This window comes from Magnolia sinica, chromosome 15 (genome assembly GCF_029962835.1).
Source record: "Magnolia sinica isolate HGM2019 chromosome 15, MsV1, whole genome shotgun sequence".
NCBI classification, from domain to species: domain Eukaryota; kingdom Viridiplantae; phylum Streptophyta; class Magnoliopsida; order Magnoliales; family Magnoliaceae; genus Magnolia; species Magnolia sinica.
In genome coordinates, this window is record NC_080587.1 from 40,017,673 (window position 1) to 40,089,761 (window position 72,089).

The 72,089-nt window shown below is 40.8% G+C and overlaps 1 non-coding gene across 1 annotated transcript; it reads left to right on the forward strand.

Annotated features, from left to right (window-relative positions):
- Positions 1-22,035: 22,035 nt before the first annotated feature.
- Positions 22,036-22,142, forward strand: LOC131228407 (small nucleolar RNA R71). The gene has a single exon (XR_009162909.1). It is a non-coding gene; the product is annotated as a small nucleolar RNA R71 (small nucleolar RNA).
- The last annotated feature ends 49,947 nt before the right edge of the window (positions 22,143-72,089 follow it).

Below are 72,089 nucleotides of genomic sequence, written 5' to 3' on the forward strand. Positions count from 1 at the left end.
CTAGGGTTAGAGAAAATTCGTATGGAAATGAGAGCTAGGGTTTAAGGACTATATATAGGCCTTAGAATGATGGAAATAACCCCAGGGTCAAGGTATACTTAGGTTATAACCAAAGCACGCCTTTCTCGATCCAACGAAGCACTTCTGGTGGGCCTATAACCACGAAAGGTCGGACTTAAGCTCATTGACCATGGATCTAGGTCAAGCTGAGTTTTCATACCGACCGGCTCTACAGATCAGCCGTGGCGGACCACACTCAATTCAACGGTCACGGAAACTCGATCAGGTCCACAAGCACTAGGATATGCCTGGGCCAACTATCCTGATCAGAGGGTGAAATTGGGTCAGAATCCAACGGTCAGATAGCTTAAAATCGTCGCGCAAGCGACACGACTCAGATTTCAGAAAAAGCTTAATAAATTCCAACCGTTCTCACACTCTTCACTCCGAGCTCAAGCAAATCGACCCAGAACATCAGATGGACTTGATTTTCGAGGAGATGGTCAAGCCCAACTCGGTGACCGCAACAGCCTAAGATCATCGCCATCGGACTTTCGACGCGCGGTCTAGGTCCGATCCAGATCTTCCAAAAATTCCCCAAAACAACTGGATTTAGCGATGGATCCCAGATTTCAAAGTAACGTAGCGCTCACTAATCTACACGTTTAGAGCCATGCAGATACAATTTAAAGTGATTGATGCGAATTTCACAAGCAATCGAGTAAAGCGCTAATTACCCCAAAACAACTACTTAAGGAAAGATTAGCATAAAAAAATCCAAGGTCGTTACACATTCCATATGAATTTCCAAACCCTAAGAGAGAGAAGAGAGAAAAAGAGAAGGAAAGAATGAGGAGAAAGGGTGAGTGAGAGATAGTTGTTGGGATTCGATCCCACCACTTTACGTGCTGAATCATCCTACCTGTATCGCTATACCGACGAATTTGACTCCGTTCTCGAGTAAGAAATCCTAATCCTAATCTATTTTAGGTATCCAAATAGATAGATCGGTGAAATAGCTAACATATTTCATGTTATAGGTTACCGTTGTGCCGTAGATAAAGGCATAGTGTTCGAACTGAGTTCGATACGAGTTTACCAATGGAAGGTACGGACTATAAACATTTAGGTTATGGTTTTCAAGGCTCTTAATGTCAGTTAATGATTTATGACTGACTTGATTGCTATCACATATGCTTAGATGCGATGTTTTCCGTGTATTACATATATATATGAACTATGTTGAAATTAATGCATTCCATGTATTAGTTGAAATGTTTGTATGAATACGAAATTATGATTTATGCTTGCCATGATTATTGTTTAAGAATACATGATTGTCGTATGTGTGGCAACTCCTTTGTGAAAGGATTTGCTATAATATACGTTATAACTGATTTATTACATCTATGTGATATGTGTAGTCTAAGTGTTTGATAAAATGCCTAAATGAGAAAATGCTTGTTAAATGTATTTAAGGCAGGTGTTAAGATAGGGTTCTCAATTACCTTATCTATAGTTACAGTTTCCTTCATGTAACCTATATCTCTACTACCTGCATTAGGGTTTAAATGCCTTTGTTTGATAACATGTACACTATATGTTTGTTAAAATGTTTAAATGAGATTTATATTTGGATTGGTTATCACATGTTGTCTTTGACTATCACATGTGAATGCTATTGCTTTGGAGTGTAATTGGGGCTACGATGTAGTCCAGGCAATCGGTAATGGATTACGATCGGTGGCCGAATTGTTTTAGCCACGGCGGATAGGTTCGATGAATCCGAGTCGTACGGTGATTATCGACAGTGGTTAGGCCACGAGGAGTGTGTATGCGCTCAATGTCAATTAATTCAAGATACGCTCGTACCAGTCAAGCTTGTCAAGTAACCCGATTGACCTAATGTATGTTCACCATGTATGAACGCTATTGTTTGAATCGAAGGTAACACTTACCAGTGTAAAGCCCATTTAACCTTGGTACCACGATTTGCTAAGACTCATGAGACAGGCATGGTGGTATGAGACACCGTGGTCGAGCTGTCGGCCTACACTGGGGTGACGAGCCTCCCCATAGTGTCTAGTGAGCAAACCAAACTCGTGAGCCGAATACAATGGTATGGGACACTGTATTCGAGCTGTCGGCCTACGATCAGGTGATGAGCCTCTCGTAGTGACCTCGAGTATACACTATGACTACGCTAAGGTGACGAGCATTTCCTAGTGACTTCAACTATAAACTAGGCCTATGTTGAGATGACGAGCCTCTCCGTAGCGACCTAGAACTGCAATCGTATGTGACTAACTAGGATTGACTACCCTAGATGGATTATTATTTAGGTCAATGATATAAAGGGAGGTACCTTAGCTTCCCAAACCTACTGTATTAATAGGTCTAATTAAGAACTTCGCTAATCATGCACATGCACCGCATTGTATGTGCCTTTGGCTTTAGAGTTGAGCATAGCGGGAGTGTTGCATGTGCGACCGTGAGATGGTGTCGCAGAGGAAGTTCAGGCGTGGGCATACATCATTAATACATACCATCCTTGCATTAACTAGAGTACTTAGGAATACTTATTGTTTTGCTTCATCATTACTACTTAACTGAATTGATAACATGTTAACCTTTGCCTTATAGCTCCACTGAGTTGATCACTCACTCCCACTCTGGGATGGTGTTTTAAAACACCAACTAAACTCTGTTGTAGTTTCAGGTGATGTCGAGGCTTATGAGGTGGAGCCTACCTTCTACGACGATGACGAGGAGTTCTCCTACCTGCAACTCTCTGGCGAGTCTATGTAGACCTAGAGTTGCGTCACCGGGGCTAAAGAGATATGGATTAGATGACATTACACTTTATCATTTTGTACATTTTGGAACTATACATGTAATTATTTAACCTGGTGACATTCATACTCTGGGGACTTACAATCCCTTATATGCTCTATATATTTATCACAGTCTTCCGCTTGCATAATTTAACTGTCTTTGGAGTATGATATGCCAATTTGGTATAATCACATTCATGTTTAATGCATTAATATAGACAACATTTAATCATCATTATTTATGTTACATAAATGATGCGTTGGAACTCGGGAGTTGAGCGTCTGCTCGACCCTTAATTTTCAGGGCGTTACACACCTCGATCCCATCTATAAAATACTTCACAGTATCTTCAGTACAAACGTCTACCCCTGTGAAGTTTCTAGGAACAAGCTTTCTCCATTCATTCTCTATATCCTATATGATGTTCATCAAGGTACACAAGTGTGTCTACCAACTCTTCTTCTACAACAGTTGATTCGTATGACTACAGAGGAGTACATCACTACACTTTCGTTCCTGTGTCTTATGTCCAAGCTTTCCTGATAGATTGGCATGCCTCCTGCAAATGATTCCCCACACCCTTATGCCTGGTTCAATTACGAAGACATTTGCAAATTGAATATCATTGACAACGTGTTTCGTGGGTGTCCAACCAATCAAACCTCAGGGAAGGGAAATCATATGCATAGCCCCGACTCCGTCAATATCATTAAGGCTTTCACAGATCAAGATATTGCGCAACATCTTCTAGATGGACAATCTCACTTGATGAAATGACTTGACAACTGTGAAGCTTGTCTTTCTGAGATTAAGTATAAAATGATGGCTCTACAACGTACTACAGAACAAAATCTGAATTCCCTACCAGAGCACTAAGCACACCCAAACTTTCATAATCTGTAGTGCTTCCTTCTTTTCATCACATACCTAGATTATCCATGAAATGCTTAGGGTATAAATATCTTTTTGGATGGCCTAAGTATATATGTGTGTATGTGATAAACTACTGACCTAGATAAATTGGTATTTTGTGATTGAAGCATTTTAGGGCTATTCTTCTACTGAAAGAGAAAAATACTCTATTTTGATGTGCTCATGATTGGACTTGACTTCTGGTGTGATTGTTTTGAATTGGATGATGAACTACTGCCAAGCTTGGGCAGTTCTTCTTTTGAATATTATTTTGATAGCTGTGTGATGATTGATATAAATATTTGCTGCCTATTATGCTCTGATAATCTGTGGAATGCTGCTATGAATTTTGATTCTCTCCTACTGCATATTCTTTGATTTGTCTGTTATGAATATCCATCTTCTTATTACCTGTTACAACCTTTACATAAATGGTTTCGCTACCATCTATCTCTTCTGATTATGCAGTTTCCTTTAAGATACTCTCTGGGTCTTGGTTCTCCCATATGTTTCAACTTCAGTCAACCTCTATTTTGCCCTTTGCCAGTGACCAACAAAAAGGGGGAGAACAAATTCCAACCCAGCGGAAAAATTGGGTGTATCTATCAGTGAATGGTGTTACAGGTGATAGGGGGAGCAGACAGGTGATAGGAGGAGCTGCTACACGAAGACATGGGGAGCAACTACTAAATGATACACTTGTGTGTGTGTGTTTGAACTCACTAGTTTAGTAAAATTGTGTAAAGTGCATGTACACACAATTTAGGGTGTCGGTTTAGATGTTGTTCTAGGGTGTTTTGTCATGTAATTGATAAAGGGGGAGATTGAATGTGCCCTAGTTTGTCAATTAGCATGAGAGTTGAGTCAGTAAGATAGAAGAGCCCCATGGGAAGATTGTTCAAGCATCTGCCTCAACTGGATGTGTGCCCAAACTTGCCAAAGGTAAACCTTAGCCTCACATCCCATGTCCCAAAACACCAGGTATATAAAACCCTTAAAATTGAATAGAATAACTTAGGGTTTTAGGTGAGAAAACTAATTTGTAAAATCTGAAAAATCCTTAAGTTTTCTACCTTTGTCGATTTATCAACAAGTGGTTCGATGGAATCAAACCCAGTTATCAATGTCCTCAAAAATATCTCGATATTATCGAATGGAGGACTTCTGATGTCCAGCAACCACAAAGAACTCTGGACCAAATTATCGATGAATCGATGGATTGTTCGATATCATCGAATTTTGAATTCAATCCATCAAATTGACTCGATAAAATCGACATCTGGTCAGTTGTGTCCAATGTACTGCTAAAGTAAATCCTACGACTCTCGATATATCAAAGAGAGCCTCAATATCATCTAAATTCAAATCCCGATGATATCGAAAAACCTTCGATGATATCAGATTGTGACACAAATCTATCTAGCAAGTCTTTAGGTTAAATCTTTCATATATCGAGGATCACTCGATAAAATCGATATTCAAATATCGATCATATTGAGGGGTGGTCGATGTCATCGAAATAGGACAAACTGCCCAGCATGCTTATAGGAAAATTCCTTGGAATTATCGATGAATTGACACCGGCATTGATATCATCGATATTCATTCCGATGATATCGAGTGATGCTCAATCATGTCTTATACCTATTAAGTTTCAAAGGCAAGTGCTCTCACATTTTCAAATGTCGAGGAATCGAATCCTATGTCGATTAAATCGAAGTTTAAAATTCGATGACATCAATGAGTGTTCACTTTCCTCGACCAGTTGGCAAAAAGTTTCAAAAGCGTTTGATAGTTTGAGTTCGTATCATCGAGCGGTCAGTCAATGTTATCAAGAGTAAACGCTCGATGATATCAAACCTGCTTGATAATATCGAACTCTATCAAAAATATGACCATTTTATATCCTTTGGAAGCTTTTGACTATTTAATGAGAGCATGCCCTTAGCTGTTGGTAGAGAAAATAGAGAGTGCTTTTGAGTGTTTTAACCAAGATCATATAGCCTAAGCCTTTTCTCTCATGGAAGTTCATCCTCTAATCCACCCTCATCATTGATATTCAATAGAGTAGGTTGGGGAATGAACTTCCACATTCAAGGATCCTGCGGCTACCATCTTAATGGAAAATCATTAAGCTGGGATACCTTGAATACATAGATGATTGGAATCACTCTATCTCCGTTATAGGAAAACATCTAATATAGTAGGATTCCATCATAACCTTGACCCAACCCGTAGCCTTACATTGGTACATCATCTGAGTTACGGTTCAAATGAGTTGAAGATTCTTCGTCATTAAAGGTGGAGATCTTCATCAACGTGCTACAATGGGGCCTATCTACTTATCTGTAAGTCAGTAGAGTCCAGAGAACCCTTGTGATCATTCCTTTAGTAGGATTGGGTCTATGGTGCTTCTCACCCCTTTTAAGCCCTCATAGGAGGCCTCCGACAGGAGCGTACATGGTGGGTGCTATGTGTTGACCCTTGCTCTGTGGAGAGCATAAACTTAGGTCCTTGACTTATGTGGTCTAAAACTTGGGTACTGTGTGTTGAACCTTTCTCATGGGAGCATAAACTTGTAGGTTCCATGTGTGGATCCTTGGCCTATGTGGCCTAAAAGTTAAGTGTTATGTGTTGACCCTTGCTCCTGTGTGGGGCATAAACTTGTGTCGTAGAGACACGTTAGAGTCAGCCTAGAGTAGGTTGTACTGGTTTGAGGTGAACCTGATTTGAAACCTCCGTTAGTGAGATCCAGTACACTCAAGGGTTGAGTGCATTCACTGGAAGTGGAGTAGACAAGTAGTCGAACCACTATAAAAACAACTGTGTTTGAGATTGCCGTCTACTTCTACTACTTGTGTGATTTCTCTGAATGTTCTCATATCCATGATTATTTGGAACTGAGTAGAATCACATCTCACACACAGTCACATCCATCATAAACTCTATTGTGCACACAACTACTCCACTCCCAATATCCACACCCACAGGATATTGCCTTTCACTATGAAAAAGGTTTTCCAAGGTTCACCTTAAAACCTTCACAATTGTGTCTTTAGATGGGCTTACACAATTTCAAAAACCCCACACTCTAAGATTTTCTGGATTACCTTAGACAAAATCAAAAATAAGATTTTCTTGGCACAACCTCACAAACCACAAAACATATACAAAGATTAAATGACACTTATCTGAAAATTCTCCTTCTGAAGAAGCCCAGTAGAACCAATCTAATGTAGACAATGATGTTCAATGTCCAGTATCATGAATGAAAGGTTATAAATCTAAATAATTTTTAAATTAATTCAGCCTGGGCTAGCTTGATTTGATTTTGATCTCAAGGAGGGTAAAATCACAGTTCCCTTCTTTAATGAAATTGAGTTGAATGGAGATCACAAAATCAAATGCAAAAAGCTATTTAAGAAAATTTAAAATGAACACAATATAACTTAAGAAATGCAAGAACTTATCTCTCAAAGTGATGGTTTGATATACCTTGGAATGAATGAAAAACTCTGAGATTCGTCCTTTATTTATAAGTGAAAATACTATTCTCTCGACTGGTCTAAGGGTCGGTTCGACTGGTCGAAGGACTAACCAAATTTCAAAATTTCTAGCGTGATAAGATAAGGTCGTTACTCGACTGGTCGAGTGGTTTGCTCGACTAGTCGAGTAGCCTGCTCGACTGGTCAAGTGGGACCAAAAAACCTTATGGACTTTGAGTCGAGCCTGCATGACCGGTCAAGCACTGTTCACTCCACTGGTCGAGCAGTCTCCATGACTGGTCGAGGGTTTAATAGAAAATTTTGAAAATTTGAAGCAAATCTTGGACTGGTCGAAAAAACACTTAGACTGGTCGAGCCAGAGCTTGGATTGGTCAAACAAAGACTAGGACTAGTCGAGGAAATGACCTATAAACTTATGAAATGACCCACATAGCATATGCAATGAATATGACCTAACCTATGGTCAATCTAGGGTCATTCATTCCATGTTTGTGAGTTTGAACAATTGAAACATCGTTCGCTCTACTAATTCATACCCTTGAAATACTTGAAGCGTGTCTTCAAATCTTGAATTGAGCTTGAGTAAAGACTTGAGTTCTTGAATCTTTAAAGTCCTGAACTTGAAGATTAAACTTGAACTTGAGCCTTGAACTTGTACTTGTAGTTGAGCTTGAAATCTTGAACTTCAACAATGCTTCTTCAACTTAAATACATAGAGAAGTTCGATGAAGACTTGGACAAATTTAAAGTTCACAAAGTCGATCAATTCAACTCATCAATACATGATACAGATTCTAAATGATATGGCACAACAAAATTTAACAACTCTGGGTGTTAGATTTACAATATAGCATTTACGATCTCCCCCTTTGACAAATTTGTGACAAAACCAAATAAAGAATCATGCACCAGTTAACAAGAAAATAACAAGCAAAGAATCATGCACTAGATATCAAATATAAAATCATGCACAATAAAGAATTATGCACCAAATGTGCAACAATTACTCTCCCCGTCAATCCATAACTCCCCCTTCATCCAAGCGAGGTGATATGTAGAACCTGTATAAATCAAATATATGTCCAATCCAAAAAAAATACACCATATTCTAAAATCACACATCCCCAATCATCATAAAGCATTAAAATTTTTCTCCCCCTTTTTGTCACAATATGGCAAAGGAAAGAAATACAAACTGATGATACAATCAAATAAATATGAGAACTAGAAGCGTGAAGAGAGTAAATAGCATAACCATGAACATCAAAATATAATCAGAAAGCTTAAAGTTATGTCCACATATCAAATAGAAATACACAAGTCCAAGCATTATCCAAGCACAAATAAAAGTTAAAAGTTAATGCATGCCCAAAATAAGAGTCTAAGCAGAACCAGAAGGAGCAGGGATAAATGGATCAATTTTATGTAATCCCTTGTTAATGTGCCTAAGGTATTTACACATATACTTGAATTGAGACTTCTGGGATACATGCAAACCTTTCACCTTTTCCTCTAGGGTTCTCAACCTCTCATCAAAATCAGAAGGCTGAAAGTCCGGATCAGCCTCAGAATCATATTCTAATTCATCAAATAAACATCCATGTTTACATCATCAAGAGGTAAAGCATCTTCCTCTCCGTCTTCTTCAGCAGCTCCTACATCATCCTTATCAACTTGGCTGGGTACCAACCTCAGATTCATCTTGTTAATGTTGGAATTGTTAAAGGGTAGATGGGAAATAGGAGCTCCTCCAACAGGCATGACCACAAGACTATAAATAGCTAACGTGATCATCAGATATACACTATGGCCAGGATGGAGATGAAATTGAATTATGATATAAAAATAAAGAGATGGAAGACATGTTTGAACACCAGAAACAACTGAGTGAAGTATGCGAGACATGAAAAAGTTAACTCAATTTTGTTACCAGACCGAGGTTACACATTAGAAATGAAAATACGTGAAGAATCATGTATCTGGGTAACATATTTTTGAAACGAAGCGCAATACCGGAGTTCCATTCCACATTCATGTTGCATAACACTCTAGTTAGCATACGTTTTTCAGATTCAGACGGTCTCACAACTTGTAGAGATAGGTATTCCTTCATTATTCACAGGAATGTCCATCAAACTAGAGATTAAGTGACGGTCAACATCTACTGGACCTTTCCTAGTTGTCATAGTAAAAGTTAAGTTTTCAACAGAGAAGTCACTTATACAAGCAAACATGGCTTGTGTAATGAACCGGTATACAGGACCGCCCCAATTCAATATGTTAGCCCATCCTACAACTTCAAGGAGGGGATGATATTGAAAGGACTCAAATAATTGGAGTTAACAGTTCGCTCAATAATTACATTGCGGAGATGAATATCCTGCACATATTCAGGGTCCTCTTTAGGTGGTTGAAGAATACACACTGTAATCGGTGCAGAATTGGAAGAAGAGGGACCACGAGATGATCCCTTCTTGTATCTACTCTCCATTACACAATGCACAAAAGGCATACAAGAAAGGAATGGAGAGTTTCTCCCAAATCAGATTTTATGCTAGAAAACTAAAGAAACCACAAGAAAACTTGAAATAAACTTTAAAATCAAGGAAATAGAAGTGCAAAGATCCTAAATCCAAAAGGAAAATGAAAAAAAATAAACTAACCAAAATGCAATCGAAGATGGGTTCGACCGGTCGTGGAAGGGCTTGTTCGAGAAGATGAGAGAAATGAAGAAAAAGTGCTTTTTGTACATTTAAAACCCCCAAACTTGAGCTACTTGACTGGTCGAGTACATACTCAACCGATCGTGCCACGACTAGTCGAGTGTGTACTCGACTGGTCGTGCAACCTTAAAAAATTTTCATTTTTTAGTATTTTATGTTTTTAAAAAATTCCAATCAAATAAAAACATGCAATATTGTACAAGAAAACACAATTAACTTAGATCACATTACTCATACCAATATCTAATTTTAATTTAGCAAACCTATTTCCATCAAGTGGTTTTGTGAAAGTGTCTGTAAGTTGATTTTTAGTTTGAATATAATCAAATGAAATAATCTTATCTTCCACTAATTCATGAATATAATGATATCTAATATCAATATGCTTAGTTCGTGAATGCTAGATTAGATTTTTAGAAATGTTGACTGCACTAGAATTATCGCAATACAGAACCGTAAACTCTTGTGCGAATCCGTAATCATTTAACATCCTCTTCAACTACACAAGTTGAGTGCATGCATTACTGGCTGCAATATACTCAACCTCAACTGTGGAAAGTGATATGAAACTCTGTTTCTTACTATGCCACGAAACTAGACAGTTCCCAACCTAAAAACATCCACCACTAGTAGACTTACGGTCATCAATATTACCAGCCCAATCAACATCCGTATAACTGGCTAATTGAACATTAGTATCATGTGGATACCAAAGACCAAGATTAGCTGAACTTGAGACATATCTCAAAATATGCTTTACAATAATCAGGTGGGATTCTCTAGGGTCAGATTGATACCTAGCACAAATTCCTACGCTGAATGCAATATCGGGTCGGCTCACAGTTAAATATAATAAACTACCTATCATATTGCGATATAACTTAGGATCTACACTTTTACTTGTTGAATTCTTAGAGATCTTAAGTGTCATACTCATAGGAGTATCAAATTTTTTACGACTCTCGAATCCGAACTTTTTCACCAAGTTTAGAACATACTTGGTTTGAGAAAAAAGATCCCGTCTTCAAGTTGTTTCACTTGCAGACCTAAAAAATAATTCAGTTCTACAACCATGCTTATTTAAAACTTGGACATCAACAAATCTGCAAACTCAACAGACATGTTAGAACAAGTAGACCCATAGATAATGTCATCAACCTATATCTGTACTATCAGTATGTGATCATTGTGTTTCTTTACAAACAGTGTCTTATCAACACTTCCCATTACAAAGTTATGACTAACTAAAAACTTAGTCAATTTCTCATACCATGCCTTGGGAGGTTGTTTTAATCCATAAAGTGCCTTTTGCAGGCGATAAATATGATCAGTATATTTAGGGTCTTCAAAACCAGTAGGTTGTTCTACATATACTTCCTCATGCAGATCACCGTTCAAGAAGGCACTCTTCACATTCATTTGATAGATTTTAAAATTTTTGTAACAAGCAATGAATATGAACAGTCTGATAAATTCAAGATGAGCTACTGGGGTAAAGGTTTCATTACAATCGATGCCTTCTATCTGAGTGTACCCTTGTACAACCAGTCTAGCCTTGTTTCTTATAATGTTACCTAATTCATCAGACTTATTTTTAAAAATCCATTTAGTTCCAATAATATGTTTATCATTAGGTCTAAAAACTAAGTACCATACATCATTCCTTACGAATTGATTAAGTTCATCTTACATAGCTACTATCCAGTTTTCATCAGCAAGCACTTCTTTTACATTAGCCGGTTCAATCTGGGATGTTAAGCATGCATGATTACAAATATTTTTAATTGTCTATGAGTGTGCACACCAGTAAGAGTGTTCCTAAGAATTTGATCAGTTGGATGGTCTTTAACTGACCGCAATTTAGTGTCATTTTGACTAGATGAAGAGTCTGGTTTATAAAATAAAGAGACTTCATCATCTTATGAACTTGAGACAGGTGTATTCAGATGATCATTTATAACCACATTAATGGATTCCTGAATTACACCGGTCCTCTTATTGAGAACACGATACGCTGGACTATTTAGTGCATATCCTAGGAAAATACCCTTGTCACTTTTAGTGTCAAATTTACCCAGATTTTTCCCGTCATGTAGAATATAGCAATTGATGCCAAAAACTCGAAAGTTTTTGACTGTTGGCTTCTTATTGAACCATAGTTCATATGCAGTCTTATTATTTGACTTTATAGTATAAACATGGTTAATAATATAACAAGTCATGTTCCCCCCTTCAACCGAAAGATTTTTAGGAAGTTTCATGTTGTTTAACATCACATTAGCCATTTCTTGAAGCACATGATTTTTTCTTTCAACAACCCCATTTTATTGAGGTTTCTTAGGAGCAGAAAATTCATGCGATATACCATGATCGTTAAGAACTTCTTAAAACTGCTATTATCAAATTTGGAACCATGATCACTATGGATTTTAGAGACATGTGATTCCTTCTCAGTTTGGATAAGCTTGAGTATCATTTTCACTTCATCAAGAGTTTCAAATTTCTCTCTCATGAAAACTACCCATGTATACCTAGTAAAATCATGTACTATTACTAGAATATATTTCTTACCACCTCGACTCTCCATTCTAGTAGGTCCAACGAGATCCATGTGGAGGAGTTCAAGGGGTTTAGATGTGGCACTAGAGTTCACTTTCTTGTGAGCACTCCTAGTTTGTTTTCCAATCTGACATTTGTCATAAATTTTATCCATTTTCTTTAACTTGGGTAAGCCTCTTATTACTTCACCTTTGCTCAGTCTATAAAGATTACGGTAGTGTACATGTCCTACGCGTTTATGCCATAGATCAGTCTCATTGGTTTGGATCATGTAACGCGATAACTTAGACGAGCTTGAATCACTGACTATATAGCAGTTCTCAGATGTTCTGCGACCAGTTAATATCATAGAACCATTCTCATTAGAAATCTCACACCCTTGGTGAATTTGACGTTGTGTTTATTATCGTAAATTTGAGAAATGCTTAAGGACCTCTACAAACAAAACATTCTCAAATGGAGAAAGATTAAAGAGTTGAATCATACCTTGGCCAATAATCCTGCGGTTACTACCATCACTGAATGTGACTGAGCCATCAGTCATGCCTTTAAGATTGGTGAACAAATCTTTGTCACCTGTCATGTGTCCAGAACAACCACTGTCTAGGTACCACTTTGATTAACTCAAAACCTTAAAAGCAGTGTGGGCAACTAGATAAGTAACCTTAGGGACCCATTTCATTACTGTTTTGGGTTTTAGGGGGTAGTTGGTTTTTCTACGCTTGTTGTTATATATTCTACCATTCGAGTTAGATTTTAAAAGCTCCTTAAGTAAATCTACAATTTTCTCAGCTAAGGGCTTATGATTCTGATTTCTATAATTGATATGGTTGTTTTTAGGTTTCATAGCTTGAAAAGTTTTAGGATTTTTAAATCTATTTTGATTCAGACTTTTTCCTTTTGAGTTAGAGGACTCCCCTTTGACAAACTTAGGAGGAGTGGACTTACTTGTAGGAGGTGTATTCTTATCATAGCCCAGACCAGATCTATCGCCACATTTCCTTGATTCGGTTAGCAATCTTTCCAGTTTTGGATCACCTTGGGCATATCTCCAAGTATCCTTCAAACTCAAGAGAGAAGAGACTTCTAGTTTTAGTTTTTCATTTTCTGATTTAAGGTTTTTAACTTGGGATGTTTTGAAATCTAAATCACACTTAACTTTTTCAAAACAATCAGAAAAATGCAATTTTTCTAAAACTAGGTTATCAAAATCTTCTTTTAACTTTAAAAACTTTTCTTTTTGAAGTTTCAGTTTTACAGCTATCTTGCAACTTTCCTTGTATAGGGCATTATAGGCATCTTGTAAATCATCATCATTTTCTGGGTCGCTTCTCTGATTTTTCATCATAAGTTGAATTACAACTATCTGAGGATGTGACTCTGGCTAGAGTCATTAAGGCCTTAACCTCATTAGTAAATTCGAGTTCAGAATCATCAGACTCAGAAGAAGCTTCAGAGCAAGATGACTCATCCCATGTGGCCAACATACCTTTCTTCTTAGGTTTGTCCCTTTTTGGACAGTTGTTTGTTAGATGCTCGTATTCATGGCAGTTGAAACATTAGCTGTCTTTAATAGATTTTTAATTTTTAGATCTAGTCCTTTTCTTTTCAGAAGGTTTTTAAAATTTTACCCTCTCTTTGCTTTTGAAAATTTTATAAAACTTCTTAGCTAATAGTGTCATATCATCTTTAGAATTTTCATAATCAGAATTATTAGCTTTATCGTGAGAAATATTTTTACAAGACTTAAGGGCTATGGACTTACCTTTAGGAGCCTTAAAATTTAACTCGTAAGTTTGTAAAGAACCAATAAGCTCTTCAACCCTCATGTTATCCGTATCACGAAGTTCCTGAATGGCAGTGACCTTAGAATTGAACCTATCAAGCAATGAGTGCAATATCTTTGCACAGACTTTACTTTCTAGGATACTATCACCAAGACCCCATATAGAGTTGACTATGTCATTTAACTAGAATAGAAGTCGATAAAGTTTCACTTTCTTCCATATGTATCTCCTCAAACCGAGTGGTGAGGATTTGAAGTTTAGATTTCTTGACAATAGTCATACCCTAGTGTGTCATTGCTATAATGTCCCAGTCTTGCTTTGCAGTATCACAAGATATAATTCTTTTGAATTCATCTGGTGATAGTGCGCAAGTGATTGCATTTAAAGCCTTTGCATTAGCACTACTCTCATTTTTCTGAAGAGTGGTCCATGAAAAATAAAGTGTAACTTTAACAGATTTACTTCTATTAGTGCCTAGAACTTCAGTTGTGGGTGGGCTCCATCTAGTTACTATGGCTTACCACATGCTTTCATTTATGGACCTTAAAAAGGTCCTCATTCTAGCTTTCTAATAAGCGTAATTGGAGCCATTAAAAGGTGGAGGCCTAGTAATTGAGAGGCTATCAAAATTTGACATATTATAAGATCAGATCAATTAGCTCAGGAAATGAATCCTAATAATAAAAATGAGTTATTAGGCTCTGATAGCAATTGAAAAGGCCGAGCTTAACATCCCAGAGGGGGGGTGAATAGGACTATGCCAAATTAAAAATAAATGCGAAATACAAAAATAGATGGCACAATCAAGTAATAAAAAAGCATAAGTAAATAGCAACCTAAAATGTACTAGTCTTGAGAGGTTGATACAAACTGAGTTCTAAGGACAACCTAACACCAAAAACCAAAGGCTTATGCAAGACAACCTTACTAGAATGTTTGTAAGTATCAAAAACTTAAACCAACAAAGAGGCAAAGGAAATAAACTAAGTTATTACAACATTCTCCACAAGTGCATAAAGTAAATTACACCATTCACCACAAGTGTATAAAGTGAATTACAACATTTACACACATAAGCAAATCCAATCATCCACCACAACTCCAGGAATTATAGTGGTTTGTTTGTGTGTACACCAATTGTTAAAAAACAGCTACACAACTACTCCACTCCCAATATCCACACCCACGGGATATTGCCTTTCACTATGAAAAAGGTTTTCCAAGGTGCACCTTAAAACTTTCACAATTGTGGCTTTAGATGTGCTTACACAATTCCAAAAACCCCACACTCTGAGATTTTTTGGATGACCTCGGACAAAATCAAAAATGAGATTTTTCTAGCACAACCTCACAAACCACAAAAGATACACAAAGATTAAATGGTACTTATCTGAAAATTCTCCTTCTGAAGAAGCTCGGTAGAACCAATCTAATGTAGATGATGATATTTAATGTCTAGTCTCACAAATGAAAGGTTCTAAATCTAAATGATTATTAAATTAATTCAGCCTAGGCTAGCTTGATTTGATTTTGATCTCAAAGAGGGTAAAATCACAATTCTCTTCTTTAATGAAATTGAGTTGAATAAATATCACAAAATCAAATTTAAGAAAATTTAAAATGAACATAATATAGCTTAAGAAATGCAGGAACTAATCTCTTAAAGTGATGGTTTGATGTAGCTTGGAATGAGTGAAAAACTCTAAGATTAGACCTCTATTTATAAGTGAAAATATTATTCTCTCGACTAGTCTAAGGGTCGGTTCGACTGGTCGAAGGACTAACCAAATTTTAAAATTTCAGGCACAATAAGATAAGGTCGTTACTCGACTGGTCAAGTGGCTTGCTCGACTGGTCGAGTGGCCTGCTCGACTGATCGAGTGAGACTAAAAAACCTTGCTGGACATTGAGTCAAGCCTGCATGACCGACGAGCATTGTTCACTCGACTGATCGACCGGTCTCCACAACTAGTCGAGGGTCCAATAGAAAGTTCTAAAATTTTATAACAAATCTTAGACTGGTCGAAAAAATCTTGGACCGGTTGAGCCAGAGCTTAGACTAGTAGAACAAAGACTAGGACTAGTCGAGGAAATGACCTATAAACTTATGAAATGACCCACATAGCGTATGCAATGAATATGACCTAACCTATGGTCAATCTAGGGTCATTCATACCTTGTTTGTGAGTTTGAATAATTGAAACATCATTCGCTCTGCTAATTCATACACTTAAAATACTTGAGGCTTATCTTCAAATCTTGAACTTGAGCTTGAGTAAAGACTTGAGTTCTTGAGTCTTTAAATTACTGAACTTGAAGATTACACTTGAACTTGAGCCTTGAACTTGTACTTGTACTTGAGCTTGAAATCTTGAACTTCAACAACACTTCTTCAACTTGAATACATAGAGAAGTTAGACGAAGACTTGGACAACTTTAAGTGCACGAAGTCGATTAATTTAACTCATCAATACATGATACAGATTCTAAATGATTTGGCACAACAAATATTGACAACTCTAAGTGCTAGATTTACAATATAGCATTTATAAAGATGGCTCCACATTTTAAGTGGGCCACACCGTTAACCAATGTGGTGTTATATTTACCCGTCACTACGAGCTCGTGCTTGTGCATGGGTACACATGACTGTAAGTGCTATAGTTTATATCCCTGTCTGTTGTCAAATTTGTGGTGCCAAAATCACTGTTATATATAACTTGCATAAGTGAAGCTCTCTCAAGGATCAACATTCATGAACAAGCTAAGCTCACAACAAGCAAAGCTCACAAGTACAAGGATCAATCTTGAATGCAAGAACTGCTCACAAGACAAGACTCAACCTACAAGACTTCAAGAAGAGTACAAGGCAGTTTGTAAAGAACTCAAGACTTCAAGGCTCATACTTCAAGGTCACTAGTTCCTAATGTTTCCATGTCCTTACTTCATGGTGGAGGTTTGACTGACCTTAGGTTGACCTTAGAAATAGGTCATTTTGGATACATAAATCGAATGTTTATGTTACATAAGTTTGGTCTGTTCTTCGACTAGTCCTAGGCCTTCTTCGACTAGTCCTAGAGTTGCTTCGACCAGTCTAAGAAATTCCTCGATCAGTCGTGAGTTTGTTACAAATTTCGGATAAAATCTGTTAGGCTTCGACTAGTCCAGGAATCTGTTTGACCAGTCGAAGGAACAGTGTCGACTGCATCTTCGACCAGTCGAAAATCTTCGACTCAAAATCCAACGATGTTTTTCAGGTTCTTCGACTAGTCAAAGGAGATCTTCGACCAGTCGAAGGTAACCTACGACCAGTCGAAGGAGACCTTCGAGAACGGTCAAAGCTTATCGCGCCTGATTTTTCAAATATCTGTTATTTCTTCGACTAGTCGAAGAGCTCCCTAGACCAGTCGAAGATGCGATCTACTCACCTATAAATAGTGCACGAATCTCAGAAGAAATCATCGAATTAATTAATCCATTCAAGCCAATCTTCGTCGAACTTCTGAGAGATAATTCTGTGCTCCATCTAAGCTAAGTGTGCTTATTTAATATTCTCTTTCCTTAGCTTTATTTAATTGATTTTGTTTCTGCTATTCCAATCTAATTTGATAAGAGGAATTGTTATTCCCTTTCTTTGGAATCAAAATCAATTAAGGCAAGCCCTATTTGGTTTAATTTAAAATCTATTAGAATTAGAACCATTGTAATTGAGTACTGGACATTGAACTTGGACATTCAATCATCTACTCTGATTTGGTTCTACCGGGGTGCTATAACGAAGGAGATAATCAGGTATTTTACATTTAATTATAAATTCCTTTCTGTTTTAGTTTCTTTCAAGATTTGCCAGAAAAATCTTGTTGTATTGGTTATCTGAGGAGAGCCAGGAAAACTCAGAAGTGGGGTTTTTTTTTAATTGTGTATGCCCACAGACAAAGACACAATTGTAAAGGTTTTGGGTGAACCTGGGAAAACCTATTTTGTTAGTGAACGCTAATATCCCCTGTGTGAGGATATTAGGAGTGGAGTAGCATTCTGTGTGGCTGTTGTTTAACGGTTGGTGAACACACAGGCGAACCACTATAATCCCTTGTGTTGTGGTTGAATGATTTATACTTCTGATCTTTAATTATTCTTTTGTGGAATGTATGTATGGTGGTGAATGTTGTAATCATTTAATTCAAGCATTGTGAGAATTTTGTAATAGTTTAGAATTTATTTTCTGTTATTCCTTTATCAGCTTGATATTCAATTTCCTTTAAAAGTTGTTCCAGCAAGGTTGCCCTGCCATTTTTATGGTGTATGGCTATCCCTAGAACAATACATTTATGATTACAATTTATTTCAATTTAGTTTGTATTTATTTCTGTATTCCTCTTTGGTTTGAGATTTGATACAAAGATCTTTCTAAAAATAAGGTTGTCCTACCATAAACTCTGGTTTTTGGTGTAAGGTTGTCCTTAGAACAACATTTGTATCAACCTCTCAAGATCTGAATTTTGAAGTTATTTTACTTTCTTGCATTGTGATTTATTTTGGTTATCATATTCTTTTTAATTCCGCTGTTATAAGTTTTATTTGGCATTGTCCTATTCACCCCCCCTCTAGGACATATAGCTAAGCCTTTTCAATGACCATCATGGTTTTGGTTGATTTCCCCTCCCGGGCATGCTGGACGGCTTAGATCATCCATCCGGATGATGGTGGGGCCCAGCACAGTCCCTGCGGACGGACACATGAACAGAGTCCATCTCGCTTGCAGTTTTTGTCAGGTCAAACCTCGCTTGACCCGATGCCTGGTTCGATGCGCCGCTGGTGCGCTCCTAACATGCACATACACCATAAGTGGGGCCCACTATGATGCCTGCAAGTGAATCCACATCATCCATTCATTTTTTTCATATAAATTTGAGGGGTTGAGCCCAGATTCGAAGCATATCCTAAGATCAAGTGGATCATAATCGATGGTTAGGGGTTGATTTCCCCATTAGGTCATTGCTATGAGGATCCAACGACTAAAAATTGACATGTATGGTTAATTTATGATGTATAGGCCTGGTGTTAAATTTCACACTAATTGAATCGTGGGAAACATATGATTTGGGATTTGGGGTTTAGGTTAGTGGCATTTTTCATAATTATCGTTGATCTTAGAGTTTTGTGAAATCCAATGGTTCTATAGGCTTGTATGTACTTTTCCAAGTATATCTTACAAATGAACTTACATCTAAACCATTATAGATAGTCGGTTATTCGCTAATTTACTTGAGGGAAGTGCATAAGTCAAGTCTCATGATGGATGGTCTAGTCTTTAAAATCAACGGTCAAATGGCTTGATATATGAATGAAGACCATTCCCAATAGTTAGGTTTATATCAGGGCAAGGATGTATGGCTAGGATAGTTGGATTGGTATAATACCCACGTATATATTAAGTCGAATCTTATGGTAATGCTCGAGAACTTTTGATGCTCGAGTATCAAAAAGTGGATGGCAGGATTGGACACTAAAAATATTTTTCTCTACATGGGGGGAGAAAGATGCCCCTGGGTGAAATTTCTAAACCTTTATAGTACAAGTAGGTTGCTCTAATGTTTACACTGAGTGGATGTATGAGCGTCAAGTGCCTAATACCAGGATGCCGCTCTTCCCACTGTGTCATGGTCGGTTGGAAGGGGTGAGGCCTTACCCGCCTAAGAGGACGGGGCAAAGCTAGGCTGAGTTTGATCAACTCGAGGAATGGGTCCACTATTGATGAGTCAGACCGGATATTGGTAGGCAGATAGTGAAGTCTCTTCCACTCATCTTTTTGCATGTGATGGGGTGGCAATCTGGTTTGGAGTGTACTAGACCCCGGTGATTGTCCAGAGTGAGAACTATACTAGTATATGATACTCTAGAGATGAGCTAGATTGAGTGTGGATTCAAATTGGTATGCTTGAGCTACATCTTGCATATGACATTAGATATGTAGGCCTTGCATTGCATTGCATAACCTTGGTATGGTTGATATCATTCATGGACTTACCAACATTTTCACATTACTCTGATATTGCATACTTGCATTTCTACCTTACGCACACACTTTCACCACCCTCTGAGCTTTCTACAAGCTTATACATGACCGTTGCATGTAAGTGACGCTAGGACGTAACTGAGCAGGAGCAGGATCGTGCAGCTGAGCTTCCAGAGCCTTTTGTTATCCATTATATTTCCCTTATGCATTGTACTTAAAAGGTTTTGATTATAGTGGATATGTGGTGATGTTGTTGGTTGTTGTTTGTGGATTATGCTTATGGTTATGCTAATTATGAACCAAATTCATGCTGAAAATCCTCCTTCTAGGATCCCAGGATCGAAACCTGGTATATGGGTGCCGGGAGCCGAGAATGGGGTAATACGAAGGCTGTTGGCGCCTGATTCGACGATTGGGAATTTTGTGAGCTCGGTTTTCGAGTCTGGGGCGTGACAGGTTTTAATTCACTTAGACTCAGTTGTTCATAAATCGAGTATGGGATCAAATTTACACTTGCTTCTAAGTCAAGAAGTGCATTCTCAATTCAGTAATTCCCAATTACACAAACAATGGTTGGGCTACCAAAATCTTTGTACTTTTGTGGCACATCTTGCTTTAGGATGGCACTCACTTTTTCTGTTAAGAAGATTTTCTTATGAATATTTTGTCGTCTTTTGGTCATACATAGGTCTTTCAGAAATTTGGCATATGAAGGTATTTGTGAACCTTCACTTGTTTCAACACCTCTAGAATGTCCTGAGAATTAGAGAGCAGTTTTGGTGCAATCAACCGTTGGGCGAATGGTGCAATCAGCTTGCCTTGAGTTCCGTTTTAATTCTTGTGGAGCAATACTAGGTCTATCAGTTTCATCTACTTCCCGGTCCTTAGACTTTTTAGCCCTTATCGGAATAGATTTGTCAATTGTTTTCCCACTCCTAAGGGTGGTGATAGACATAGCTTGCTCCATTTGATTTAAAGAGCTTAGATCACTTATTTCGTATTGCGGTTTTAAGGTTAGGGAAAGGTTAAGCAGGAAGCATCCCCTTCTCTATAACTGTAACACATGAATCCATTTTTTACATAAATTTTGTAAGTTCTTGTAATGCTTGGGTAAGCTTCTGAGTTTGTGCGATATTTTAAATAGGTTCCTCTTGAGGTTTCCCTTGATTTGGAATTTGATTAGGGAATCCTTGAGGAGTAGCAATTTTTCCATTCCTCTAACTAAAATTTGGATGATTTCTCCAACTAGGATTGTATGTATTAAAGATGGGTCCATTAAAAGGCCTTTGGTAATTATTCATGGCATTAGATTGCTCATTCAGTAGCAGGTATTGTTGGGCAATTTTCAGTTGTGTGAATGTTGCAAGCACAAATACCACAAATAGGTTCCTTAGCATTATCCTTCTTTAGTTCCATGGCTTCAAATTTCCTTATGACATTAGCCACTTTAGCATGATATCATCATCCTCTTTCAGAAGGTATATTTCGCCCCTTTCCTTAATTGAGCGGGCCTAAAGGTAGTGCTCAATTTTAGAGAGACGTCCCATGATTGTGCTTTTTCAGCAAGTCTATCCAAATAATTCCACACATCATCTACATTTTTATTCATAAATTCCCCATTGTACATTGTCTCGACCAATTGGTGCATGGAGGATGTCAGTCCATTATAGAAAAAGTGTGTAATGCACCACGTTTCAAAACCGTGTTATGGGCATGAACTGACAAGATCCTTAAACCGCTCCCAACATTGGAAGAATGTTTCATCCTCCTTTTAGGCGAAGTTTATGATTGACTTTCTGAGGGTGTTCGTTTTATGGTGTAGGAAAATTTTCTTTATGAACTCCTTTGTCATATCGTTCCATCTACCAATAGATCAAGGATGTAGAGAATGCAACCACGTCTTAGCTTTCTCTTTCAAAGTAAAGGGAAAGAGTTTCAGCCTGACCATGTCATCGGACACGTTAGGAAAATATAATGTGGTTATGATCTTATTAAACTCTTTCAATTGTAAATATGAATTTTCAAATTCAAGCCCATGGAATTTTGGAAAGAGTTGGATCACCCTTGGCTTGATATCCATGTCTCGTATTTTCTGAAAAAATCATGCATGAGAGCAAGCTCACCCCCGCCGGTTGTAAATAATCTCGTAAAGTACAGGGCGGGGGTGCTTGATGCACCTTATTCTTATCCTTGATATCCTTAACCCTATGTTGAGGTGGATTTGGAGGTTGATTGGCCGGCTGATTGGTAGCCATAACTTCAGTTAATTTTGTTGATCTCGAGTGGTGTCTAATCCTGTGATGGATAGGTAACCCCTCAACTAATCCTCCTTCACTCAAGAGACGTCGAGTGTTATTACAGACCCACTTGGGCATGAAACACTCTAAGCCCTCAATTTCAGAATCTAACCTAAACCTAAAATGAAAGAGAGAAATAGAAATCTAAAAATAGAAAGAGAGAGAATTAGAAAGAAGTTACCAAATTAGAAGTTTCTATATTGGAATCCTTCAAAAGAAAAAGGAAAACAAATTAGTTTCTAAAAAAAGAAATAAGAAAGCAACCTAGTTTCTAAAAATGAAAAAGGAAAGTTTCTAAATAAAAAGTTAGTTTCTTAAAACAAATTAGGAAAGCTCCTATCCTACAATTAGGAAAGGAAATTAGTTTCTAAAAATAGAAAAGAAAAGTTTCTAAACCTAAAAATAAAAAGGTAAGTTAGTTTCTAAAATAATTCAGAAAATACCCTAACTTAAAAATAAAAAGTAGAAAAACCCTAATACTAAACTAATTTCAAAACTAGTTAATCTCAAAAAAACAGAACTATTAGCCCCGGCAACAGCACCAAAAACTTGTTCACAACCCTAAGTGTAGGGTCGTGATTTAGTAATAATCTCAGTGAGACCGAGGTCGAATCCACAGGGACTAATCTTGTGAGTATTCTGAAAGCAACTAGAAGTGGAACTAGAAGAAGATGTAAATCTAAATCTGGAATTAAAGGGAGTAATTCTGAAAGTTTTAATTAGAAACTTAAGAAATTCAAAGGTGGGAACTAGGGTTTCCAAGGATCCACTTATACCAATTAGGGAGACTTATTACTTGATTCAAGGACATAACTAGAATCGGAGTCCTATCCTATCCAGTTGGAAGATATCTCAATAAAACCAAATCTAAATTTCCTTTGACCTAATTCTCAACGGATGAGAGTTGTGAAAACTAGAAGTGATTCTATCACCTAGCCAGGTCCAGGAGACAATGGCAAACAACAGGATATACCAATTCCACAATCAAACATAAGAGAATTGTAAATGTTAGAAGGGATTCCATCACCCAACCATGCCCAAGGGATGATGGTGAACAATAGGATTTACTAACTTCACAATCTTAATACATAAAAAGAAGATACTCAAAGCTATTGTAGAAATATTGTAATTTGAGTCACAACAAACCATTAAGAACTAAAGGTATTCCTTAAATATCAAACTAGAATCAAAGAGAATTCAACATAAACATGAATCAAAGCAATAGAAACATCCAATCATGCTAAAGCTTCACCTCTTAGCCCTATCTAAGAGGTTTAGCCAACCATAGACATGATTGTATCTAAAACCCTAGAAGAAAATATGAAAAACTAAGGAAGAAAGAAGAAATACGCTTGGTGATGGCTCTCCACCCTTGTGCTTTGCTCCTCCAAACCTTAGGTAGATGCTCAGGGATGCCCTGGAGACTCCTATTTATAGTTGTGCAACACCTCCTTTCTCACCTCCTTGGAAAAATTTGAAAACTACCTCAAATTTACACACTCCGCGTAATTCCGCACAACTCTGCGTAAGTGGTTCGATGACATCGAACTACCTTCAATGTCATCGAAGGTGACTTTTATACCTGTTTTTTTCGTGCTGTGTAAGTTCATCCAAAGTGCGTAATTTTCTATGTCATCGACCCTACCTTCGATGTCATCGAGCGTTGTTCGAGGAATCGATAATGCGTCTAAAACAGTCCAGTGAGTTTTGCTGAAAATCCACAAAAAAATTCGATGTCATCGAATTGGCTTCGATATCATTGAGCAAGGCTTTGAGTCATCGAAGAAGTCCTCAAGTCATCGAAAAATGTCTTCAATTTTTTCAGCAAACAACTCGATTTTCTTTCATAATTTTGATGTCATTGACCCATGTTCGATGTCATCGAATGGTAGCTTTGATGTCATCAAACGGTGATCGATGACACAGTCAATGTGAATACTGCACTTGTTCTTTTGACTTCTTTCCTTTTCCACTTGGTTTTCTTGAATCTTGGGACCTTAAAATCTTCAATCTTTGTCTCCTAAGATCCATTCATTGCCTTGGTGATCTTTGAGCATCAAATTCATACTTTTAGCATCTTTTTCAATCTAAGCTCTTAAATTCACCTTGCAACACAAACATGAGTAAAATAGGACATTAAGCAGTATCATATTCATAAAACCAAGATATAAATGGGGGATAATATGCAAAATTTGACCCTCAACAATCCACCTACTCATCAACATCTTTGTTCTCACTTTCTTCTCCCTATATTATGGGTATGTTTTTATAGTCCTTAAGAATATTGTTTTTGGATTTTGTGGGTGTTTTGAAGGGTAGCTTAAAGGTTTGTAGAGAACCCGCCTGTTCATATACCTTCATTTCATCAATATTTCTACATTCTTCAATGGTGATGACTTTGGAGTTGAAGTATTCAGGTAAGGATTTCAAGATTTTCTTACAAACTTTAGGTACTAGAATTTTCTCTCCAAGTCCCCACATGGAGTTACATATGTCATTTAACTTTGTAAAAAACTCCATAAATGTCTCATGTTCTTACATTTTTATATGTTTAAATTGAGTTGAAAAGAGCTGCAGCTTTGACCTCTTTATTGTGCGTGTTTCTTCATGGGTAGTTTTCAATAAATCCCATGCTTCTTTTGAAGTTTCACACATATAGATTCGATTAAACTCTTCTTATGAAACTGCCCAATAAATAGCATTCATTGCGTTGGCGTCACAGGTTTTCATTTGTTTTTCGTGGTCACTCCACAAGGCTTTTATTTTAGGTTTAGAGATGGTAGTGCAATTGTAAAGTACAACTTGTTTATTTGGTGGCACATATCCATTTTCAACAATTTCCCAAACATCATGTTTTAAAGACAGTAAAAATATGTTCATCCTAGCTTTCTAATATGCATAGTTTGATCCATCAAAGATAGGTGGTCGAGAGACCGATGATCCCTCTCCTTAGATCATAATTCCAATTTTAATTAAGAACTCCCTCTAGGTTGTTAAACCCTTCAAGAGGAACCCGCTCTGATACTAATTGAAATTATGGTAGGACTGCTACTATTGAAATATAGATGTATGTCCAAGTGTCCTAGAGGGGGGTGGGGTGAATAGGACTTTTAAAACTTTAATCATAATAAACTATGAATTCTATCAATTTAAAACAAGTTAAGCAAGATTATCAAGAAGTCATTCAAATTTAACTTCTAAGATAGTGAGAAATCTAAGTGTTACATTATTTCAAACATGTATTGTGAATAAAGTAAACATTCCAACAGTTAATATATATGAGCAAGAACAATCATCACAACTGTAGCAGTATATATTGGTTCGGCTATGTGCCTACTCCACTCGAAGCTAACGCACTCCACCTTAGAGTGTGTTGGATTTTACTATCAATGGTTTTAAATCAGGTTAACTATAAACTTTCACAGCCTACACAAGATATGTACTAGTTGCTTACACAAGGAAAACACTCATGCCAACACAAGGAAAATACACATGCCTACACAAGAAAAATACACACGCTTACATAAGGAAATATACTCATGCCTACACAAGGAAACAGCTCATACACAAGGACACTATACTTATTCTCCCATCGAAGGCCTGCAAAAGGTCTTAGTGAGTTTGAAAACAAACTTTGAAACCAAATCCTACACAAGAAAAGGGCTTCGAATTCTATGGACTCTATTACTTACAAGTGAGTGAGCCCCTTGTAAGGCCTGTATCCTAGACCGAACCAATCTATAGTCTTTTGCGGTCCTCCCGGTCAAATTTTGGTGACCCACAACGGGTTGATAGCATTTGCACATGACCCTAAGTCGCATCCCATATATCAGAGTTTGCTCGACTTGAAACGTGTACCTTAGCGACCGCGCCATCGCCACTGTTTCAACGCCGCGTCTCGCACGACGATACAATATCAAGGCCAGGAGTTGTGGGCCCCCGTTTATTTTAAAGAAAACACCGCGTGTTGCAAATCCCAAGAGAATCTCTACCACCTTTCACATCAATCAATCAATCACAAGTCAAGTACACAACCCATCCCTCTCTTACACAAGCCTTACCCAAAGTCAACTCTCTCTCTCCACCCATCCCTCTCCCATCTAAAATTCAACCAAGCCCATACCTTTCATGTCATTTTCTTATAACATCCATTCCTTCCATCATTTTCATCCCATCACCCTCTCTCTCTGCATCTCATTCCATCCCAAGCTTCCATGAGAAAAAAATTCTAAAGAGAGAAGAACTCAAGAGAATGCAATCCAACCTTCATCATCCACCCTTAAAGTACTAGCTTAGGAGCCAAGGAGTCCAAAGAGTTAAAGGAGTGATATAGGTGAGTGTTTGTAAGATTAGATTTTAATTTTTATGATGGACCAAGTGGGGCCTACCGATTGATGGTATGGACCCATTTGGGACCCATCTTGATGTATGTATTGATGTATATACTAGAAGGGCCCATAGTGGCAGGGCCCCTCCATCACACCGTTTCTCTCTCTCTCTCTCTCTCTCTCTCTCTCTCTCTCTCTCTCTCCTGATCGTGGATGGCACATCGTAGAGTGCCGGATTGGATACCGTAAATACTATTACTAGCATCGGGGCACCATAGATGTCCCTAGGTGAAAATTCCTAAACCCGATGATACTAGAGGATGACTCCAACGTCGGGACAGAGTGGATACTTGAGCGCACGAAGGCCATATACCAGTAAGTCACGTCCCCCACTGTGTGTGATTGGTTAGAAAGGGGTGTGACCTTACCCACTAGAGTGAGGGGGTAATATCTAGGTTGAGTTTGACCAACTTGAGGAATGGGTCCACTATCGATGAGCCAGTTCTAATATTGGCAATAGTGAGGTCTCTTCCACTTACCCAGTTGTGCACTCGGAGAGGGATGGTAAGCTAGCGTAGAGTGTACTAGACCCCGGTGATTTGCAGCATGTGAAATGTACTGATATTTGATGCTCTAGTGATGACTACATTGATATGTGGATTTGGATGAGGACTAGTATGCTTAAGTTACATCTCTCATCGCATGGCCTTGGTATGGCCGACATCATTCACGCCTTGCATCGCATGACCTTGATATGGCCAATAGCATTCATGCCTTGTATCGCATGGCCTTGATATGGCCGATAGCATTCATGCCTTGCATCGCATAGCCTTGGTACGGCTGATAGTATTCATGGATTTACCATCATATTCTACATTACTCTAATATTACATTTTGAGCATGCTTATATTACGCACACACTTTCACCACTCTCTAAGCTTTCTATAAGCTTATGCACAATTGATGCGTGCAGGTGACACTAGACCATAATTGAGCAGGATCAGGAGCGTGTCACAGAGCTTCTAGAGCTTTTGATTATCGATATTGTATTTTCCTTTATGCGCATTGTACCTTAAAGCTTTTGATTATAGTTGATTTTGTGATAGTGTCTTTGTTATTGTTCATGGGTTATAATTATTGCGAATCAAATTCATATTGAAAATTCTCCTTGTAGGATCCTAGGATCAGAACCTGGTAAATAGGTGTCAGGAGCTGAGAATGGGGTACTACGGAGGCCATCTGCGCCGGATTCAACGATCGGAAATTTTATGAGCCCAGTTTCTGAGTTTGGGGCATGACAGAAGTTAGTATCAGAGCATAACTTGGGAATAACTCAGGACAACATCACATATCTACTATGACTTCAGGACAATTAGGTCTCAAGTGTGTAACCTTTCAATTTAGTTCCCTAACGTGTATGCCTTCGAGAGTTCTCAAGGTTGATAGGTGCCTTTATTCTTTCCTATAGGACATGCCGCCCAGGAGAGCGACCCGAGAGACTCCCACTCCACCACCTATGACTCCCACTCTACAACATAAAACTCCCACTCCACCACTAGCGATCACTACTCCCTAGCCTACGGATGCTGTTCCTCCACCTGAGACCGGTGCGGATCCGACCAAACCCGTGAGTGCCTCCCAGTTACAGTAGATGTTGCAATCTATGACGGCCACACTCCAGGGGCAGGGTAGGCACCTTACTGTTTCACCAGCCCAGGTAGAGTAGGAGCACGCAAGCACCCTTCTTCGAGAGTTTTGATAGCTGGATCCCCTGCGTTTCCTAGGCAAGCTAGATCCGATGATAGCCGAGAGATAACGCTCTGAGGTGGAGAAGATTTTTTATATGATGTCATGTACGACCCAACAGCGGGTTCGGTTAGTTGTATTCCTTCTCCAGGGTGAGGTCGAGCACTAGTGGACCTCTGTTACCTATGTTGTAGGGCTTAATTTTGTCTAAACATGAGAGGATTTCATTGACCGATTTGACCAGCAGTACTTCCCTGACCACATTCGTCGGCAACGAGCGTTAGATTTCGAGACCTTGGTGTAGGGAGACATGTCTATGGTGCAGTATGTGGCTCATTTTGTGGCGCCATCGAGGTTCACGCCGTATTTGGTTGATAATGAGGAGTGGAAGGCTCGCTGTTTTGAGAACGGCTTGCACTACGATCTTCGAGGCCATGTTGTTGAGCATGAGCTCCTGACTTTTCAAGCTATACTACGGAGGGCTCAGATTTATGAGACTGAGTGGGCCAGCATGTAGAGCGATCGAGATTAGAGGAGAGACTGGAAGAGGCAGGCCCCCTCCAGTAGCAGCGTCAGCAGCAGCATCATCAATAGTATAGACGCATGGGCCACCAGCTGCCAGAGCACTAGCAGCACCAGTAGCACCCCTGACACGACCTCAGAATCAACTTTCCAATGCCTATTATGGATAAGGTGAGATAAGATACCATAGGTGGGAGTGTCCCTGACCGCAATAGCAGCAGCCGAGAGCACCGCAGCAACCTCCAGAGCAGCACCTCCCCAACCAGCTCAGGCTAGGTTTTACGCGGCTCAGCAGGACCCGTAGTCATCTGGAGGAGTCGTTAAGGGTATTCTTCCCATCTCTGCATGCATCGCACGAGTTTTGTTTGATTCTGGTGCTTCCCATTCTTTTATGTTCGAATGATTCTACCGTTTGATTGGATTGCCGACAAAGTCTCCTCGCGAGGGATTGACCATATCGATGCCCTTGGGGAAGACTACAATGTTAGGCCACTTCTGCCCATCTTGCCTTGTTCTGGTTGGTGATATGTTTTTACCTACTGATCTATTCATGTTACTGATGTCTGAGTTTGATATCATCATGCGCATGGATTAGCTTGTCAAGTATCACACTATCTTGGACTGCTCCGCGAGGACAGTCACATTCTGTATACCCGACATGCCGCAGTTCTAGATTTTAGCAGATCCTAAAGGAGAGAAGCCTTCCTGCCTATTGTCATGTGCCGTTGAGGAGCTTGTTGCCTTGTGTATCGATCAGTTGTCAATGGTCTGTAATTTTCCCGATGTGTTCCAGGAGATTCTAGGATTACCTCCGCATCGACATATTGAGTTTCAGATTGATCTTTTGCCCGGTACCATGCCTATCTCAAAGGCCCCATATCGTATGGCACCAAGGAAGTTGCAGGAGCTACAACGGCAGTTGGAAAGTTGTGTGAGTTGAGATTCATTCATCTAAGCAGTTCACCTTGGGGAGTGCCGGAACTCTTTGTTAGGAAGAAGGATGGCTTGTTGAGGTTCTACATGGTTTACCACGAGCTCAACCAGGTCACGATCAAGAACAAGTATCTACTCCCGAGGATCGATGATTTATTTGATCAGTTACAAGGTGCACAGTTCTTTTCAAATACTGACCTGTATTCTGGTTATCATCAGATTCGGGTTCGAGAGGAGGACATCCTAAAGACGGCTTTCAAGGCGTGCTATGGTTATTTTGAGTTTCAAGTCATGTCCTTCAAACTGACCAATGCGCTCAAAGTATTCATGCAGTTGATGAACGAGGTCTTCCATCCATATCTTGATTAGTTTGTTGTGGTCTTCATTGATGACATTCTGAATGTTCGAGGACCCGTGAGGAGCATGTGCAGCATTTGGAGATTGCGTTGCAGACCCTCCGTGCCCACCAACTGTATGCGAAGCTGGAGAAGTGCGAGTTCTGGTAGGAGGAGGAGAAGTTCCTCGGTTACATGGTGACGAGGGAGGGTGTCATAGTGAACCCCTTGAAGATTGATGCAGTGCATCAGTGAGGCCAGCCCACGAATGTGTCCGAGATCCGTAGTTTTCATGGTTTGGTGGGCTACTACTGGCGTTTCATTGAGGGCTTCTCCCGTATTGCAACCCCATTGACCAGGTTAACTTGGAAGGGTGTAGAGTTTGTTTGAAGTGACGCCTGTGAGTGAGCATTTATAGAGCTGAAGGACCACCTCACATCCGCTCCTATCCTCACTCTTCCCTCTGGGCGTGAAGGATTTGTTGTATTTACCGAAGGTTCGCATGTGGGTTTGGGTGTTGTCCTGATGCAGCATGAAAAACAAGTGGCTTATGCATCTTGCTAGCTCAAGGTCCATGAGTTGAACTACCCCACTCATGATTTAAAGTTGGCAGCAGTCATCTTCCCACTGAAGGTGCGGAGTTACTATATCTATGGGGTTAAGTTCGAGCTCTTCTCTTACACGTGGTGGCGGATGCCCTCAGCCATCAGCCACAAGGCCCGGTGGCACATATGATGATTCAAGAGTGGAAGATGCTTGAGGATTTGTCAACGTTCGACTTCGAGATCGGCTTGTAGTCTTTTATTGTGCAGTTATCGAGCCTATCGATTCAACCCTCTCTCATCGCAAGGGTGATCAAAGATCAGCAGGTAGATGATTCGTAACAGAGTTTTCAAGCAAAGTCAACATCTGAGAGTCAGTCAGATTATTAGATTGGTTCTGATGGTGGACTTCACTTCAGAGGCTGATTATGTGTCCTGGATCTTCCAGAGTTGCATAGAAATATTATGACCAAGGCACATCAATCACGATTTTCTACCAACCTGGCTCGACGAAGATGTATCGTGATATAAGGCAACAGTATTTTTCGGCGAGGATGAAGCCTTAGATCACCTATTTTGTGGCCGAGTGTGACAAATGCCAGCATGTCAAGGTCGATCATTAGAGGCCCCCTGATCCATTGCAGTCATTGAGTGTCCCGACATGAAACTAGGAGCACGTGTCAACAGATTTCATTATGAGTTTGTCGAGGACTCAGCGCAGTCATGACATCATCTGGGCTATTATGGATCGCCTAACGAAGTCGACACATTTTCTTGCGTTTGGTGCGACTTGGTCTTTGGACCGGCTTGCAAGATTATTAATCGAGGAGATTGTGAGACTACACGGTATTCCAGTCTCGATCGTTTCTGACAGAAACCCGAGGTTCACATCTCATTTTTGGAGGAGCTTTCAGAGAGTGATGGGGTCTATTTTGTAGTTCAGCACCGCGTATCATCCACAGACCGATGGGCAGACCGAGAGGGTCAACTAGATCCTTGAAGATATGCTTCGGGCCTACGTGATTGACTTCGAGGGTAGCTGGGATGAGCATCTGCGATTGGCTGAGTTTGCATACAACAACAGCTATCAGGCAACTATTAGGATGGCTCCTTTTGAGCCACTATATGGCAGACCGTGTAGATCTCTGAGTTATTGGACCGAGGTTGGAGAGCAGCCTCTCCTAGGTCCCGAGCTTGTGTGGAAGACTTCAAAGGCTATCGATATCATTATGCAAAGGATGCGTATAGCTCAGAGCTGATAAAAGAGTTTTGCTGATCACCAGTGTCATCCCTTAGAGTTTGCAGTAAGGGACAGAGTGTATCTTAAGGTCTATCCCATGAAGGGTGTGGTTCGATTTGGAGCGAAGGGCAAGCTTGCCCCGAGATTCATAGGACATTTCGAGATCGTTGGGTGCATTGGCACCGTGGCCTATTGGTTTGCCTTGCCATCTCAATTGTCTGGGGTCCATAACATTTTTCATGTATCCATATTGAGGAATTGTGGTTCAGACATCATTCCTGTTATTGATTGGCAGCCACTGAAGGTTCGTGAGGACGCTTCTTACATTAAGCAGCAAGTTCGTATCCTTTATTGGAAGGAGCAAGTCCTCCGGACCAAGATCATTCCCTTGGTGAAGGTGCAATGGGCTCACCATTCTGTTGATGAGGCATATTGGGAGCGCGAGGCTGAGATCCAAGAGTGTTATCCCCATCTCTTTGATAATTCGATTATATGTTGTATTTTATATGTTGTCTCTGATTATATATGATGTCATGATTTCTCTCCTTTTTATGAGTTATGTTTAGTTGCTATGATAGTGTAAATTTCAAGGATAAAATTTTTATTAGGAGGGGAGAGAGCTGTAAGGCCCAAATCCTAGGCCAAACCGATCCGTAGGCTTCCACGGTCCTCCCGGTAGAATTCCGGCGACCGGTGAAGCGTTGATAGTATTTGTGTGCGACCCTAAGCTGCATCTCATATATTAGAGTCAGCTTGACTCAAAACTTATAGCTTAGTGACCGTGCCGTCGCCACAGTTCTAGCGCCGCGTCTCGCTCGCCGATGCGATACCTAAGCTGGGAGTTGTGGGCCCGTGATTATTTCAAAGAAAATGCCATGCGTTGCAGATCCCAAGAAAATCTCTACCACCTTTCACATCAATCAATCAATCAATCATAAGTCAAGTACACAACCCATCCCTCTCTTACACAAGCCTTACCCAAAGTCAACTCTCTCTCTCTCTCCGCCTATCCTTCTCTCATCCAAAATTCAACCAAGCCCATACCCTCCAGGTCATTTTCTTACAACATTCAATCCTTCCATCCTTTTCATCCCATCACCCTCTCTCTCCATCTCATTCCATCCCAAGCGTCCATGAGGAAAACAATTCTAAGGAGAGAAGAACTCAAGAGAAGGCCCACTCCCTACCACGCAATCTCCCATCCTAGCCATCCAACCTTCATCATCCACCCTTAAAGTGCTAGCTTAGGAGCCAATGAGTCTAAAGAGCTAAAGAAGGAGTGATATAGGTGGGTGTTTATAAGCTTAGATTTCAGTTTTTGTAATAAACCAAGTGGGGCCTACTGATTGATGGTATGGATCCCATTTAGGGCCCATCTTGATGTATGTATTGATGTATGTGTTAGAGGGGCCCATAGTGGCGGGGCCCCTTCATCACATCGTCTCTCTCTCTCTCTCTCTCTCTCTCTCTCTCTCTCTCTCTCTCTCTCTCTCTCTCTCCCTCTCACTCTTTTATGATCGTGTGTGGCCCACCTGATCCAGACCATCCACTAAGCAGGGGTCACCCTGCCGACCATCCAGTGGCAGCAATGCTGCCCGTTTGGGCAAACCTTAATGAAGAGATAATATAATATAAGCTTTGTACAAGCTGCTAGTGGGCCACACATGTGGACCCACCTGATTCATGTATTTTATCTAGGCCATCTATGGCCCAGCATGATGTTCGTGTGAATCCACACCGTCCATTGCTTGGATGATGGGCCACTTTAATGTATGTATTTTATCCAGCCATCCATCTATCTGGACGCTGGATACTGGAGTTCTCAAAAAAATAAAAATAATAAAATAATAGTAATAATATAATATAATTTATATTATATATATATCATATGTATATGGTGGGCCCCATGTGGGACCCACCTTTTTGGAAGTGGATTGGCCAGACTACCACACACCATGTCACGCCCCAAACCCGGAAATCGGATTCACAAAATTTTTGATTGCCGAATCCGGTGCCGACAGCCTCCGTAGTACCCCATTCTCGGCTCCTAGCGTCAATACGCCAGATTCCAATCTTGGGATCCTACAAGGAGGAATATTTTTTTTTGTACATTTAACTCGTAATAAGCACAACCACAAGATTACCCAATTCACAAAAGCAACATCAACATCACATATCTACTAATATAATCAATTGAGTACAATGCTATAAGGAAATACATAAATCGAAAATCAAGCTCCAGAAGACCGCTGCACGCTCCAAGCTCAACAATGCTGCAACCTAACATCTCCTGCACGCATCTATCGTGCATAAGCTTATAGGAAGCTTAGAGGGTGGTGTAAGTGTGTGCACAAGATAAGTGTCAAGTATTCAATACAATGCCATCATCATACAAGACCGGAAATACTGGTGATCCATAAATCGTACAATATCAGAATAAACAGATATACGAACTAGATCATGAATTATCAGAGTAAGCAAAAATACTGACAAGAGCAGGAATTATCAGAGTAAACAGAAATACTGATAAAGTCATAAATCACACGATAACAGAGTAAGCGGAAATATTGGTAAGTGCATAAATCATATAATATTAAAATACACAATACAAATCAGTATAAAAATGAAGAGTCGTAGAGAGCCAAATATCAGATGCAGAGGTGCAATGCAATATACATTCCTGATAAGTAAAATGAATAGCGTCAACCATACCATATGCTGCGGATGTAATGCAACATGCACTGCAAATGGAATGACCATGCTGGAGTGTGAAGTCGGTATGGTAGTGCGTAGTATCACAGGCTATGGGGTCCATCACAATGGATTTCTATCCAAACTAGTCCCATACCTAATTTGGATGGTCAGACCCAATGTGGTAAACTCCTGATCTCAGGTTAGTCGCGCGCCCCAACCAAAATCCTGGCCTTTGGAAGGTACACGTAACAAATAGTTGCGCACCACCAGCCCGGGTGGATAGTGAATGATGAATGAATGAATGAGTATGCAACTCCTACTCACTAAGTCCACATATCAGTACGGTTCGTCTCTGGGATCATCACTGGGTTTAGTACCCTCCAAATGGCACTGCCGCTCTCTCAGCCGCACAGTCCAAGTGAGCGTAAGAAACCTCACTATCCGCCTGGCCAATAGTCTGTCAATACCTATCCGGCATGTCGATAGCGGACCCATTCACGAGCTGGTCAAACTCAGCCTAGTATTGCCCCCTACCCTCGGGCGGGTAAGGCCACACCCCCTCCCAACCGACCACGACACAGTGGGAGATGCGGCCTCCTGGTATTCGGCACTCGGGCGCTCATGTATCCACTCGGTCTCGACGTTGGGGCGTCTCCTGGCCACGGAGGTTTAGGGGTTTTCACCCAGGGACATCTATGGCGAATGTATACTAGAACCAAACATTGTCGGTGTCCCATTTGGCCATCCACGATATGCCTATGGAGGCTACGACCCTGATGTCACTAGGGCGTACAGTAATCATAATGCGAGATGCATGAGTCATACAATTCAGTCATGCATCAATCCTGCGTATACCGTGTGCTCAAGTGAGATAACCTCCGCCTATCAGGGAGTCTCATAACAACATGCTCAATGACGTATGCAATGATCAACCACATCTCATAACAAACATGCAGATGATGCGTATGGGCATGTATCATGATGCTATGCTGTCACATACTTATAACCAGTATCAACAACTGGCATCGACAATCGACCTCGACAATGTGGACATTTAACCAACATTGCCCCCAAGGAATTTCCCACATAGAGCCAAACATATAATGGGCCCACGGCCTCACACAAAGGCCTGATATACAACACAGTGGGCCTTACCCAAGGGACACATATACACAACAGGCGGGCCCTGCTATGGGCCTCAAATACATGACACGTGGGCCCTACACATGGGTCTGGAATACATCGAATGGGCCATGCATCATGGGCCATGAATACACCACAATGGGCCTTTCTCATAGGCCTAACATACATCATAATGGGCTCCATAGCCTAGTCTTCAAATAAATCCTAATGGGCCTCATTGCATAGGCCTCATATACATCATATTAGGCCTTAAACACGGCCTGAATGCACATCACAACGGTCCTCAAATACGGGCCGCATATACATCGCATTGGGCCTTACAATCGGCCTCGATATTCGGCCTCAATACTTGAAATTGACACTCGGGATCGGCCTCGATAACTGGGCTGAAAACATGTCATAATGGGATACGACATACGAGCCAGAAATACGTCGCAATGGGCCTCGACCCAAGGGCCGAAAATACATCTCTGTGGGCCTTACCAAATGGGCCATAAACACATCCTAATGGGCCTCATCCATGGGCCTCTAACATATCATAACGGGCCTTGCATCAATGGGCCGCACAAATGCACAATAGGTAGGTCTTGCACATGCAGCAGATGGGCCCCACCAGATGGTTAGTGTGGATATAGAATGCATACATCTGGTGGATCACACATCCCACGGACGGTGTGAATAAAACATGCATCGAGGCTGGCCCTATATGATCTGGACGAATAGGGTGGAACATATGAGGTGGGCTCTGCTCACGGGTTCCAAATACATTACAATGGGGATTACCAAATGGGCTTTGAATACATCACAATGGGCCTCAACCCATTGGCCCTGATATATATCATAATGGGGTGCCTGCCCTGGATGGCGTGGATAAAAATACTTCATGGTGCATCCCATCCAAATAGTTGGACAGTATGGATATAAAAACATATATATCATGTGGGATCCATGTGTACAACGGATGCATCAAGGTGGGTCTCACATAGATGGACTGCATGGAACGAAATACATATGTCACACGGGTTCCACATCCCATGGCTAGAGATTGGGCGGTGAGGATAAATAAATACATCGTGTTGGCCCACACTGCATATGGACAGTATGCTTATTCAACACATATAATAACATATAGTAAGGAGGGCCCCACCGTCCAGTAGCTGCTGGATGATGTGAATATGGAGTGCATGCATTAAGATGGGCACCTCGAATAGACCACAAAATACATCAAAGTGGGCCCGACAATTGGGCCACAAAATACATCAAAGTGAGCCCGACAATTGGGCCACAAAATACATCAAAGTGAGCCCGACAATTGGGCCACAAAATACATCCAAGTGGGCCCGACAATTGGGCCACAAAATACATCAAAGTGAGCTCGACAATTGGGCCACAAAATATATCAAAGTGAGCCCGACAATTGGGCCACAAAATACATCAAAGTGGGCCTCCTCACATGGTCATACGTATACTAAATGGGCCACACCAATGGGCCCCATGTATATATAATGGGCCACACCCAAATAAAAGTGGTGATAATAATTCCCACCATTTAAGTTCCTAAGGCCCACCATAACATATGTTTTCCATCCAACATGTTCATAAATTAACGTAATGATAGATGAAGTAGAACAAATATCAACTTAATAGGAAACTCCCATGGCCCTTAGAAATTTTGAACGGTGGACGTCGTTGTCCACTACCTTAAATGGTGGGGTTCACTTGAACTTTAGATCTGACTTATTTTTAGTCTCAAGCCTGTTAAGACAAGCTTGCCAAATGGTTGGACGGTTTGGATGCAACACATGCATCAAGGGCCGGGTCCACATGAGCTATGGATCTGACTCATTATTTAGCTCACGCCATGAAATGAGCTTTCAAAATGGATGGACAGCTTGGATGCAACACATGCATTATGATGGGTCCCATGAAAGCCCACCATCATGTATATATTATATAATATAATATAAAATCTATATATATAATATATGTAATATATACAATAATATATATATATATATACACACACACACACACGCGCGCGCATTCACATCAGCCCCACACGTGGGGTGGTCCCACCGTCCAAGTGTGGATGGTGGTGTGGATAAACACATACATCATTGATGGGGTCCAGTAGCCGTCCAGCCTTGATGGCATTAATAAAACAAATACATGTACGTGGGTTCCACCGTGGGCCTGGACGATGGGAATAAATGAGTACATCATTGTGGGTCCCATGTGGGGCCCACCATAATGCTTATTTGCCGTCTAACCCGTTGATAAGGTCGTACAGACCTGAAATGAAGTGGAAAAACACACCCAAAACTTCTATGAACCCAAAAAAAAATGGGTTCAATGGTAACCATACAATACCATTGTTTCTTATGATGTGGGTCATTTGAGCCTTAGATGGGGCCTATATTTGGAGGGAGACCCACTGCCCCAAGGGCCTATGGAATGGACGGCGTAGATTAAACTTATACATTGAGGCAGGGCTTGTATGAGTGGTCATTCTAAAGTTTTTTTTTTTTTTTAAATCAAACTGACACATTTTTTTTTTGTATTGATTGCTTGTCAGCACACACCACTCTCACTACACTCTTCCCTTCTCACACACGACGTCCAGCGTCCAGGGACGCTGGACGGTTGCATACAACACATGTATAAGGTGGGTCCCACGTGTGGGGACCATGGAAATGGTTGGTGGGTCACAGGTGGACGTGGCCCACTTGATTTGGACCGATTTGATATTTGTATTTTCCCATCTCCCTAAGGTAGGGCCCAAATGGTTTGAACGGTTGGATAAAACATACATCAAGTGGGGTACATCCGAGTGGGCCACACCGCCACATCTTCACACGCAACAAAAGTAAAAGAGAGAGACGGAAGGAGAGAGAGAGAATAATAGAGACACCCACATTAGATCTTGGACTTCTTTCTTCCGCCAACGCGATATAGAGCTCCAAAGGACGAACTTCAACGGTTGAGATTGTTTTTGGAGGGTAGGGATGAGAGATAGGAAGGTGGGCCACACTAAGTTTTCTCTCATGGAGGTGGACGTTGGCTCTCATGGGTTGCTTAGAAGGGAGTGAAGTGAGAGAGAGAGAGGTGATGTAAGGGAGTGATGGGAGAAAGAGATGGTGAGGTGATGAGAATTAATGGGTTTGACTTATGGGGAAAAAGGGAAGGGAGTGGTTGCTTGTAAGGAGTTAGGGCTAGGGGTAGGGTATGGTGATGTCACCCCTATGGTGACATCATAGTAATTATTATTATTATTTTCTAGGGAAGTACAACAACAAGGGTAGGTGGGTCCCACAATCAAGTGATCAATGACCTAGATAATGCACGGGCCGGATCTCATAATCTGAGCGTCGCATTGACGCACAAGACGCGTCGTCGGAACCGCGACGATGGCGCGGTCGCAATGACATAGGTCTCGTTTTGAGTCGGCTTGGGTTTACAGGATGTGACTCAAGAGCGTGCGCCAATGCTATCTACGCGTCACGGGTCGTCGGAATTCGACTGGGAGGGCCGCGGAAGTTATGGAATGATACGGGCTATGATGCGGGTCTTACACACCAGCTATATAACTGCTGTAGTACATCACCAAATTCTGTGGGACCCACCGTTAATATCTTTTAAATCCAGATCATCCTTCTAGATGTGAGGCCCTTGATGTATATGTTTCATTCATACCATACAAATCAAGGACCTACCCTGATGTACGTGTTTCATTCACACCGTCCATTTACAAGGACGTCAGCAAGTTCCATGGACCCCACATTAATGTATGTATTTTGTGTCCACACCATCCATTGTTATGTGGGCCAGATCATGAAGTTTGTGTTAGATCCAAACCGTCCATACACTTTCTAAGATCTTCTTAAGGCCCGAGACTAAAAATGAGGCAGATCTATAACGTGGACCATTGAAATGAGGAGAGCAGCTTTCTTACCTGTTGTCATATGCCGTTGAGGAGCCTGTTGCCTTGTGTATCGATTAGTTACCACTGGTCTGCATTTTTCCCGATGTGTTCCAGGAGATTCCATGATTACCACCGCATTGGCATATTGAGTTTCAGATTGATCTTGTGCCCGGTACCATGCCCATCTCAAAGGGCCCGTATCGTATAACACCGATGGAGTTGCGGGAGCTGTAGTGGCAGTTGGACGAGTTGCGTAAGTTGGGATTCATTCGTCTAAGTAGTTCACCTTGGGGAGCATCGGTACTCTTTGTCAGGAAGAAGGATGGCTCGTCAAGGCTCTACATGGATTACCACGAGCTCAACCGGGTCACGATCAAGAACAAGTATCCGCTCCTGAGGATCGATGATTTATTTGATTAGTTGTAGGGTGCACAGCTCTTTTCGAAGATTGACCTGCATTTCGATTATCATCAAATTCAGGTCCGAGAGGAGGACATCCTGAAGATGGCTTTAAAGACACACTACAGTCATTTTGAGTTTCAAGTCATGTCCTTCACACTGACCAATGCGCCCACAGTTTTCAGGCAGTTGATGAACGAGGTCTTCCGTCCATATCTCGATCAGTTTGTTGTGATCTTCATCAATGACATTTTAATATATTCGAGGACCCGTGAGGAGCATGTGCAGCATCTGGAGATTGCATTCCAGACCCTCCGTGCCCAGCAGTTGTATGCGAAGCAGGAGAAGTGCAAGTTTTGGCAGAAGGAGGTGAAGTTTATCAGTCACGTGGTGGCGAGGGAGGGTGTCGTAGTGGACCCCTTGAAGATTGATGTAGTGCGTCAGTGGGGCCAGCCCACGAACGCGTTTAAGATGCGTAATTTCCTTGGTTTGGCGGGCTTCTACTGGCATTTCATTGAGGGCTTCTCCCATATTACAGCCTCGTTGACCAGGTTGACTCAGAAGGGCGCAGAGTTTGTTTGGAGCGATGCCTATAAGCGAGCATTTACGGAGCTGAAGGACTGCCTCACGTCCGCTCCTGTTCTCACTCTTCCCTCTGAGAGTGAAGGATTTGTTGTAATTATCGATGGTTCGTATGTGGGTTTCGGTGTTGTCCTGATGCAGCATAGGAATCCAGTGGCTTATGTGTCTCGCCAGCTCAAGGTCCATGAGCTGAACTACCCCACTCATGATTTGGAGCTGGCAGCAGTCGTCTTCGCACTGAAGGTGTGGAGACACTATATCTATAGGGTTTGGTTCAAGCTCTTCTTTGACCACAAGAGCTTGAAGTATCTATTCTCTCAGTCCGAGCTAAACATGAGGCAGAGACATTGGATGGAGCTCCTGAAGGATTATGATTTTGATCTTCAGTACCACCCAGGTAAGGTAAATGTAGTGGTGGATGCCCTCAGCCGTCAGCCATGAGGACTGGTGGGACACATGATGATTCAAGAGTAGAAGATGTTTGAGGATGTGTTAGCGTTCGACTTCAAGATCGGCTTACAGTCTTCTATTGTGCAGTTGTCGAGCCTGTCGATTCAACTCTCTCTTATCACAAGGGTGATTGAAGCTCAGCAAGTAGATGAGTCATTGCAGAGTTTTCGGGCAGAGGCAGCATCTGAGAGTCAAACAGATTGGCAGATTGGTTCTGATTATGGACTTCGCTTAAAGGCCGATTCTGTGTCCCAGATATTCTAGAGTTACGCAGAGATCTTATGACCGAAGCACATCGATCGCGGTTTTCTATCCACCCTAACTCGACGAAGATGTACCATGATATAAAGTGACAGTATTTTTGGGAGGGATGAAGTGCCAGATCACCAGTTTTGTGAGTGAATGTGATACATGCCAATATGTCAAGGCCGATCATTAAAGACCCCCTGGTCCATTGCAGTCGTTAAGTGTCCCGAAGTGGAAGTAGGAGCACGTGTTGACAGATTTCATTATAGGTTTGCCGAGGACTTAGCGCAGTCATGACATCATCTGGGTTGTCAAGGATTGTCTGACAAATTCAACATATTTTCTTGAGATTCGTGCGACTTGGTCTTTGGACCGTCTTGTGAGATTATTCATCGAGGAGATTGTGAGACTACACGATATTCTAGTCTCGATCGCTTCTGACCGAGACCTGAGGTTCATCAAGGAGATTGTGAGACTGCACGACATTCTAGTCTCGATCACTTCTGACCAAGACCTGAGGTTCACGTCTCAGTTTTGGATGAGTTCTTAGAGAGTGATTGGGTCTATTTTGTAGCCAGCACTGCATATCATCCTTAGACCGATGGGTAGACCGAGAGGGTCAACCAGATCATTGAAGATATGCTTCGGGCCTACGTAATTGACTTCGAGGGTAGCTTAGATGAATATCTGCCATTGGCTGAGTTCACATACAACAACAACTATCAAGCGACCATTTGTATGACTCCTTTTGAGGCATTATATGGCAGACTGTGCAGATCTCCAAGTTGTTGGACCGAGGTTGGAGAGCAGCTCTCCTAGGTTTCGAGCTTGTGTGGCAGACGTCAGAGGCTATCGATATCATTAGGTAGAGGATGCGCACATCTTAAAGTCGGTAAAAGAGTTTTGCTTATCACCGACGTCATCCCTTGGAGTTTGCAGTAGAGGACAAAGTGTATCTCAAGGTCTTGCCCATGAAGGTTGTGGTTCGATTTGGAGCGAAAGGCAAGCTTGCCCCGAGATTCATAAGACCTTTTCAGATCACTAGGCATGTTGGAGCCATGGCCTATCACCTTACCTTGCCAACTCAGTTGTCTAGCGTCCACAATGTTTTTCATATATCTATGCTAAGGAAGTGTGGGTCAGACATCGTTCCTATTATTGATTGGCAGCCGCTACATTTCGATTATCATCAAATTTAGGTCCGAGAGGAGGACATCCTGAAGATGGCTTTAAAGACACACTACAGTCATTTTGAGTTTCAAGTCATGTCCTTCACACTGACCAATGCGCCCACAGTTTTCATGCAGTTGATGAACGAGGTCTTCCGTCCATATCTCGATCAGTTTGTTGTGATCTTCATCAATGACATTTTGATATATTCGAGGACCCGTGAGGAGCATGTGCAGTATCTGGAGATTGCATTCCAGACCCTCCGTGCCCAGCAGTTGTATGCAAAGCAGGAGAAGTGCAAGTTTTGGCAGAAGGAGGTGAAGTTTATCAGTCACGTGGTGACGAGGGAGGGTGTCGTAGTGGACCCCTCGAAGATTGATGTAGTGCGTCAGTGGGGCCAGCCCACGAACGCGTCTAAGATCCGTAATTTCCTTGGTTTGGTGGGCTTCTACTGGCATTTCATTGAGGGCTTCTCCCATATTGCAGCCTCGTTGACCAGGTTGACTCGGAAAGGCGCAGAGTTTGTTTGGAGCGATGCCTATAAGCGAGCATTTACGGAGCTGAAGGACTGCCTCACGTCCGCTCCTGTTCTCACTCTTCCCTCTGAGAGTGAAGGATTTGTTGTAATTATCGATGGTTCGTATGTGGGTTTCGGTGTTGTCCTGATGCAGCATAGAAATCCAGTGGCTTATGTGTCTCGCCAGCTCAAGGTCCATGAGCTGAACTACCCCACTCATGATTTGGAGCTGGCAGCAGTCGTCTTCGCACTGAAGGTGTGGAGACATTATATCTATAGGGTTTGGTTCAAGCTCTTCTTTGACCACAAGAGCTTGAAGTGTCTATTCTCTCAGTCCGAGCTAAACATGAGGCAGAGACATTGGATGGAGCTCCTGAAGGATTATGATTTTGATCTTCAGTACCACCCAGGTAAGGTAAATGTAGTGGTGGATGCCCTCAGCCGTCAGCCATGAGAACTGGTGGGACACATGATGATTCAAGAGTAGAAGATGTTTGAGGATGTGTTAGCGTTCGACTTCAAGATCGGCTTACAGTCTTCTATTGTGCAGTTGTCGAGCCTGTCGATTCAACTCTCTCTTATCACAAGGGTGATTGAAGCTCAGCAAGTAGATGAGTCATTGCAGAGTTTTCGGGCAGAGGCAGCATCTGAGAGTCAAACAGATTGGCAGATTGGTTCTGATTATGGACTTCGCTTAAAGGCCGATTCTGTGTCCCGGATATTCTAGAGTTACGCAGAGATATTATGACCGAAGCACATCGATCGTGGTTTTCTATCCACCCTAACTCGACGAAGATGTACCATGATATAAAGTGACAGTATTTTTGGGCGGGATGAAGTGCCAGATCACCAGTTTTGTGAGCGAATGTGATACATGCCAATATGTCAAGGCCGATCATTAAAGACCCCCTGGTCCATTGCAGTCGTTAAGTGTCCCGAAGTGGAAGTAGGAGCACGTGTTGACAGATTTCATTATAGGTTTGCCGAGGACTTAGCGCGGTCATGACATCATCTGGGTTGTCAAGGATTGTCTGACAAATTCGACATATTTTCTTGAGATTCGTGCGACTTGGTCTTTGGACCGGCTTGTGAGATTATTCATCGAGGAGATTGTGAGACTACACGATATTCTAATCTCGATCGCTTCTGTCCGAGACCTGAGGTTCATCAAGGAGATTGTGAGACTGCACGACATTCTAGTCTCGATCACTTCTGACCAAGACCTGAGGTTCACGTCTCAGTTTTGGATGAGTTTTTAGAGAGTGATTGGGTCTATTTTATAGCCAGCACTGCATATCATCCTTAGACCGATGGGTAGACCGAGAGGGTCAACCAGATCATTGAAGATATGCTTCGGGCCTACGTAATTGACTTCGAGGGTAGCTTAGATGAGTATCTGCCATTGGCTAAGTTCACATACAACAACAACTATCAAGCGACCATTTGTATGACTCCTTTTGAGGCATTATATGGTAGACTGTGCAGATCTCCAAGTTGTTGGACTGAGGTTGGAGAGCAGCTCTCCTAGGTTTCGAGCTTGTGTGGCAGACGTCAGAGGCTATCGATATCATTAGGTAGAGGATGCGCACATCTTAAAGTCGGTAAAAGAGTTTTGCTTATCACCGGCGTCATCCCTTGGAGTTTGCAGTAGAGGACAAAGTGTATCTCAAGGTCTTGCCCATGAAGGGTGTGGTTCGATTTGGAGCGAAAGGCAAGCTTGCCCCGAGATTCATAAGACCTTTTCAGATCACTAGGCATGTTGGAGCCATGGCCTATCACCTTACCTTGCCAACTTAGTTGTCTAGCGTCCATAATATTTTTCATGTATCTATGCTGAGGAAGTGTGGGTCAGACATCGTTCCTATTATTGATTGGCAGCTGCTGGAGGTTTGTAAGGACGCTTCTTATATTGAGTAGCCAATTCATATCCTTGATCAGAAGGAGCAGGTCCTCCAGACCAAGGTCATTCCTTTAGTGAAGGTACAATGGGGTCACCATTCCTTTGATGAGGTGTCTTGGGAGCACGAGGCCGAGATCCGAGAGCACTATCCCCATCTCTTTGATGATTTGATTATATGTTGTATTTTATATGATGTCTCTGATTATATATGATGCCATGATTTCTCTCCTTTTTATGAGTTATGTTTAGTTGTGATGATAGTGCAAATTTCGAGGATGAAATTTTTATTAGGAGGGGAGAGAGTTGTAAGGCCCGTATCTGAGACCGAACCAATCCGTAGGCTTCTGTGGTCGTCACGGTCGAATTTTGACGATCCGCAATGTGTTAATAACGTTTGCGTATGACCCTAAGTCGTATCCCGTATATCAGAGTCAGCTCAACTCGAAACTTATACCCTAGTGACCACGCTGTCGCCGCGGTTCCAAGGTTGCATCTCGCGTGCCGATGTGATACTCAGGCCAGGAGTTATGGGCCCACATTTATTTCAAAGAAAATGCCACATGTTGCAAATCCCAAGAGAATCTCTACCACCTTTCACATCAATCAATCAATCACAAGTAAAGTACATAACTCATCCCTCTCTTACATAAGCCTTACCTAAAGTGAACTCTCTCTCTCTACACCCATCCCTCTCTTATCCAAAATTCAACCAAGCCTATACCCTCCATGTCATTTTCTTACAACATTCATTCCTTCCATCCTTTTCATCCCTTCATTGTCTCTCTCCATCTCATTCCATCCCAAGCTTCCATGAGAAAAAAATTCTAAGGAGAGAAGAACTCAAGAGAAGGCCCACTCCTTACCACCCAATCTCCCATCCTAGTCATCCAACCTTCATCATCCACCCTTAAAATGCTAGCCTAGGAGCCAAGGAGTCCAAAGAGCTAAAGAAGGAGTGATATATGTGGGTGGTTGTAAGATTAGATTTTAGTTTTTGTGATGGACCAAGTGGGGCCTACCGATTAATGGTATGGATCCCATTTGGGACCCATCTTGATGTATGTATTAGAGGGGCCTATAGTAGCGGTGCACCTCCATCACACCGTCTCTCTCTCTCTCTCTCTCTCTCTCTCTCTCTCTCTCTCTCTCTCTCTCTCGCTATCTCTCTTTTGTGATCATGTGTGGCCCACCTGATCCAGACCATCTACTAAGTAGGGGTCACCCTGCAGACCATCTAGCGACAGCAATGTTGCCCGTTTGGGTAGACCTTGATGAAGGGATAATACAAATATAGCTTTATAAAAGCTGTTGGTGGGCCACATGTGTGGACCCAACTGATTCATGTATTTTATCCAGGGCGTCCATGGCCCACCATGATGTACGTGTGAATCCACACCGTCCATTGCTTGGATGGTGGGCCACTTTATTGTATGTATTTTATCCAGCCGTCCATCTATCTGGACGCTGGATGCTGGAGTTCTCAAAAAAATAAAAATAATAAAATAATAGTAATAATATAATATTATATTATATTATATATCATATGTATTTGTTGGGCCCCATGTGGGACCCACCTTTTTGGAAGTGGATTAGCTGGACTACCACACACCAGCTATATAGTTGTTGTAGTGACATCACCAAATTTTACGGGACCCACTGTTAATATGTTTTAAATCCAGACCATCCATCTAGATGTGGGGCCCTTGATGTATATGTTTCATTCATATCATCCAGATCAAGGACCTACCCCACTATATGTGTTTCATTCACACCGTCCATTTGCAAGGACGTCAGCAAGTTCCATGGACCCCACATTGATGTATGTATTTTGTGTCTACACCGTCCATCGCTGTGTGGGCCGGATCATGAGATTTGTGTTAGATCCAAACCATTCATCCACTTTCTGAGATCGTCTTATGGCCTAAGAGTAAAAATGAGGATAATCTATCAGGTGGACCACACTGCAAAAAACAGTGGAGAATTGAACGCCTACCATTGAAATCCTTTAGGGATCATAAAAGTTCTAGATCAATATGATATTTATTTTTTTCCTCTTGATTCAAGTCTTTGTGATCGTATGAACAGTTTGGATGGAAAATAAACGTTATGGTGGGCCTTGGTAATTTTAAGGGTGGAAATCATTATCTCCACTGTTATTTATGGTATGGTCCAGATGATCTTCCATTATGATTCATTTGGTTAATGCTCTAAAATAACCTCTTAAAATATATGAATGGTGTAGATGGTGCGGTATCTGGCTCACTTGATGTATATGAGGCCCATTGGTGCGGCCCATTGATGCGGCCCACTTAATGTATATGAGGCCCATTGGTGCGACCCATTGGTGCGGCCCACATGATGTATCTGAGGGCCATTAGTGCGGCCCGCTTGATGTATATAAGGCTCATTAGTGCGGCCCATTGATGTTGCCCACATGATGTATATGAGGCCCATTAGTGCGACCCACTTGATGTATATGAGGCCCATTGGTGCGGCCCATTGATGTGGCTCACTTGATGTATATGAGGCCCATTAGTACGGCTTATAATGCAGCCCATTAATGTATATAAGGCCCATTGGTGCAGCTCATTGATGCGGCCCACTTGATGTATATGAGGCCCATTGTGCGGCCCATGTGATGTGGCCCACTTGATGTATATGAGGCCCATTGGTGCGGACCTGTGATGTGGCCCACTTGATGTATATGAGGCCCATTGTGATATATATGAAGCCCATATGGTGAGGCCCGATGTGATGTATATGTGGCCCTTGCATGATGTCCATTTTAATGTATATTAGGCCCTTATGTGAGGCCGTGGGCCCACTATACGTGTGGCTCTATGTGGGCCACTCCTTGGGAGCAATGTTTGTTAAATGTCCACATTGATGGGCAATGATGGTTAAATGTCTATATTATGACCTTCTCTTACGCCTTGTTAGGCCCATTCTCATCATTCCCTTAGTGGGTTAACCCAAATTATTGGGCCCCATTGATGTTACGTGGTCCATCCTCGTCATAGACGGATGGCTCCGTGCTACCGGAATTGATATATCTATGGCTAAGGGCTGATCTTTATATTATGGTTTAGATCAGTTGTTCATCTATGCACCCTGCTTTACATAAAGGCTTATTATCGATACCAATTATATGTATGTGATAGCATAGCATCATGATACATGCCCAAACGCATCATCTGCATGCTTGTGATGAGATGAGGTTAACCATTGCATATGCATTTTGGCAAGTTGTTTATGGGACTCCCTGATAAGCGGTGTTGTCCCTCATGAGCGCACGATACGCGCAGGATTGATGCATGACTGGATTATATGACTCAGGCATCTTGTATTGTGTGATATGATTACTATACGCCCTATTGACATCAGGGCCGAGGCCTCTACAAGCACATCGTGGAGTGTCGGATTGGATACTAAAAATACTATTACTAGCATCGGGGCACTAAAGATGTCCCTGGGTGAAAATCCATAAACCCGATGGTACCAAAGGATGACTCTAACGCCGGGACCAAGTGGATACATGAGCGCACTAAGGTCGTATACCAATAGGACACGTCTTCCACTGTATTGTGGTCGGTTGGAAAGGGGTGTGACCTTACCTGCTTGAGTGAGGGGGCAATATCTAGGTTGAGTTTAACCAGCTTGAGGAATGGGTCCACTATCGATGAGTCGGGCCCGATATTGGCAAGCGGATAGTGAGGTCTCTTCCACTTACCTAGTTGTGCACTCAGATAGGGGCGGCAAGCTGGCATAGAGTGTATTAGACCCTAGTGATTGTCCAGCGTGAGAACTGTACTGATATTTGATGCTCTAGTACTGAGTTGGATTGATATGTGGATTCGGTGAGGACTAGTATGCTTGAGTTGCTTCTTGCATCACATGGCCTTGGTATGGCCGACATCATTCACACCTTGCATCGCATGACCTTGATATGACTGATGGCATTAATGCCTTGTATCGCATGGCCTTAATATGGCCGATAGCATTTATGTCTTCCATCTCATAACCTTGGTATGGCTGATAGTATTCATGGATTCACCAGCATATTCTGCATTACTCTGATATTGCATTCTGAGCACGCTTATATTACGCACACACTTTCACCAGCCTCTAAGCTTTCAATAAGCTTATGCATGCAGGTAATGCTAGACCATAACTTAGCAGGAGCAGGAGCATGCCGCAGAGCTTCTGGAGCTTTTGATTATCGATATTGTATTTCCCTTTATGTGCATTGTACCTTAAAGCTTTTGATCATAGTAGATTTTGTGATGGTGTCTTGGTTATTGTTCGTAGGTTATGCTTATTACAAATTAAATTCATGTTGAAACTCCTCCTAGTAAGATACCAAGATCGGAACCTGGTAAATGGGTGCCAGGAGTCAAGAATGGGGTACTACAGAGGTGAAGGTCTTCCTATTGATTATCTTCAGCTCCATTGAACCACAACCATCTGTTGATGCTCCAATCAATGCTCCGAGGTTGTTGGTTTAGGATTTGGTCTAATCTTCTCTAATAAATGATTCGACTTTTAGAGGTTAGAGAAGATTCCCATGAGCAAGCATTTAAAGATTCCAGTATAATAATTTGCCATTAAAAGGTGTCGATGGAAACTTAATCAATGCCAGAGTTCATAATTCAATCCAACTAATGAAGATGGCAATAAATGCTTGAGCAATAGATTGAATGATGAACTCTTATGGGAACTAGGGCTTGAGGATGAGGGTATTAACTATTACAATAAATCTCTCAAGCTCTCTTCAATTCTTACTCATTTTTCTACGAAACAACCTAAGAGTTTATATAAGGATGAATCCTAACAGTAAAAAAATGAGCACAAATCAGTTCTTATCGATGCCATCAAAAGGTCTTCAATGCCATCGACTTCATGCACCAAAGTTTTTCAAATAGGTTTGGGGCAGATTCTGTCTGATGTCATCGAGCATCCTTCGATGCCATCGAAGATGTCTTCGTCTTCGATATCATTGAGAGGTATTTCGATGCCATCGATATTTTCTTAATAAAGATCTCTTTGGTTGCTAGACAAATTTGTCCCTTTTTTTATGTAATCAATCAGACCTTTGATACCATTGAAATTTAAATTTTGATGCAATCGAAAATATTAGATTTTCCTTGAAAGCTTGCTAGAGAAACTGGTCCATATTTCGATGGGATCGATTTGCTTTCATTGTCATCGATGACTTACTTTTGATGGCATCGAAAGGATTTTGATTATATCAAATATTACTTAGAGAAAAGTTTAGAGTTGATAGAAGAAGTGGCTAAGGTCAATGCAATCGAAGTAGTTCAATGTAATCGAAATTTGAATTTCGATGTCATCGAACCTCCTTAAGTGTAATAAAAAATTTCATCGTGTTTTACAGATGTTACTGGAATATTTTTCCTGGATTTCGATGCAATCGAACATTGTTCTTTCCATCAAAACTTCCCTCGATTATAACTTGATGCAATCAACAATACATGTATTTTCCATGTTTGATTCAATTTTATACCAACTCCAAGACATCTCTGATCTAAGCTTACCAGAGGGTTTTCAAATATGTTTTTGGGTAAGATATGTTTATTTTATTTTGGGGTATATACCTGATATGGTTTATTTAGGAAGATAAGGCTTAGTTTACCTATTAAGTGCATTCGTACATCTTCATCTTGATGAGTTTTGAACTTGTGATCTTCAATTTGGGGCTCACTTGGTAGACGGACTTACCATTCACGTATATTGACAAACAAGGGCACTTTCATGGGGTACAAGAGAAACAATTGACTAAAAGAAGTAAAATATTATCACTAGGAAAGGCCACTTTTCTTTACCTTTCATTGATCAAATTTTAGAAAGGTTAGATGGTCACTCCTATTCTGCTTTTTGGATGGGTATTCGGGCTACAATCAGATAGAGATAGCCCTTGAATATCAAGAGAAGATAACATTCACATGTCCCTTTGGCACTTTCACTTACTGAAGGATGTCATTTGGATTATGTAATGCTCTTGCCACATTTTAGTGATGTATGTTGAGCATCTTTTCTGACATGGTGGGGAAATTTTTAAAGGTCTTCATGGAAGACTTCTCTATCTTTAGGTCATCTTTAAGTGAATGCATTGAACACCTTAAACAAGTGATTAAAAGATTGAAAGAGAAAAATCTTATGCTTAATTGGGAGAAGTGTCATTTCATGGTTCTAAAGGAAATAGTCATTGGATACATAATATTGTCCAAAGGAATCGAGGCAGACAAGGCCAAAATAAACTTGATCTCTAACCTACCTCCACCCAAAAGCATATAAGACATGCGATCCTTTCTACGACACGCCAGTTTCTATAGGATATTCATCAAGGACTTTAGTCATCTCTCTTCATGTCTCGATGAGAAACGAAACATATTTGATTTGGGGAATTATCTCACTTAATAATAACAAAGAGAAGAAATAGAAAGAAAACCATCGTATTTTACATATAATCTGAGTTTGTTTACATCCTTTTGATCCTTTGATTCCAAGATAAAGCCTTTATGAATAAAAATACAAGTATTAAATGAGTTCGAATGTAAATTTTGATAGCATTCCGGCTTATATCATTCAAGTCTCCATAGGAGATGAGTTGTTTCCTTCTCATATACATATACATACATACATATATGTGTGTGTGTGTGTGTGTGTGTGTGTGTGTGTGCCTTCGAATGAAGAATGCAAAAAGGATATTTGAATATTCTAAAGTAAATTCTTAAAGAATAACAAAAGAATGCTCCTTCTTTGAATCATCCGTGCAACTCAATACTAGTTGTGCAGCTCGAGGAGTTGTGCGGGCCCAGCCTTCATACTCTCCCTCCCTCTCTGTTCTTTATGATACCTGTCAGAGGTATTAGTCTTCTCAAAATCTGAATGTCCCAAATGAAGGGGGGAAGGGGGTATTTATAGGCTTTCACATGTGCGAGGCCCTTGAATCCTGTGTTATGGACCCCACTTCGCATCCAATCAACGTGATCGACATGAACCACACTTATGAGTTGCACATGTCCGTACAACTGTGGTGAGTTGTGCTGGTCCGCGCAACTTGACCTCACGCACAACTTGTTGCCATGCGCAACTCAATCTTTTATAACTTTTCTTCAATCTTCTCTTGTTTCTTTCTTCTTTTAATTAATTTTACGCTCCAACAGATGCCCCCTTGATCCTAGTTTTGACTGATCTCAGGTCAATTTCGAAAGATCAAACTTCCTGTCCGAGAGTCGAGTTGCGCAGACGTGCACAACTCCCACATTACCCATCAAGTCCTGCACAACTCTTACTAGGTCTATTCCTCTTATAAATACTATGCACTTGCCTTCTTTCTTTATCTGAAATTTCTTTCAGACCAAAGTCTTCAGTCGCACAACTTGTCATTCTATGCAACTCACCATCTGTGCAACTCAGTGTCCACACAACTTATTCTCGACGCAACTCATCACTCGCACAACTCTCCTGTACTTAGTACAATTTCTCCAAGTTCTGAAATTCTGCCGAATTTTCTTCTAAGCCTTGCATTCTTTCTTTTTCTTCTCAAAATCTTTAATCTTGATAATCTTTTATCCATGGATATGAAACACTCAAAGGCTTGTCTTCAAGAAGGAAGAATCATTCATCCTCTTCAGGATCCAGACAAACTTCCCAAAACACTTGGGATTGTATAGATATTAATGAAGAAGTCTTGAAATTTCATAATCCTTCTAAGAACAAAGCAACTGCCATCCCCATCAAGTTGCAACGTCATTGGTCGATTTTACGTAGTGAACCCTTCGCCCACCGAAGCAACCTTATTTCTGTAGATAATTGGATTATGATGGAACCAAGAATTTTGGAAGGACATTTGGAAGGCACCAAATCTTGTCAGAAAGCTGGCATGATATATAAAATTTGATTCTTACGTCCTTGCTACAATCCTCATCAGCCATTTCCTACTCATTTCTTCGAAACTGCTCAGCAATATTTCTTCAATGGCCATTCAACCTGGGGAACAGACAAATTTCTAATCAAAGGTATTCTATCACCTCATGATTTCTATAGTGCTTGGGCTCGAGCCATTACTCGAAAACATACTACTATCTTGGAACAAATTAACCTCTTTGACATAATCATAGCCACATCAGAATATTTTTATGGGGACACGGCTATCTTCAGGGGTTTCCTCAATCACTAGTCTCTGATCACCAATTCATTCCATCTTCTGTAATGACCCGAAAAATTTTGTGCCATGACCCAAGTACTACCTCTATTTTTCCTTAGTAGTTAATTGGGGTAATTAGCGCTAAACTCGATTGCTTGTGAAATTTGCATCAATCACTTTAAATTTGATCTGCATGACTCAAAATCTGTAGAATAGTGAGAGCTAGGTTACTCTAAAATCTGGGATTCATCGCGAAATCCAGTTGTTCTTGGGAATTTTTGGAAGCTTTGGATCAGACCTGGACCGCGCGTCATAAGTCCGATAGCGATGATCTTAGGCAATATTGGTCACCATGTTGGACTTGGCCATCACCTCAAAAATCATGTCCAGATGATGTTCTGGGTCGATTTGATTGAGTCCGGAGTGAAGAGTGTGAGAACGGTGAGAAATTAAATGAGATTTTATGAAATCTGAGTCGTGTCGCTTGCACGACAATTTTAAGCAATCTGACCATTGGATTTTGACCCAATTTCACCCTCTGATCAGGAAAGATGGCCCAGGCATGTCCTTGTGCTTGTGGACCTGATCGAGTTTCGGTGACCGTTGAATTGAGTGTGGTCCGCCACGGCTGATCTGAAGATTCGGTCGGTACGAAAACTCAGCTTGACCTAGATCTATGGTCAGTGAGCTTAAGTCCGACCTCTCGTGGAAAAAGGCCCACCGGAAGTGCTCCGTCGGATCGAGAGAAGCCTGTTTTGGTTATAACCTAAGTATACCTTGGCCCTGGGTGTATTTTCATCAATGTTAGGCCTATATATAGACCTTAAAACCCTAACTCTCTTTTCCATACGAATTTCCCAACCCTAGCTAAGAAAGAGAGAGGAAAAGAGAGAGAAAGTGAGAGAGAAGTTGGTGAATCATCTTAGATTCTTTCCTGTTCTTCTTCATCCTTAAACCATCACTTTTGAATCATTATTCCGGCGATTCTAAGTTCATCTTTAGGTAAGTTAACCTAACCCTAATCTGTTTTAGAGCTTAGAATAGTTTATGTGTTGTTGTAGCTCATTTCTATTCTTATCTTAGGTTATCTAATCGCCGTTGATGAAGACATATCGTCTGAATCAGTTCGGTGTTCTATTTCTGGTTTAAGGTGCGGACTTTAATTATATAGGTTATGGTTTTCAAGGCTTTCAATGTTAGCTAATGGTTTATTCTTATTTTGGATGAAATTTCACATGCCTAATGCTATGTTTATTATGCGTTCCTGATATGCATGTGCTATATTGAGATTTGTGTATTCTATGTATATGTATAAAGTACCGCATACGTATTCAATATGTACATGTGTTTGCCATGATTATTTGTCATGTACTTATGCTAATTGTATGTGCGACAACTCCTTGGCAAAAGAAATTGTCCAAATGCGTGTATTTTCAACATACGTCATGTATGTTGAACTATGTATTCTAAGTGTTTATAGAAATGCCTGAATGATTTAAAGTGCGATATACTAACCTATTTGCAGGCGTTGAGAAGCGATTCTCAACACTCCTATTGATGTGTATGATTTACCACATGCAAGTCATATTCCTTGTTATTTAATTTCAAGTATTACTTATGTGAAAATCCGTGTTGAGTTGATATTCTTCAAATGCTTACATACCATATGATTTGAGTTGTTGTTCCATTACTATTCTAAATTGTTGATATGAATATTTGTTGTAATGGAATGTGTTTGGGACTATGAATAGTCCAGGAAATCGGTAATCGGCCTTGAAATTGTGGCTGAGGCTGCTTTCACCACATAGGACGTGATTAGATGAACCCGAGTCGTATTAGAGTTGTCGGCAGTGGTTTGGCCACATGAAGTGTTTGCGCAGTCTATGTCGTTCAACCCAGTGTGGCTTGTGCTAGTCGAGTTCGTCAAGTAACCCGATTGTCCGATGTATGTTCACCATGTATGGATGCTATTGTTTGAATCTAGGGTACCAAACTTACCGATGAAATCCTATTAACCATTGTACCTTAATCCACTAAGACTCATGAGCCAGACATGGTGGTATGGGACACCGTGGTCGAGTTGTCGGCCTACGCTGGGGTGATGAGCCTCCCCGTAGTGTCCAGTGAGCAACCAAACTCGTGAGCCGATTATGGTGGTATGAGACACTATATTCATGCTGTCGGCCTACATTGATTGGTGACGAGCCCTTTGTAGTGACCTCAAGCATGCCTGGATACCGCATTGAGGTGACGAGCCTTATTGTGGTAATGAAGGTATGATAGGCGTGCATTGATTGGTGACGAGCCCTTTGCAACGACCTAAAACCATATGATCGTATGAGATGATCTAGGACTAACGACCCTAGAATAGATCACTGTTTGGATGGTGATATGAGGAAGGTACCTTAGCTTCCCAATCCTGCTGTATGAAAAGGACTAATAACAACTTGGTAATCATGTTCATGCACCACATTTGCATGTGCCTGGAAGACGTGGCGCACTTTGAGGCGATGTCATGCATAACATAAGATGAAGACGCTGAGGGTGTACGCGCGAGGGCACGTATCATTCTACATACATCCTTACATTAACAAGAGTACTTAGGACATGTTTGATTGTTTTGTTTTATCATTACTACTTGATTGAATTGATAACATGTTAACCTTTGCTTTATTGTTCCACTGAGTCGATCACTCATCTCCTCGTTCTGGGGCGGTGTTTAAACACCCACCAGACTCTGTCTTAGCTGCAGATGTTGATGAGTCCTCTGAGGCAGAGCAGGAGATCGAGGATGATGAGGCTGCATTTTCTTTCATGCAGTTTTCAGGCGGATTCTAGTGAGCCTTGTTCTGATGCGTGGGATTCTGGGATTTCTTTTGGGATTAAATGATGTAATTTGATACTTGTAATTTTGATAACAACACTTGTAATATGACCTGGTATGTATATATATTTCAGGGATTTGCACATGTACACATATATTTCTTTAAGTCTTCCGCTTACATTCTTCACTTATCCCTGAATTATATTTGCAATTTGGCTTAATCTATTCCATGTTTTATGCACTCATATAGACAACATACATCCATCATTCAACATGTTGCATAAGTGATGTTTTGAAACTCGGGAGCTGAGTTATGCTTGACCCCCAAATTTCAGGGCGTTACATCTTCCTTTGGGCGAAATGAGTATCACCTCATGGGATCTTCTCTGTATTTAGGTCTCCCCATCATGGGTAATATCTTTGATTCATACATTCCTTCAAACGAAGAGTTTGCTCTTCTCTCTGCAACAGACAGCAAGTCTGAGATTTCAAAGACCACTCTTAAACTCTTCAGAGAAATGGTTAACTTCCCACAACCCAACGAGATTAATTCCCTTGAATGGCTAGCTCAATTTTCTCAAAAACTACGGTATATTTCTTTTCTTTCTACTTTCTCTTTCTGAAGCCTTCATCTTACGTATATTCATGTCATCTTTATCTTGACAGCTTTACAGGGCATAATCACTGAGAGCTCAAGATCATTTGTGAGAATATTAAGAGCACCACCGAATATAGCTCTTCTTGTGAACTAGCCGCTTTTCTAGCTTACTGGATAAGCTTGGTCATATTTCCTGATTCGAAACAAATAGATATCATCAGACCATCTCTCTTTATAGTAGCAGGTTCAATGGCGAAGGATCAAAAATATTCATTCGCTCCTCCAGTTCTGTGTTTCCTATATCGTGCTTTTGGGGACGTCATTTCCAGCCCTAGAGATTTAACAGCCGAATCTTTTCCAGTTTGTGTTCCTTGCCATTTCTTCATAGGCTAGCTTAGAGTGTACTTTTCTTAGGCCTTTGCTGACTCTGCAAGAGCGTATTCAAACCGTTATCAGCTCCCTCTTCAGCATTATCAACTAAGGAAGATGATTGAAAAGTCAAAGGGTTGGGTCACCCAAAAGATAGAGAATAGTGACCCCATTAACTTTTATCAATTTCCATTTACTAGCCATCCAGAGGGTATCGAAGCTGTTAATGATGATTCCATCTCTTCTAGTGAGCATTCATTTCTTGTTTCCATCAGATCTAGTACTCTTCCACTAAGGGAGGGTATCACATTCTGGTGTGAACCGTATTATCCAAGTAGATTTGCTCATCAATTTAGATTTGATCAAACTGTGCCAAATACTTATAACATTGTTACAAGACCTATGAGGAGTTATGGTATCAGACCATATAACTGGGCTCTGATATGGAGACAACTCATAAATGTCAATACTAGATCTTGCTTCATAATCCTCGACTATAATTATCTAGTTCATACTTCTTATTCCTGAATGCACTGGTGGGCTCATCAATATTATTTGGTATGAGAGTATTATCCAGTAAACCATGCCATATGTATTCTTCCACCACAGCTAAGAAGTTTTTAAAAGGACCAAGGTGTAGGTTATTTTAAAGAGACAAATCATGCCCCCAGTCTAGGTCAGCTTTGCGTAAGGATTTCTTTAGAAGATATTGTTCATGAAGTAAAACCTGCTGATACCCTTGAAGGATGGATAGCTTTTGGTGTCCCTTTGAGGAATTCAGAGAATATGTTTAAATCATCAAACCTACCAGAAGAAAATGATGATTCTTTGCGAATTCATTCTCCGCCGCCTTTGAGAAGTCTATGAGAGAATTTTCCTTCATCATCAAAGGAGTAAAAGACAGAAAAATTCTATAACTCTCATCGGAAAGACAAATATATTGTAATCGAAGACTAATAGCTGATCCTGAAGATTAACTTTTGAATAGAGTATTGTAGACATTTTGAAAGCATTTGTCGTTGTAATTTGCACTTGTTTCAAAAGAAATACATTTTTATATGTTTGTTTAATCAATATCTGAGATTTTCACGATTTATTTCATCATATCAGGCAATTGCATATTTGAACATATTTTAAGTAAAATAGGTGAGCATATGTATCCACATCATCAATGCATCTGCAGCATTTAGATGCTACCGTAGTTTAAGTTCTTGATTAGTGGAGCTGGTATACTTTTGACTGGACATGACTCAAGTGGACTTGACATGACTTAACTGAACTTGACTTAACTAAACTAGACATAATTGAATTGACTTAACTGGACTTGACTTAACTAGAGTAGACACTTTCACACACAATTTAAGCTCATAAGTAGTGGAGCAAGCATAGTTTTTTAGATTCATGTTGGAGTCGAGTCTTACGCGAATGGTCCTTGTAACTCTTATGAGTTCACTGTACTTATCTTGGCCGGGAAGTTCACAAATCGTGATCCATCAGAGGGGCCTAGTGAAGCTACCGGGGCAGTGAACTCAGTGGGTTTTATGCACAGGGTTGGCTGTAGTAACTCTCTAGAGTTCACGGGGTGCACGAGGCTACTTTGGAGTACCAAATTCAAGGCCACCAGTCCATCGATGAGGGGTAATTGAAAACTTGCCCTCATGACTTTCTACTAGAATCAAACCAGGAATCTGTGGGGTCTTATGCATGGTTGGCCTATCTATGGACAAGCCAAAGAGTACACACTGCAGCCACTTTTTCTTCATCTGTCAGGTCGGACCCATTTACGAGAGGGCATTTTCTCTCACCTTACCTCGTAACGCTGTCGAAAATTGTACAGACGGCATTGGTCTTACGCGTGGTTGGTCATAAGGCACACACCGCTGCTCGCATGGGTCTAAGCATGTGAGGGCCTTCACGGGCTTTTTAGGGCCACTAGCTTCTCACCGTTGCCCACATAATATTTAATATATCGCTAATTGTGGTAGGTCTTTCTGCGTAGCATTCCATTATCGTAGATGATAAATCGCCATCACCGTTGCCATTGATGATAAATCGAGAAACGATACACTGCTATTGTTGATAATAATATCTCTTGATAATATTTATGCTCAAATAGTATGTCAACTTGGCAATAGTATCATTTCAACAATGATGCCTTTTGTAATATAATCAGCAGTGATTAGCAATGGCGATAATATCAATTTGACGATAATGATTGGAGCCTAGTGATAATCGGCGATAGTTCATTTACATTTAGCAATAATCATTAGTGACAATCGGTGATAATTTTGATACACGTGATACACGCTTGATACACGCCGGATATGCTTGAGAGTCTATCTTTTATTCATATAAGCAGAAGACTAATACATGGTATTGACTTTTGGGAGAAAAACTCTTTCATCCTTCTATTTGCCTTGCCCCCTCTTGATTAAGAAGTATTATGCTGATAATCTTCATAATCAAAATTGCTACAGCCTACAGAGGTAATATATTCTGGCGACTCGAGCATTGTCATGAATACTTGTATTCTTACATTATTAATTAGAAAAATATCAAGAGTTGCGTCCACAGTAGAACGTGATAATCAAGACTGACTTCAATCGGGATTGTGCACTGTTATCTTTTCTCTTACATCATACATTTTCCTTATGACAATGTCATCATTATCCATCATCTCTTGTAAAATTTTCTTCAAGATGAAGCAATTCTCAATTCAGTGCCCAAGAAGATGGTGATAATTACAATAATCACTTTCTTTCATCATCTTCATTTCTTTTGGGCATTTCGGCCATGTCAGCTAGATTTTCTCTGCAGCCAATAACTGGCTCATCATAGGAAGTATGTCATCTCTTCAAATGTATACTTCCAAAACTATTGAATTGTTTAAATCTTTTCTTTACTTTTCTGACTATAGAACTACTCATATTTCTTTCATCAAAGTTTCTTTGTTCATATCGATAACTCTTATTTTTCTTTCTTCCTTATCAATACTGGTTGAAGTCTTTTTAGAATCTTGAAACATCTGGTTCATATAAAAATTGAACACTATCCCACTGAGTTTTTCTAAATTGCAAGCTTTTACAATCAAATATTGAAAGGTATGTATATTCGGACCAATAAGACCCATCGCAATATCTGGCCTTATGCACTCTATACATAATTTGACTTGTTCTTCTTATTTCATCAATTGTGAACATGATGTCCCCAAAATTCTCCATCGGTTGATGAATTCTTTGACGGATTCATCTTTTCTTTGTCATATGAAGGCTAAGACGTCTGGACAAATTCCTCTAGTGGATGGCCCAGGAAGCTGTGAATGATAATAATGAATATTTCTGATAGGACTTGCTGTAAGAGATGTAGCAAATGGTGGTTTTCTTATCATAACAGCCTTTCTTTTGTCTTTCCACGTCTTCAATGAATCCGTTGTGAAAACCATGTTTGTAGTTATTGTGAAGCCCGTATCCTAGTCGTACTATTCCTTAGACTTTCGCGGTCCTCCCGGTCGAATTCCGACAAACCGCGACCTATAATTGGTATTTGCGCATGACCCTGAGTAGCACGCTGTCATTCCGAGTCGACTCGACTCGAAACTTATACCCTAGCGACTACACCGTCTCTGCGGTTCCAACCCCACGTCTCGCGCAGCGATACCCTAGCCAGAAGATGTGGGCCCACGTTTATTTCAAGGAAAACACCGCGTAAGAGAATCTCTACCAAATGTCAAATCAATCCCATCAATCAATCAAGTACAAAACCCATCCCTCTCTCAACCAAAGTTAAAGCAACCCATACCTAGTCAAGTACACCCATCACTCACACCCATCACGCACCCATCCCTCTCACTCTTACATCATCTCTCTCTCTCTCTCTCTCTCTCTCTCTCTCTCTCTCTCTCTTTCTCAAACCATTTCTCAAGCAACCCAATAAAGAGAGACAAATGTCCAAGCTTCCCATGGAGAAGCTATAGTGTGGCCCACTTCCTACCCCTAAACTCCCATCTCCACCCTTTAATCCTCATCTTCCTTCATTAAAGTTGAAGCCTAGGAGCTAAGGAATTCATGGAGCCTAAAAGAAGCAGAATCGGTGGGTGTTTATAGGTTTAGATTGTGCTTTTCGTGATGGACCAAGTGGGGCCTACCAATTGATGGTGTGGATCCTATTTGGGACCCCTTTGATGTATGTTTTGTAACCTAGAGGAGCCCATAGTGGCGGGGTCCCTCCATCTCACGGATCTCTCTCTCTCTATTTTTCCTATTGTGGCCCACCTTAATGGATGGATTAGATCCTGGATGGTGGAAATCCATCGTGGCATAAGTGTTATATCCACTCTGTCCAGGTTGTGGATGGTGGAAATCCCACCCATGATGCACATGTTATGTCTAAGCCGATCGTATGTGGGACCCACATGGTTGTATGGTGTATCCAGACCATTCATTAGACGGACGTCCAGCCCCTGGACATTGTAACATCATCACATACACAAATATATATATATATATATATATGATTTATATATGTAATACATATGTATTGGAGGTGGGCACCACATGGGACCCACCCACCATGGCAGCAGATTGGCTAGCCTACTGCACAACAGCTATACACCTGCTGTGATGCGGGGTAAATCCACACCATCCATCTATCTGGTGGGACCCACCTTGATATATATGTTGTATCCCTACCATCCATCTGGACAGGCAGGTGAAGGCCACTGTGATGTATTTATTTTATCCCCACTGTCCATCTGTCCAGGATGATGGGCCTGATCACAAGGTATGTCTATTCCATACCAACCGTCCATTGTAAGGACGTTACCAAGTGCTGTAGGACGCACCATGATGTATCTTCATTCCATGCCATCCATCTATCTTTCATCTGAGTCATCCATCCGTGGACCCCAGCAGCAGCAGCTGCTATATCATCATTAGCAAATTCACCGCACGATGTATGTGCTTCATCTATACCATCCATCAGTGGCCCCATGACGTTAGTAGTTCTGTGGGGCCCACTGATGTATGTGCTACATCTAAACCATCCATCCAATTAGTGAGCTCATCTTAAGGCTTGAGATTAAAAATGAGGCAAATCCTGTATCAGGTGGACCACACTGCAGAAAACAATGGAGGGTTGAACAACTACCATTGAAAACCTTTTGGGACCATAGCAGTTTTGGATTAATATATATTTATTTTTCCCTCATAATTCAGGTCTTTATGACCTTGTGAATAAATTATATGGAAAATAAATGTCATCGTGGCCTCGAGAAATTTTGACAACGGAAATCATTATCTCCGCTGTTATTTGTGGTATGGTCCAGATGATCTTCTAATCATCATCTTTGCCACTATTTGGAGTGCGGTCCAGATGATCTGTCAATATGATTCATTTTTTTGGAAATGCTCTAAATGATCTCTAAAATAGATGAATGGTGTAGATGGTGAGGCCCATTGGTGCGGCCCATTGATGCAACCCATTTAATATATATGAGGCCCATTGGTGAGGCCCATTAATGCAACCTATTTGATGTATATAAGGCTCATTGGTGCGGCCCATTGATGCGGCCTAACGTGATGTACATGAGGCTCATTGGTGTGGCCCATTGATGCGGCCCATTTGATGTATATGAGGCCCATTGATGCGGCACATTTGATGTATATGAGGCCCATTGGTGCGGCCCACTTGATGTATATGAGGCCCATTGGTGTGGCCCATTAATGCGGCCCACTTGATGTATATGAGGCCCATGAGTGAGGTTCGATGTGATGTATTTATAGCCCATGTGTCAAGGCCCATTGTGAGGTATATGCAACCCATGAGTAAGGCCCATTGTGATGTGTATTAGGCCCTTATGTGAGGCCATGGGCCCACTATACATTTGGCTCTATGTAGGCCACTCCTTGGGAGCAATGTTGGTTAAATGTCTACATTGATGGGCAATGATGTTTAAATGTCCATATTGTGACCTTCCCTTAGGCCCTTTGTTAGTCCGATTATCGATACTGATTGTGAGTATATGTATAGATTACATCATGACACATGGCCATATGCATCATCTGCATGCTTCTTATGAGGAGTGATTGAGCATATCATGTGTCATTAGGCTGATTGTTTACGGGACTCCCCGAGAGACAGAGTTGCCCACATGAGTGTGCGATACGCGCAGGTTTGATGCATGACTGGATGGTATGACTCATGTATTTCGTATTTTGTGATATAACCATCATACGCCCTAGCAACATTAGGGTAGTAGCCTCCACAGGCATATAGTGGATGGCCAGATGGGACACTGAAAATCTTTTTCTACATGGGGTGCCATAGATATCCCTGGGTGAAAGTCATTAAACCCTCTAGGTACTAGAGGATACCCCAACGTCTAGACTGAGTGGATACATGAGTGCCCGAGTGCCAAATACCAGTAGGCCGCGTCTCCCACTATGTCGTGGTCGGTTGGGACGGGGTGTGGCCTTACTTGCCTGAGGGAGTAGGCGATGCTGGGCTGAGTCTGACCAGCTCATAAATGGGTCCACTATCAACAAGCTGGGTAGGCATTGGTATAATGCTGGCAGGCAGATAATGAGGTCTCTTCCACTTACCCAGTTGTGCGCTTGATGGGGCGGCAGGTGGCGTCGAGTGTACTAGACCCCGTTGATGATCCCAAAGATGTACGATACTGATATGTGGACTTATTATGTAGGAGTCGCATACCCAGCATTTTACTCATTCATTCATTCATTCACTATCCACTCGGGATGGTGGTGCGCAACTAATTATTGTGTACCTTTGTAATGGCTAGGATTTCAGTTGGGGCGTGCGACTAACCTGAGATTAGGAGTTTATCATATTGAGTCTAGTTATCCAAATTTATTGCTACTCCTATTGCATGATTGGACTACAGGTCACGCTAAGGAACGTAAGACAAATTATGCTAAGAAACATAAATGATAATTGATATATTTGATTTTTTATTGGGTTGGTATGAGACAATTTACTTCGTTGGACTCCTCTGCTATTTATAGAATTCCCTAGAGTAACCATCTGGATGTTTCTTCCTACATCCAATAGTTATAGCAACTGCTTCAGCCCCACTCAACCTTCTAGATTCTTCTTTGACACATGTCCAGGTAACCGTTTCAGCACTTCTTTTTGCTCGGCCACTCTTCATCTTTGGATGACATGTATCATCCGACCAACGCCAATTGTTATATCTGCAACACTTGCTATATATATCTTTACAGATCTTATGTGTGTTTTATGCTACTCATGGAATGACATGTGTCCTTTCCTAATTGTCTCTTATAGGAATGGTACAGTAGAAAAATAGGGCCCAACATTGTTTCTCATGTCTCTTTGCCTTTAGGCAAAAAGGTGACAACGATGGTAGTCCGTTGTTCAATGCAATGATTGCAATTGGCTTTTCCTTCCATGTGTTAGCTCCCTATTGATTTTACTAGACGCTGACGAAAACCGAATGATGGTTTTTCTTTTCCCATGTTTGTTTTTGTGACACATAGCAACTTCTTTTGAACGGTCAAATCATACGAGGAGTCATGATTATCCTTTCATTAATTTGCACATCCCTAACCAATATATATGTAGTTTTGAATCGATTTTGATTTTTTAAAGTTGTTGCTCTCTTCTTCTCCCAAAACTTTTATCGTTGTTATGGCTGCTTCTTCATCTTCTGCTCCAAGATTCCGTCAAGAAGATCTCATATGTGAGCTAGACACACACACTCTCTCGATCATAAACGATATTATTTTCGATGTTCCCATCGATCTAAACAGAACATTTTTTTCACTTGGGCCAGCCTTTCACCTTGAAGTTACTCACTAAGAAATGTCAATGGTGGATCAGTTCTTCCCATGTTATCCAAAAGAAAATTTATTACTTCAATCTAATTTTCTAGATCCTATGGTTGTCTTCAAAGCTTCAAGATCATGACCGAAACTAATGAAAGGGTTGACAAAATGGTATAATTGTGTAGTTCAACAACATGGCAATACATGGAGACAAGCTGAAACATATGAATGCATTAGACACACTTTTTTTTTAATTTTATATCTAGCATATAATTCTCTCCTTTCCACAACTTTGACTTTTTAGAGTCGATCAACCAATACCTTCCATTTTGGATGCAGTTCCATGAGCCCAAGTTTGTGCTTTTACCCATCTTCTTCCTTTTGGTGACGCAGTCTGTAACACTTCAGTTCTCGAAACTCTAGTATACTACTCATTTTTCAAAAATCCGAATGTTAACCTTTAAAGATATCCTAAATTTCACATATTTTTTCTTTATATTTCTTTTTTAGAGTTAACAATTTAACGAAAGAGAAACAAATCAAGCATAAAGGGAAGTCGAAATATACATATCCAATTATTCAAGTGGTTACCCAAATGCTTATACAAACCAATGTCCTAAATCTTTACAAATACATGAAAGTACACATTTAACATGAAGAAAATCCATAATTTATAGCCACAAGATCATCTAGCTCTCCATGCTCCACACTAGCACTAACATGCGGATCAGCTAGGTCTCCCGTGCATTGAATATGGTTTTATAGCATCAATGGCTATCCCAGTGAAGTATAACCCTCAAGATTTATCAAAACACCATGATAATTAAACATATTTGTCAGGAACAATCTATAATGAATGTTATGGGAAAAATAGATTGACCTATGAGAGTTGGTCGGACCGAGACCTAGCATGGCCCATTGAGCTAAGAGTAAGGAGAAGGCAAGCAAGTGAAAGGCCATCCGACTGAACATTAATATCGGACAACTAAGGTTGGCACGACCAAGGATGGATTCTCCAAGGACGACACTGGAGGAGCTAAAAGGTTACAGGAAGTGGAGATCACAAGGACATCATAAGGAACTTTGGTCGGTTTAGTTATCAAATGATGTCGACCTCCTTATAGCTTGGTTGGTCTTGTGACTTCCATCAACCAACGTTAATCATATCTCAAATGACTACATGCTGGTCTCTAGACAAAGACCGACCTAATATGAAGGAAGACCTACCCGACATTTCCTCCAAGGATCATGGAAACTAACTCGCGATTAGTTTGGGATTCTAAGATCCCCGTCGAGGATCTCGGCAGATCTCTGATACATTAGGAGTTCTAATCCAACTACAATATACACCTATTAAATAGGAAGGATCCTGTTACGATGCGATCTCCCTCTACTATAAACAGGGAGATCCCCAATGGTGAAAGGTACATGTACTTACACCCAGATAACCCTTTACGCTAAACCTTTTCTATAAAGATCCGGATTCCTACTTTGGCATCGAAGGGTCCCCTGCATTATCTAGGGTCTTCATGTTTATACTCTGTGCAGGTACTCAAGGGTCAGCATCAACAGTTTGGCGCTATATATGGGAACGACACCGAAAGCCATCACCATCGTCTTACAAGTTCAACAATAGCCAAAGGGAAGAAGAAGGCTCATTCTTCCTTCGTTACGGTTGACCACACACCAGCGGAGTAGCCTGGTAGTCATCAGGACTCCACCTCCCAATAGCAAGCTGACTCCACACCTACCAGGATGGTACAACAGTCCCGTAATAGGGGAGGATGGCTAAACTCCCTTGAGCAACAAGTTAAAAACTTAAACAGTAACATGAACTCTATGAGACAGTTACCGGAGCAACTGCAACCTCGACGTGCATAAGGGACTGGGCAGGAAACTGACTAGCTAGTTTAGAACCTCCCTCAACCCTTTAACACACCTGTCGGGTCCCATAAGAGCTGATAAGTTAGGTCGGTAAGACCAGCACCTTCTCATGTCTCGATACGACAACTCTACCTACTTCTGACCTTCGTCATGAATTGGACAGGAAGAAGTGCGGTAAGGCTCCCAAAGTAACTACTGAGATTGTGGCAAAAAGTTGTGACCATGGGAAGCCAAGCTAAAAGCCTTATGTGGTCAGATCGGTGATATGCAACAAGCCTACCACACAAATGCTTTAACCCTAGTTGAGGAAATAATGGAGGAAACCAAGTCCCCATTTACTAACGACATTATGCAAGCACAACTACCGGATACGTTTCGCAAGCCGTAGATTGCTTAATTTTTTGGAACCACTCACCCATCCAAGCATTTGGAGTCGTTTAAGGTCTAAAGGGAGCTGCACAATGCATCCACTGTGGTCATGTGCCACTCATTTTCCTTAACTCTGACAAGAGCAGCTCGGAAGTGGTTCAGACAATTAAAACCACACTCTATCAATTCCTTATCCCAGCTCAGCAAAATGTTTATTACAAACATTTTCAGAGCAAAGGAAAGACTCAAACCGGCCTCCCATCTCCTCCATATCGTTCAGAAAGAAGGAGAGTTACTAAAGGACTACATCAAGCGCTTTAATCTTGAAGCAGTATAGGTGCGAGTGCACTCTGAGGAGATCGCTCCGACTACAATAATGGGAGGCTTAAGAGACCCCAAGTTCCTCTTCTCACTTGACAAGAATCCTCCGATGACAATGGACGACCTTCTGAATAGGTCGCAGAAGTATTCAAATGCCGAGGAGGCCTCTACCCTGCGAAAGGCCGTCCAAAATAACGGAACAGTGGCCAAAGAACGACAATTGAAAGAAGAAGTCAGCTCGGCTTGTGGAAGCAAGAAAAGGAAGAACGACTAATCACAGGGAAGTCAGCGTCCAAACAACCAACCCAATAGTAAGTTCAGTACATATACTCCCATCAATAAGATGCCAAAGCAAGTGCTTATGGAGATCTAGGACAAGCGCATCCTCAAATGGCTGGGCAAGATGAAGTCCAATCCCGACAAATAAAATAAATGACAATATTATCATTTTCACCGGGATCATGGCCATTCTACAAGTGATTGCTTCGACCTTGTTCACAACCCCAAGTGTAGGGTCATGATGTAGTAATAACTTGGTGAGACTGAGGTCAAATCCACAGGGACTAAACTTGTACGTATTCTGAAAATAACTAGAACTAGAACTAGAAAAAGATTTAAACCTAAATTTGGAATAAAAGAGAGTAATTGTGAATGATGTTGATTAAAACTATCAATTAAAAGGTGAAAACTAGGATGCCAAGGATCCACTTGTAGTCATCAAGATGCTCCTTACTTGATTCAAGAAACACAATTGAAATTGGAGTCCTATCCTATCCAATTGGAAGATAAAGCAATGAAATCAAATATCTGAACTTTTCATTGATCTAGTCCTCAATGAAGGAGTATTGTGATGATTGGAAGGGATTCCATCATCCTACCATGCCAAGGAGACAATAGTGAACAACAGAATTTACTGATCTCACAATCTCAAAATAGGAAAAGAAGATATTTAAAGTTATCGTAACATCTATTGTAATTTGGGTCACAATAAATCATAGAAAACTGAAAATATTCCTTAAATTCAAACTAGAAATAAATGAGGTTCAACAAGAAAAAGAATCAAAGCAAGAAATTATCCCAACACGCTACAACCTTCACCTCTTAGCCCTAACTAAGGCCAGGTGATTCCTCTTGGCATTCCAATAGTCTACAAGCCCCTCTTATTTAGGTTGTCAAGCAAGAGTGACCTTATGAATCCTTAGGTGCTTTAAGAGGAGTAAGCATGTAAGTGTAGGATGAAAAATGCACTGCTCGAAGAACAGCAAGAGCTCATTGTGCTGGCTGTCACCCTTGGTGACCGGGGAGACTAGAAGAAATGAAAAAGTAGTGATAGTCTCAATCAAAGCAAGAGCTCAGGTGGGATCTGTCAACATTCCCGGCTCCCCGAGATGCTAAAGCCCCAGGAGTCCCAGAAAGCAAACAATGGGTGGTCCCCTAAGCTGCCCTATAATATCCGTCAAGCGCGCTGAATGGCTTTTCAGCCTTGCTTGCTGGATGCATGTTAGCGCAATGGCTTTCGAGTGTCATCACTCATTCCGTTGCTTATTGCTTCTCGAGGACCACATTAATTCTCCCCACCAATCAATGCTGCACTTCCTTCTAACAAATGCCTGAGAGTAAGCAAGCTACCTTGGCCTCTTGGTAAGAGGTTCACTGTCCCCCTTCATTCCGGTCCGACTGCGGTCTTGGGAGGCTGCTTCACCCTTTGGCTCTGCTCCTTGTGACCTAATTCTCATTTAGAACTCCTCATAGAACCCATATTTATAGCCTTTGTCTGACCATATTTGAAAATTACCTCAAATTTATGCATTTCCATAACGCCTTCAATGTCCTCGAATAGCCTTTGATGTCATCGAATGTAACTTGAATCTGAAGTCGCGCCTTTTCGCACTACATAACGCCTTTCGCACTGTGTAACTCTTCATGTCATCGAACTACCTTCGATGTCATCGAAAGGTGTTCGAGTAATCGAGAATGTGTCCAAAGTGTTCAAGCAAGTTGCTCCAAAAATCACAAAAATATCAATGTCATCGAACTGTCTTCGATGTCATCGAGCAAGTCTTCGAGTAATCAATAGGGCTTTGATGTCATCGAGAACTGCATCCAATTTTTCGAGCAACCAAACTTGATTTTCGTGTAATTCTTCGATGTCATCGACTTGTGTTTGATGTCATCAAATAGTGGTCGATGACATAAATAGTGAAGTTCAGATTCTGTGAATTTCTACACTTTGTACTTTCAACTTCCTTCCTTTTTCACTTAGTTTCCTTGAATCTTGGGGTCTTGAAATCTTCAATCTTGGTCTCCTAAGATCCATCCCTTGCCTTGGTGATTCTTAAGCATCAAATCCATGCTTTTAATATTCTTTTCAATCAAAGCTCTCAGATTCACCTTACAATACAAACATGTATAAAATATACGCATTAACCATTATCATGTTCATAAAACCAAGATATAAATAGGGGGAAATATGCAATATTTGATGCTCAACATACATCAAAGAGGAAATCGAAGTGCTCATCCGTAATGGGCATTTATGGGAGTATGTCAGCAAAAGAGGAGATCGAGTCGAGTCGAAGAATGAACATCCCATCGACAACGAAACAATTGGGGAAATCCGCACCATCTTTGGTAGGCTTGCTGGCGAAGGAGACTTAAATTGAGCTCGTCGAGCTCACACTAGGAGCATCAGCCATCCTAACTCGGAGCATCAAATCCTCACCACTAGCAGGCCAACGAAATAGAAAAAAGTGATGTCCTGCAATCTAACCTTCACCAAAGAGGATGCCCAAGGAATCCATATCCATACGACGATACACTTGTAATTATGCTAACCATAGCTAACCGCAAGGTATTTTGGATCCTTGTGGATACGGGAAGCTTGGACGACATCCTCTTTGCTAATGCATTTAACAAAATGGGAGTCGGGCGATCTCAACTTCGAGCCATCAAGACTCCATTACTCAGATTCTTTGAAGGCAAAGTCATACCGAAAGGGTCGGTATAGCTCCCACTCAACGCCGGGGATGGGCAAAACCAAGTAACTACAATGATCGACTTCTTGGTAGTCGAATGCCCTTCCGTCTACAACGCAATTCTCGGCTGATCTTCTCTCAATGCTCTGCGAGCAATGGTCTTAACTTATCACCTTGCTATGAAGTTTCCGACCAAGCATGAGGTTAGATTGGTTAGAGGAGACCAATATGAAGCTCGGTAATGCTACACGATGGCATTAAGAGCTCAACATCAAATGATGAACATTGAAATTGTGATAAAATCACTATTGTAGAAGTATGGAATTTGTTCAACTATCCTAGAGGGGGTTGAATAGGACTTTTCAAAAATTATCTTCTTATAAAAACAAACAATGCCTAACTTCAAGCAAGATAAGTAAGGTAAAGTAACTTTATGGCTTTCAATAGAGAGTCCAAACACATAGGCTACATAAGATTTATATGTAAAGCAACTAGCCTATGAAGATAGTGTATGTGATAGTGTGTGGGATGTGATTCCTATCAATACTTAGACATTTACTTAATCATGCATCATAATAATCATTTAATAGACATAAGCATAATTAAATCGATACATAAAGAGAAATCCCAAACACAATCATATATAGTGGTTCAACTACTTGCCTACTCCACTCTCGGCTGACGTACTCTCTCTTAGAGTGTACTGGATTTCAATATCTAATGGTTTTAAATTAAGTTAACTATGAACCTTCATAACCTACACAAGGTTAACTAAGGAGCCTACACAAGGTAACCTATGCCTATACAAGATAACACATCCTACACAAGGATAACATATTCTTCCATCAGAGGCCTACGAAAGGTCTTAGTTTGTTTGTTAACTCAAACTCTGAACCTAATCCTACACAAGGAAAGGGTTTCAAACCCAATGAACTCTATATACTTATAAGTAAGTGAGTGAGTCTCTTTCTCGCACAATCTGAAGGTGATCTTCTTGTTGATGAAGAGTCTTCAACTCACTTGAACGGCAACCGCTTCTGATGCTTCGATTAATGCTTCGAGGTTGTGAGGTTTAGGATTTGGTCCGATCTTCTCTATTAAATGATATGATTTAAATACATAGAGAAGATTCCCATGAGCTAAGCATTCAAGGGTTTCAACATAATGATATACCTATGAAGGGTGCTACCGAAAACTCAATGAATGTTAAAGTTCATGATTCAATCCAAGTAATGAAGATATGAGTAAATGCTTATGCAAAGGATTAAATGATGAACTCCAATGGGAAAGAGGGAATGAGGATGAAGGTATTAACTCTTACAACAACTCTCTCAAGCTCTCTTAAATTCTAGCTCATTTTTCCAAGAGGCAAGCCATGTGTATTTATAAAGTTGAATCCCCAATGGTCAATAAAGGGTAGAAATCTAACATTATCGATGCCATCAAAGGGTATTCAATATCATCGAACCT